The sequence below is a fragment of the Amphiprion ocellaris genome, chromosome 23, assembly GCF_022539595.1.
Source record: "Amphiprion ocellaris isolate individual 3 ecotype Okinawa chromosome 23, ASM2253959v1, whole genome shotgun sequence".
In the NCBI taxonomy this organism is placed as follows: domain Eukaryota; kingdom Metazoa; phylum Chordata; class Actinopteri; family Pomacentridae; genus Amphiprion; species Amphiprion ocellaris.
In genome coordinates this window covers 25,153,163-25,224,332 of record NC_072788.1, presented here as the reverse complement: position 1 = coordinate 25,224,332, position 71,170 = coordinate 25,153,163, and the positions used below count along the sequence as shown (strand labels likewise).

Below are 71,170 nucleotides of genomic sequence, written 5' to 3'. Positions count from 1 at the left end.
GTTGAGGACAGACAGGAAATCAGGTGGGTCTACAACAGGAAGTCTACCTGGTTTCACTTCCTGACCTTCGACGTGGATCTGAGCCATGTGGCCGTCGAAGAACACCGAGGCGGTGGAGCCGCTGAGCGACGCCTCGGCGGTGACTCCTCGGTGGTCTCTGGACATCAGGACTCCCTGAACGCTGCGGACCGAACTGTTGAGGCTCAGCAGAGACTCGTTGAGCTGCAGAGAAACAAACTATTAGCTTAGCATCAGCAACCAACACAGTGATAGCAGTTAGCTTAGAGTCAACAACCAGCACAATGATAGCAGTTAGCTTAGAGTCAACAACCAGCACAATGATAGCAGTTAGCTTAGAGTCAACAACCAGCACAATGATAGCAGTTAGCTTAGAATCAACAACCAGCCCAATGTTAGCGGTGAGCTTAGCATCAACAACCAGCACAGTGTTAGCAGTTAGATTAGAGTCAACAACCAGCCCAGTGTTAGCAGTTAGCTTAGCATCAGCAATGAGCCCAGTGTTAGCAGTTAGCTTAGGGTCAACAACCAGCCCAGTGTTAGTAGTTAGCTTAGCATCAACAACCAGCACAGTGCTAGCAGTTAGCTTAGAGTCAACAACCAGCCCAGTGTTAGTAGTTAGCTTAGCATCAACAACCAGCACAGTGCTAGCAGTTAGCTTAGAGTCAACAACCAGCCCAGTGTTAGCAGTTAGCTTAGCATCAGCAATGAGCCCAGTGTTAGCAGTTAGCTTAGGGTCAACAACCAGCCCAGTGTTAGTGGTTAGCTTAGCATCAACAACCAGCGCAGTGTTAGAAGTTAGCTTAGCATCAACAACCAGCCCAGTGTTAGCAGTTAGCTTAGCATCAGCAATGAGCCCAGTGTTAGCAGTTAGCTTAGCATCAACAACCAGCCCAGTGTTAACAGTTAGCTTTTCATGTCGTTTTTGTGTAATTTTTGTGTCATTTTGAGTCGTTTTTGCTTCTTTTAGTATCATTTTTGTTTATTTTTGTTAGTTTTGCATCTTTTTGTATCATTTTTGTGTTTTTTGTGTTGTTTTTGCTTCTTTTAGGATCATTTTTGCTTATTTTTGTGTTTAACTACATCTTTAATGTCATTTTTGCATCTTTTCATGTCACTTTTGCATATTTAGTGTCATTTTTTCTTCTTTTTGTGTCATTTTTACACCTTTAATTCCATTTTTGCTTTTTGTGTCTTTTTGTGGCGTTTTGGCTTGTTTTTGTGTCTTTTTTTTCTTTTTGTCTGTTTTACATCTTTAATGTTATTTTTGCAACTTTTTGTGCCATTAATTTCTCTCCTTCTTCATGGTTGTTGTATTTTGATAGTGGACTTTATGCTGTGGAGGGAACCAGCCAGATGTTTATGGGGTTAAAGGAACCAGCTTACTGAAGCTCTGTTTCCTTGGTCCAGGTGGATGTGAAAGCCCACGTCGTTCAGCTGGAGAACCACACTCTCCAAGAAGCTCACGTCTGTGCGCCGCCGTTCCCGGAAGTGGGCCACAATCTGGAAGTCTGGGTCAGACGGCGCCGACAGCAGAGTGTAGGAACAGCGATCCTCGATGGTTTTCAGCTTTCCGTGGATGTCGATGACGGTGTTGGCAGTCACAGTGCAGATGGCGCCATGACCACAGCTGATAGAGGAGCAATAGCAATGTGGCTAATGTTAGCTTTGATGGTAGTAGCAGCAGTAATGTGTCTAATGTTAGCTTTGATGGTAGTAGCAGTAGCGATGTGGCTAATGTTAGCTTTGATGGTAGTAGCAGTAGCAATGTTGCAAATGTTCGCTTTGATGGTAGTAGCAGTAGCAATGTGGCTAATGTTAGCTTTGATGGTAGTAACAGTAGCAATGTGGCTAATGTTCGCTTTGATGGGAGTAGCAGTAGTAATGTGGCTAATGTTAGCTTTGATGGTAGTAGTAGTAATGTGGCTAATGTTAGCTTTGATGGTAGTAGCAGTAGTAATGTGGCTAATGTTAGCTTTGATGGTAGTTGCAGTAGTAATGTGGCTAATGTTAGCTTTGATGGTGGTAGTAGTAGTAATGTGGCTAATTTTAGCTTTGATGGTAGTAGTAGCAATGTGGGTAATGTTAGCTTTGATGGTAGTAGCAGTAGTAATGTGGGTAATGTTAGCTTTGATGGTAGTAGCAGTAGTAATGTGGCTAATGTTCGCTTTGATGGTAGTAGCAGTAATGTGGCTAATGTTAGCTTTATGTCTGTTTTCTCAACAGGAAGTGGCCATGTGTCTATATTTTCATGTTGTTTATTCACCTCCCGTTGCCTAGACACGTCTCCAAGGCGCCGCAAGCTGAATTCTGGACGGTTGCAACCTGGTCACAGGTGCGAGTGAAGCAGGTGTTTGGATCAGAACTCACCACCGAACCAGGTTTATACACAGCACCTGAAGGAAGCGTTAGTTAGCTCAAGAACTCAACATTTAAATGTGACAGTGTTTCAGTGATGTACCAACACACAAAATGGCACCCAGTGACCACAAAGACACAAAGCGGCACCCAGTGACCACAAAGACACAAAATGGTCCCCAATGACCACGAAGACACAAAATGGTCCCCAATGACCACAAAGACACAAAGCGGCACCCAGTGACCACAAAGACACAAAATGGTCCCCAATGACCACAAAGACACAAAATGGCACCCAGTGACCACAAAGACACAAAATGACACCCACTGACTACAAAGACACAAAATGACGCCCAATGACCACAAAGACACACATGGATGCCCAATGACCGCAAAGACACACTAATTACCACAAAGACACAAAAAATGTTAATGTAACGGTGTTTCAGTGAAGTACCGACCTGCGTCTCTGCATCCGCTGATGTCCACATGAGCGGTTGCTGATGGGAGGTTTAGCGTATCGACCGTGGTGCCGTTCACCATCGCCTCAAATTTCTAAACAGCAACAAACACACAAAACTGAATTCACGTATTCATATGACACAGGAAACTGAATGTCTGCGTTGAAACTAACCGCATCATGTTGTCCTGTTAAACTGCAGAGAAACACTTGGATTAGCATTAGCATTAGACTCACCATTGCCCCAGTGGAGGTGACAGACATCACTGCTTCAGTGCCGAAGTTGAATAAATTAAGTGTAAACTGTCAGAAAAACATCCAGGTTTCAGGAAGTGTTGATAAAACCTCACATCGTTGATAAAACTATTTACTGTCATGTCTTGATGGCTAACGACACTCACGCGTCCGCTGGTTAACTGAGCTTCAAACTTCACGCTGCAGTTTGACGTGCCGCTCACGTTCTGAAAGCGACTTCTCACCGCTGTTTGAAGAATACTGAAGTCCACCGACGCCACCGGTTTCGGTCCGATGATGCAGTCGCCAACAGCCGTAACATTGTACATGGCGTCGAAACAGATGGCGAGTTTGTTGTTCGTAAATTTTATCTGTAAAAATCAGAGACACAAGTCAGACGGCAATTTTTCTGCACAGTTCGGCAGCTAAAATGGCAGTGGTAATGTAGCTAATGTTAGCTTTGATAGTAGCAGATAGTAATGTTGCTAATGTTACTTTCATGATAATAGTAGTAATGTGGCTAATGTTAGCTTTGATGGTAGTAGCAGTAGCAATGTGGCTAATGTTAGCTTTGATGGTAGTAATAGTAATGTGGCTAACATTAGTTTTGATGAAACGTTAGAAGAACGTTCATGTTTTGTGTTGTGGGAAGCGACTCACATAGATGTTGTTGTACTCCACACCGTAGTATCTGATTGGACAGGAGCTGATGCTGACATTCTGGTCGCTTCTGATGGTTTTTACAGAAGCTGAAAACATCGAAAGTCTGTGAGGAGACTTCATTTGATTGGTTCAGACATTTTACAGATGGCCGCCATACACTCACCTGTCACCATGGCAACGGCTGACAGGAGGAGCAGGGGACGGAGCATGTTGAAGGCAGCCAATCAGCTGAGCTGGAAGACACAGCTTCCTGAATTACAGCAGCTGTTAGGGGACATTTTTGCAAGATTTTAATTAAAGATTAAATAAAAATCACAACAAAAACACACAAAATCACTAAAAAGATGCAAAACTACCACAAAAAGATGAAAAATCCCAACAAAAACACACAAAATCACTAAAAAGATGCAAAACTACCACAAAAAGATGAAAAATCACAAAAAACACACAAAATCACAAAAAGATGCAAAACTACCACAAAAAGATGAAAAATCACAACAGAAACACACAGAATCACTGAAAGAAGACACAAAAATACCACAAAAAGATGAAAAACAAAAACAAAAACACACAAAATCACGAAAGGGTGCAAAATTACCATGATAAGATGAAAAATCACAACAAAAAGACACAAAATTACGCACAAAGATCGTGTCAGAACAAAAAGAAAACCCACTAAATTAACACAAAAAGATTTTAAAAATCACAAGAAAAACAGAGAATCATTGAAAAAGAGGCTAAATGGTCACAAAAAACACACAAAGTCACAATAAAGCAGTATTTAATTTAATTGTACTTTATTTTTATTTATTTTTACAGTTCTCACTACTCTCAACTAAACTAGGCAATAAATAATAATCTGTTTACTCTTTATTATTAATTCTATTCTGATCATAATACTGTATTTAACTGTATTTGTACTTTATAATATTCTATTTTATTGTATTTCAACTACATAATATACATAATATTTTATTTTATTATTTTTCTACTTTATAATACTCGATTTTATTCAATTTCTACTTTATAATATTCTATTTAACTGTATTTGTACTTTGTAATACTGCATTTTATTTGTCCTGTACTCTTTTAAAAGTCTATTTTATTCTAAATACTAAACATTTTTGTACATTTCTATAAATCCCAGCATTTCTGCCTCCTTATTATCAGCTGTTTCCTGCTCTTTTGTACCTTTATCTTGTAAAAGTTAGACGTTTTTAATAATTTACCATAATTTCACTGTTTTCACTGTTTTTGTTAAATTAGAGATAACAACCATTACAAATCCCAGAAACAAACTATTAATTTACATGTTGACTATAAAAAAACATCAAGGATCTGTAATTTTAAAGTCCTACATGTCTTTTACTGCATTTAAATCACATAATATCCTTATTTTACACATAATTGCTATGTTCACTCTTATTTTGCTGTTTTTAAAAGGATTTCACTATTTTTAGAATTTCTTTCTGACACCTTGCTTCCAGATTTCACCATTTAGTTTGTTTTGTGTGGTTTTTTACAGGTTATTTTCTCGTGAGAATTATCGGCTAAAACTCTCAGCTCGGCTCACCTTTAGCAGAGATGGAGGATGATGAGGATGAAGGTTCCGATGATCCAGCAGCCAAAGATGGGTCTCTACGAGGAGGACGCCGCCTTTATGAGACGCCTCAGACCAGAGAGACGGACCAGGGGACGGACCAGGGGGATGAACCAAGGGACAGACCAGGGGACGGACCAGGGGGACGGACCAGGGGATGGACCAGGAAGTGATTGTTCCTCATGGTGTTGCCTCGAGGCTCTGGGCTGAGCAAGGAGCTGTCAGAGTGATGAAGAGTTCAGTCGTGTGTTACTGCTTCAAGAGAACAACTGTGAACACACAAAGACACACAATGGTCCTCAATGACCACAGAGACACACTAATGACCACAAAGAGACACTAATGACCACAAAGACACACTAATGACCACAAAGACACACTAATGACCACAAAGACACACTAATGATCACAAAGACACACTAATGATCACAAAGACACACTAATGACAACAAAGAAAAAAAATGGTCCCCAATGACAACAAAGACAAGCAAAATGGTCCCCAATGACCACAAAGACACACTAATGACCACAAAGACACACTAATGACAACAAAGACAAAAAATGGTCCCCAATGACAACAAAGACACACTAATGACCACAAAAACACACTAATGACCACAAAGACACACTAATGACAACAAAGACAAAAAATGGTCCCCAATGACCACAAAGACAAAAAATGGTCCCCAATGACAACAAAGACACACAAAATGGTCCCCAATGACCACAAAGACACACTAATGACCACAAAGACACACTAATGACCACGAAGACACACTAATGACCACAAAGATACACTAATGACCACAAAGACACACTAATGACCACAAAGACACACTAATGACCACAAAGACACACTAATGACCACAAAGACACACTAATGACCATAAAGACACACTAATGACCACAAAGACACACTAATGACCACAAAGACACACTAATGACCACAGAGACCTATCTGGATGCTTTGTTGTGTTGTTGAGGAGCCTGACACAGCTCCTCAACACACAACAACAAAGAATGGACAGAGTGAATTTAAACATTCCATCTTTCTGTTCCGTATCGTGTGTTTCTAGACCAAACGTCTCCACTTAGATCTTTTTACTGGGTCTGAAATCAAACTTTCTCTGATTCCATGACGTGACGAACAGGCGTCACAAACACATTCCTGCCAGAGCATGGGAGCATTGACGGCTGTTATGAAGCGGCAAAAATGTAGTAACTGATCAGGAAAATCTGCATGTTTCTCACAAGCTGATGAGGAATGTCGTTATGGAAGAAGTATTTAAGCTTTCAGCCTCCAGGAGACTGACAGGAAACCAAGCTGCTGCTCACTGACATTCCTGAATACATGAACTCCATGAAGTCTGTACAGCCAGCAGAGGTGAGGTTTAATGAGCTGATGGTGAGACGTGTTTGAGAATACAGAATATAGGAACCGAGCTGATAAAAAGTCCATACTGTAGTGATCTACACATCAACAAAACATTCACTAGTAACGACAGGATGTCAGTTTAGGAGTAAGTACAGTAAGACCTGACACATCAGAGTCCTCTTAGACTTTTGGAAGGTAGTAAACATCCATTGTTCCATGTACAGAGGAGAAATCAGTACCTCCAATGGAAAGTCAATCAGTGCCTTAATATGAATGTATTAAACACAGAATAAATCATATCTATAGGTGGTCAAACGTGTGTCAGATGATCCTTTCATTGTCTAGACCTTGTTCTGACCAACCACATATCATACATGCTGATATGAGCCTTCAGAGTTTACCCAGAATGCACTTTTTTGTGTTTTCTCCAGCCACATATCATAGCATTCCCACCTCTGTGCTTCACTGTCAGGACCAGCCTTCCCTGTGGTGGTGGTCAGATGAAACAAAGCAACCACAAGTAGACACAAAACCACCCTTCATGACTGCATGTTTCTTTGTGGTAATTTAGACCTTTTCTTGTGGTTTTTTTTTATGTTTTTTTGTGCCAAATTTGAGTTTCTGTCACAATTTCACCTGTTTTGTGGCAGTTTTGGTCTCTTCCATGGTAAATTTGGCAGTTTTTGTGGTGATTTTACATGTTTTTACTGGCATATTTGAATGCTCTGTTGTAATTTTGGCCATTTTTGTAGTTATTTTGCATGATTTTGTGTCAAATTTGAGATTTTGTCACAATTTTACCCATATTATGGTAGTTTTGGTCCATTTTGTGGTAAATTTGGCCATATTTGTGAAGATTGTCCATGTCTTTGCTGGCATATTTGAACCTTTCAAGGTAGTTTTGGCTCTTTATGGGGTAATTTTGTGTCTTTTTGTGGTAAATTTGCCCATTTTTGTGGTGATTTTCCATGTCTTTGCTGGCATATTTGAATGTTTCAGTGTAATTTTGGCTCCTTTTGGAATAATTTTGCAAGTTTTTTTGTGCCAAATTTGAGTTTGTGTCACAAATTCACCTGTTTTTTGGTCATTTTGTTACCTTTTTGTGGCAATTTTGGGTGTTTATCCTGGTATATTTGAACCTTTGAAGGTAGTTTTGGCTGTTTTTGGGGTGATTTTGTGTCTTTTTGTGGTGATTTTCCATGTCTTTGATGGCATAGAGTAGTTTTGGGGTAATTTTTCAAGTTTGTTTGTGCCAAATTTGAGATTTTGTCACAGTTTCACCTGTTTTGTGGTAATTTTGGTCCCTTTTGTGGTGATTTTGTGTCTTTTTGTGGTGATTTTGTGTATTTTTGCTGGCATATCTGAATCTTTCAGGATAGTTTTGGCTCATTTGGGGGTGATTTTGGCCATTTTTGTGGTGATTTTCCAGCTTGTTTAGCTACATTAGCTGCAGTCTTTACCAGAACTCAGATGTTTCTCCTCCTAAATGTCATGGTTCTATCTGCTGGATTGATGAAGTTCTGAGGCTCAGAAATGATGGAAAAAGTCCATTAAAAAGTGATAAATCTGGACCCACCTCTACAGACTTCAAGGACCTGGAATGTTCCAAGCGTGACTAAACTTAAAAACTGGAAGCAGGAAAGGAGAAAGTCCCCTGGAGAAAGTTGTAGAGTAGACCTACTGACAACTGTACAGTTGTTGGTAGGTAAAACCTAGAACTTTCTTGAACTTTCTACTGGAGAATGTCTACAGTTGAACTAGAACTTTCTCCAGTTGTTGGTAGGTCTATTCTAGAATTTTCTCCAGTTGTCGGTAGGTCTATTTTAGAACTTTCTCCAGTTGTTGGTAGGTCTATTCTAGAACTTTCTCCAGGGGACGTTCGCCTCTATGGACTTCAAGGACCTGGAACTCTGGAAATATTCACAGTATGAAGGTAGAACTCTGATCATTAATAAAGTTATTGAGGAACCTTAGACCTAAAGGCACTGAACTCGGGTAGAAAACATCTGGTTATGTTTAAAGAGATGTGATGGTTGTTTCAGCTCATGGTTCAGGTTTTAAGCAGTTAATATTTCTCTCCACCTTTAGAGTTCATGTTTGAATCCAGGAGGAACATTCGGCCCTTGAAGGCGAAGAAGTAGTTCACTAGTTCAGCTGCTGATATACTGTTCAAGCTGCGATACATCCCATAATACTGATGCTCTAAATGGGTTATAGAGGAAACAAACAGGAACAGATCCAGTGTTCCCACTGAGACACCTGGATGGAAGGAAAACTGATCAGTTTTTTTGTTTTTAGTCTCTTCTTTTGGTCTAATTTGTGTTGTTTGTCTCATTTTGTGTCTCGTTTTTGTTGTTTTGTATCTTGTCTTTTTTGTGTCTCTGGACTTATTTTGTGTCATCTGTCCAAATTTTGTCATTTTGTGTCTTGTTTTTGTTGTTTTGTGTCTTGCTTTGGTTGTTTTGTATCTAGTTTTTGTCCTTTAATGTCTTGTTTTTGTTGTTTTGTGTCTTGCTTTTGTTGTTTTGTATCTAGTTTTTGTCCTTTAATGTCTTGCTTTTGTTGTTTTGTATCTAGTTTTTGTCCTTCAATGTCTCGTTTTTGTCATTTTGTGTCTTGCTTGTCTTTTTGTGTCTTGTCTTTTTTGTGTCTCTGGACTTATGTCATCTGTCCAACTTTTTTTGTCATTTTGTTTCCTGTTTGTGTTCATTTGTGTCTTGTTTTGTCGTTTTGTGTCTTATTTTGTCATTTTGTGTAATTTTTGTTGTTTTATTTTTGTAGTTTTTTCTTGTTTTTGCCATTTTGTCTCTAGTTTTTATTGTTTTGTGTCTCCTTTTTGTTGTTTTTGTCTCGATTTTGTCATTCTGTGTCTCATTTTTGTTGTTTTATGCATGATTTTGTCTTGTGACTTTTTGTCATTTTTTGCCTCTCTTGTGTTGTTTTGGACCTGAAATCAGGTTTATTCTTCAGACCGTGACACCTGGACGGATGTAGAACTGATCTGGAGTCAGTTTTTACAGTCTGGTTTTCTGCCTGTTTGTTCGTCATTTTGCCTTCTTCTCATCTTCAGATCCTCCTGTTTCTGTGACGGAGGTTTCATGTGTTTGCTTTTGTTTTTCTCAGGGCTGAAGGTTGTGAAACGTATAATTATCCCCTGAGCCTCTGGAAAATGCTCTGCAGCGATTGCAGTCATTGGCCCTCGAGCTGTTTCTGTGATTTTTTCACTGAATGTTCAGAATTTCCAGAAGGCAAAACATTTCAGAGCGGCGCGACCAGTTTGAGGAACAAAAGATGGAGGAATTTTACAGCCTTGACATTTGAGTGATGTTGTAAAAATAGATTTCAGGTTTAGTGAATGAGAACGTTTGGTTCTGGAATGAAGACGTGCAGAGAAAAGGTTCAAGTCCAACGACGGATCAAGAAAGATTAAAATACAGTCGAAGAAAGATCAAGAAAGATTCAAATACAGTCTAAAATCTGACCAGAGTACAGATGAATAATGTAGAAGATTAGAGGACGAAGAGAAAATAAAGAAGAGAAGCGACTGCCTCCACAATTAATCAATAAACATAAATATATATTTATAAGGATCATTCCAGAACTGGAGGACGTTCGGGCTTCAGCATATTTGAAAAATTTATCTTCTCTTTTCCAGTTTTCTGCTCCATATTCATCAATAATCGGTAATAAACTATCAAAGGATTAATTGGCTCAGCTCACACATCAATGGTAGCATTTTTATTCCATGTTCTGTCCAAAATGACATAAAAGGCAACTAAGATGTCTCAAAAGCCACCCAAAATCAAATTACAGTCAATTTGGATAAATTTTAGTTGCTTTGGATAAATTTTTTTTTTTTTTTTTTTTTTTTGTAATTTTGTAATTTTGGATGGTTTCTGAGATATTTTGATCAGATTTTTTGTCATTTTGTGCAAATTATTAGTCATTGCATACAAGATCCTGTCATTTGGGATAAATTAGAATTTAAATTTGATTGATGTTAGATATTTTTTGGTCATTTTGGGGAGATTTTAAACATTTTTGCTCTTTTTTTTCAATTTTGGATATTTTTTGGTCATTTTAGATAACTTTATTTATTTTGGATAATCTTTTGGTCATTTTAGATAATGTTTGGGTCATTTTGGATATTTTTTGTCATTTTGGATAATTTTTTGTCATTTTGGATTTTTTTGGGTCATTTTAGATCATTTTTCTTTGATCATTTTGGATAACTTTTGTCAGTTTGGATTTTTTTTTTTTTTTGGTCATTTTATTGGTCATTTTGAATATTTTTTGTCATTTTGGAATTTTTTTGGTCATTCTGGATAATGTTTTGGATAATTTTGGTCATTTTGGATAATTTTTGGGTCATTCTGGATTTTTTTTGTCATTTTAGATAATTTTTTTTTACTCATTTTGGATATTTTTTTCATTTTAGAAATTTTCTTTATTTTGGATACTTTTTTGGTCATTTTGGATATTTTTTGTCATTTTGGACTATTTCTGGAATATTTTCGTCACCTTTTGAGTCATTGTGGTTTATTTTGGACTTTTTTGTCATTTTGAGGAGATTATGAAAATATGAAAACTAGAAGAGAGGACATAGCTTTACTCTATTCATTCTTTAGGGAAACTGTCGGATGATAATTCCAGTGTTTCATGTGATTCACTGTTTTCTTCTTCTTCTACCAGATAAAAAGCTTATGCTAACATGTTGTGACACATGTTTCATGCATAATTATTACTATTTATTTTCTCCTACTTTTTTAGATTTGGTCTCAGGACAGGAACATTTTTGCACGTGGATTATTGGAAATTGGATAGAATATCTAAAGTGACACAAACTCCATCCAGACTACTCCAAATGTGTTTGTCTAAAAGGAAATATAGTTTTAAAAATAAATCAAAAACATCTAAAAATCTCAAAATGTGTCCATGACATAAGCAATATGTAAAAAGAAATTGCCCACAAATTGTTCAAAATGATTTAAAATGATCAAAACCTTTTTAACTTTATATAGAAACAACTTTTAGATAAATATCTGTAGTATGTGGAGACAAAATGACCACAGAGACACAAAACAACAAAATAAACACACAAAGCAACAACAAGGTACAAAATAACACAAAAAAGACCTGAAATGGCATTAAGAAGACAGAATATGACAAAAATTAGATTAAAAAATGATAAAAACAAGACACTAAATGACAAAAATGGGACATAAGTCGGCAAAATCAAGACACAAAATGATAAAAATGAGACACAAAATGACAAAAATGAGACACCGACAAAAATGGGATATAAGTCGGCAAAATCGAGACACAAAATGATAAAAATGAGACACTGAAAAAAACAAGACACAACGACAAAAGTGGGATATAAGTCGGCAAAATCAAGACACAAAATGATAAAAACGAGACACAAAATGACAAAAATGAGACAAAATGACAAAAATGAGATACAATATGACAAAAACGAGACATTAAGGGACAAAAATTAGATAAAAAACGACAAAAACGAGGCACTAAATGACAAAAACAAGACAGGAAGTGACACTAAAAAGATGCCAAACGACCTAACAGAGACAGGAAGTGACACTAAAGATAAAAAAAGACTCAAAAATGCGTCAGATGACACCAAAATGACCAAACACTACCTTCATTAAATGAACTAAAGTTGCTGCTGTCATAAAGAATCTGCGTATTTTCAGGATATTTCAGGGATTAATGAGGAAAATGAGACTTTAAACATAAATAAGTGCTCTGTAGTTGGGCCTCTTAGAACCTTCCACCTCCACAGAATGAACTCTAGTGGTTCTCAGAGACAGAAAGGTGGAGGTGAGTTCAGCTGCTGCCCCCTGCTGGCTGCTGCCTTCAATAGAAACGTCCTCAGATCAGGAAAGGTTTGATCACCAACTAATAAATTACTCATTTTCAATTTAAAGTCCAAGTTTTTAGACTTCTGTGCATCACTGTCCAGGTTTTTAACACTTTTGGACGTTAATATCCAAGTTTGGACATTTTATTTGCATTATAACTTGGATTTGACACTTTACTAAGTTAATATTCAAATTATTTTTACAGTTTTTGCACCACTGTCCGAGTTGTTGACAATATTGTCCATTAATATTAGAGTTTTAACACTTTTGTGCATTAATATTACATTTTTTGACACTTTTGTGCATCATTGTCCAGATTGTTGACAATGTTGTTTTCAATAGTATTCGAGTTTTAACACTTTTACACGTTAACATCAGAGTTTTGGACACTTTTAAGAGGTAATATTCAAGTTGTTTTTACAGTTTTTTACACCAGTTTGACAACATTGTTCATTAATATTTGAGTTTTAACAACATTAACATCCAAGTTTTTACACTATTGAGCACCACTGTCCAGGTTTAGGACACTTTTAGATGTTAACGTCTCAGTTTTGGACATTTTTTGGGTGTTATACCTAAAGATTTGACACTTTTACACGTCGATACTCAAATTTTTAACACTTCAATGTGTCACTGTCCATGTTTATGACAGTTTTGTGCATCAGTGTTCGAGTTTTGACAGTTTTGCATGTTAATATCAGAGTTTTGGACACTTTTGGTGCTATAACTAAGTTTTAATACTTTTACGAGTTAATATTCAAGTTTTTCTTACATTTTTTGTGCACCACTGTCTGTGTTTTGGACATTAATATCTAAATTTTTGCACTATTGAACACCATTGTCCAGATTTTGGACAAGAGGGCGCATTATTATTTGAGTTTTGGACACTTTTTTGGTGTTATATCTAAGTTTTGACACTTTTACGAGGTAATATTCAAGTTTTTTTTACATTTTTGTATGTCACTGTCCAGGTTTACAAAAGTTTTGTGCATTAATATTAGAATTTTAACACTTTTTCATGTTAATATCTAAGATTTGACACCATTGGACGTTAATATTAAGATTTTCTTACACTTTTTGCATCACTGTCCAGGTTTTGACACTTTTGGATGTTAATATCCAACTTTTGGACAGTTAATTTGCGTTAAAGCTAAGATTTGACACTTTTATCAGGGAATATTCAAGTTATTTTTACAGTTTTTTGCACCAGTTTGACAATGTTGCATTAATATTAGTTTTAACACTTTTGTGCATGAATATTGTTTTTTTTTGTGTGTTATATCTAAGTTTTGACATTTTTATGAGTTAATATTCAAGTTTATTTTTCACACTTTTGCACACCACTATTCGTGTTTTTAACAATGTTGTACATCAATATTAGAATTGTAACATTTTTTCATGTTAACGTCAAAGTTTTGACACTATTGGATGTTAATATTAAGTTATTTTTTTTTTACACTTTTGTGCATCACTGTCCAGGTGTTTAACACTTTTAGAGGATAAGATTCAAGTTTTGGACATTTTATTTGCATTATAACTAAGTTCCGACACTTTTGCTAGTTAATTTAAGTTTTTTTTTTTTTACATCTTTGTCCACCACTGTCCGGTTCTGGACAGTTTTACACAATAATATCTAAGTTTTGGACACTTTATTTGTATTATAACTACATTTTGACACTTTTGCACATTAATATCCAAGTTTTTGACACTTTATTTGCGTTACATCCAAGTTTTGACACTATTGTGCATTACTATCCAGTTTTTTACACTTTTGTGATTCGCTGTCAAGGGTTTTTGACAGTTTTGTGCATTAAAATTCAAGTTTTAGCTCTTTTGCACATTAATATCCACATTTTGGACACTTTATTTGGGTTATATCAAAGTTTTGACACTTTCACGAGTTCATATTCAAGTTTTTCTTACATTTTTGTGCAAATGTAATGGACCATTGTCCAAGTTTTTCAACACATTAATTGTGTTGGGTTCTTTTGCTGTTTTCAATAACCACTGAGCCTCTTCATTAACTGGCTACACCAACATTGCCGCTCCTCTACCTCGCTGTAGTGAATCTTCTCATGTCTTAGTCAGACAACATCTAAGCATTATGTGCCCCCTAGTGGTAGCACACGGAATGTTCTGGATAACGCCACATTAATATCCAACTTTTGACATTTTTGTGCATTAATATGTAACGTTTTTACAATTTTGAGCAACACTGTCCAGGTTTTGGACACTTTTGTGCATTAATATCTCCGTTCTGGACACTTTTTTGGCGTTCTATTTAAGTTTTGACACTTTTAAGAGTTAATATTCAAGTTTTTCTTACATTTTTGTGCACCACCGTCCAGGTTTATAACGCTTTTGTTGATTACTATCCCTGTTTTTGATATTTTTTATGCATTAACATTGTGGTTTTTGACACCTGTGTGCTTTAATACAAATCTTTCACAGACTTAGTGGACCGTTTTCTACTTCCTGTTCTCAGTTTTATGTCTTCAGGAACAGAAAGAACATCTTTAGCTCTTCAATTGCACAAAACCAGAATCACATGAATGAGTTGGGATGTTTGGTCTGATAAAGAGAGAAGAAGACGGAGAGTAGATGATCTCCAGCTTGATGTCCTTCCCCACCAGCAGGGGGCGCTGCTGCACTGCTGAACAACACCTGAAGGCCTCAGTGTGGAATCAGAGCAGTAAAAGCTCACCGATCTGGAGACGAATCCACTAGAATCAACCACAGAAACGACCAACGACATCAGTGTTCTCAAAGCCGATGAAAGAAATTAAAATAACTGGAAGCAACCAGACCTTCACCGATCCAGGAACTTCACAGGACCAGATGATCGACCAACAGGAAGCATTCAAACTACGATCAGCGTCCAGATGGGAGTTAGATCACCGTAGAAACAGACCAGTTTAAACTGGAAAGGTCTCAGGTTAAAGGTCCACAACTGGTCCAGCTCTAAAGACAAAGAATGTCTAAAACCAGCCTGAACCGGATCAGAACCAAGTTCAACACGCTGTCTAAAACCAGACTACAAACAAGTCCAGAACCAGTCAGACTACTGGTCCAAAGCTAGTCCAGAACTGGTCCAAACCTAGTCCAGAACCAGTCAAACTACCGGTCCAAACCTAGTCCAGAACCAGTCAAACTACCGGTCCAAACCTAGTCCAGAACCAGTCAAACTACTGGTCCAAACCTAGTCCAGAACTAAACCTAAAAGCAGTTCAATAAGCCAGTCCGACATTGAATCCAAATGCAGCATCAGCACTAGGATGAAACTGGCCTGAACTAGCTCACGACCAAGAACAAATCTGTGTCCAACGGCAGGCTAAAAACCAGTCCAATACTAGCCCAGGACCAAGTCCAAAACCAGTTCAAGATTAAGAAGCAAACTAGTCTTGGACTGAATAGTCCAAAAGTAGTCGAACCCCAGTCCAAAAAAGCCCAACACTAAGTCTAAAAGCAGCCTAAAAACTTGTAAATAGCTACACCAAAACCAGTTCAAGATACAGCAGGAATCTAGTCCATAAATAGTCCAAAGTTAGTCCAAGGTGAAGTCTACAACTTTTCCATCACCACTTCAAAACAAAACCATAAACATGGTCTAAAACTGGACCAAAACAGTCTAACATCCAGTCCAAACAAGCCCAACACTAAATCTAAAAGCGTTCTAAAAATTTGTAAATAACTACACCAAAACCAGTTCCCCTAAAAAGTCCAGAACTGGTCTAATTCTAGGCTCAAAACTGATCCAAAACCAGTTCAGGATTAAAAATGGAACTAGTCCATAAACAGTTCAAAATTAGTCCAAGACTCATCAAAAACAGTCTAAAAACATGTTAATAATTACATCAAAACTGCTCCAAAAAAGTCCAAATCCAGGTTCAAAACATGTTCCAGACTAAGTACAAAGTTTGTCCAGAAATTGTCCAAAACCAGTCTAAAAACAAGTCCAAAATTAAATACAAAACTAGTCTATAAATAGTCTAAAAACCAGTCCAAGATTAAATATGACACTAGTCCATAAATAATCTAAAAACTGGTCCAAGATTAAATATGACACTAGTCCATAAATAGTGGAAACCCAGTCCAAGGTGACATCTACAACTTCTCCATAGCCAGTCCAAACCTGAGTCCACAGCAAAGCATAAAAGCAGTCTAAAACTGGATCCAAAACTGGGCCAAAACAGTCTAAAACCAGTCCAGAACTAGTCCAAAAGTAGTCTAAAACTCTCACCCTCTCTAAAGTTGCATCGTAGAAATGTAATGACAATAAATATCCTTGATCCTTGAAAGACATGTTAATAATTACACCAACACCAGTCCCCCCAAAAAGTCCAACACTGGTCTAATTCTAAGCCCCAAACTAGTCCAAAACTAGTTCAAGGTTAAGTATGAAACTAGTCCATAAACAGTCCAAAACTAGTCCAAGACTCGTCAGACAGTCTAAAAACATAAGAAAAAATAGATCGAAACTGGTCCAAAAAAGTCGAAATCCAGGTCCAAAGTAAGTTCAAGATTAAGAATGAAACTAGTCCATAAATAGTCTAAACACCAGTCTAAAGACCAGTCCAAAATTACATACGAAACTAGTCCATAAAAAAATCTAAAAACCAGTCCAAAATTACATACGAAACTAGTCCATAAATAGTCTAAAAACCAGTCCAAAATTAAATACGAAACTAGCCCATAAATAATCTAAAACCAGTCCAAGGTGAAGTCTACAACTTCTCCATACCCAGTCCAAACCTAAGTCCAAAACAAAGCATAAAAGTAGTCGAAAACTGGGCCACAACAGTCTAAAAACTAGTCCAGAACCAGTTCAAACCAGTTTAAAGTGGTTCAAAGCGGTATGTTGTTGAACAGTTTTGTGTTTTTGTCTTTTTTAGCTTCTCTAGAATAAAAACTTCAAGTTCTGTCTTGTTGCTAGGAGCGGCAGCCTCCCTCAGCCTGCTCTCTGATTGGTCCGCACCCCGTCACCTCGGGCCAATCAGAGGCCAGTGCGTCCGTCATGAGAATCCATAATCTGTTTTTTATTCTGACACCAGGATTTATGAGCAGCTGCAGAGAAATGAACCTGAAGATGATCCACATGTTATCCTCCAGTTGGAGGCCGTTTCACAATAAAAGCATCTGTCGGTTGAAACATCAAGAGAATCATCAGAATCAGGATAAAAACATCTCAGACTGCAGGGCTGCTGCTGTCATGGCGGCAGTCAAGGCCAACAACACACATATACCATGTCCGGTTGTAGTTCAGTTGGTCGCTGCTCTACAAAATAAAAGTTTGCAGGATTAAAAAAAATCGCCCCTCAGCTGCGTTAATATTGTATGTTTTTGTATTTATCATTACAGATTTGACATAAACTCGTCTAATAAAGGAACCTGTGACCGTATTAATACAATATTTAATATTTAATTCACCCACTCTGCAGTAATAAATAGGTGTGTGAAACAACCTGAAGGGTTTAACGATAATAAAGGTGAATGAAAACACACAAAACACATAAAACCACACGTTAGACAAATAATATTAATGTTTTACTCAAAGAGTTTAAATATGAACGTTATAACAGCATCAATTGTACAATATTAATTTATTTGTCAGATGTTCAAAGGTAAATTCAAAAGCAATCAAAAATAAATGAAAGCCTATTCTAAGAACATCTCCAAACAGTTTAAAGACGTTCTAAAAACAGATGAAAAGCAGCTCCAAAACCAGTGTAGAACTGGTCTCTAAAAACTGGTCCAAACGCGAAAAAAACAACTTTAAATCTAAGAATCTAAATGAGACAAATAAAATGAATGTTCTAAATTTACCAAACGAGACGAAACATTAAGATTACGGCCTTAAAATATTATTTATTTTACAGATTTTCTCCGCCACAGCAACACTCTTCAAAACAGTTTTTTTTTTTTTTTTAAACCGACAATTTGCTCCAAAACTGCTACAGCTGCGCTTTTTAAACCTCCGGACGTGCTTTTATTGTGAAGGCGGAAGGGTGGACGCGGCGGATGCGCGTCGTGTCGCGCCGCGCTGGCTTGACGTGTCGCTGCGCTGATGGCGGCGGGGCTGGCGGAGGGTCGCACCGAGGAGGGAGAGCGAGGAGGCGGGGGACCGGAGAGACGGAGAGAGGAGGCCCCGGCGGCACCGAGCACAGACACCCCGGCAGAGAACACACCGACGACGGCGGCGCCGAGGCCCGCGGAGCGACACGGAGGAGGACGGACGGATGGATGGAGCGGTACGGTTGTTTTTGTTTATGGGGCTACCGGGGTTTTTTTACGGTGACCGGGGCCGGAGGCTGAAAACAGCTCGTAGGCATATTAGACTCAAAATAACAACACAACCGGACACGTCTGTGCTGCGTTCAGTGACCGACAGCTGTCATGTTTACCGAGCTGCGTGCCGGTGTGTGTGTGTGTGCGCGCGCATGTGTATGTGTGTGTGCAGCACTGCAGCATGCAGCCAGAACCTGGCCCGGTAAGACAGTCTTCCCGGTTCCGGTGAGTCCGGTTGAACTCTGCAGCAGTGTGTGTGTGTGTGTGTACCTATCGGTGTGGGGACCACTTTCAACATGTCCTCGTTTGGCGGACTGTCCTCACACGGTGTGAGGACAGTCCGCCAAGCCAGGACATGTTGGCCCCGGTCCCCCCAGAACTCTGACAGGTTACAGTGGGTAAAGATAGAATGGGGCCCCGTCAGAAAGGACCTCACTTAGGGTGGTTTTGAGGCACCTATTTATCAATCGATTAATCTACGGACTAATCCGAACAACTCATTTCCTACAAAAAGTCAAACATGCCGTGACACGTGGGATCGGTTTCAATCGGTAATTTTTTAACTGATTGGTATTTTGGCCGTTTGCGTACCCTGCCGTCTCATAGACGCAGGGATGAGAATTTTCCGCGGATCCGCGGAATTCCGAGTTTTTTTCCGCCGAAAGTATAGTTTTTGTGAATCGTGTAAATTCGTTGAGAAAATTGTAGGGGGGTAGGGGTAGGCGTAGGCAAGCGGCCGGCCAGCCGACGCGTCGTGAGCCGAGGCTTGTGATGGCCGCCCGCCGTGATGGCCATCCCGCCGCCGACATCTTTCGGCAACGGGGGGGGGGGGGGGGGGGGGGGGGGCGCTTCGGCAGACATTTTCTGGGTTTTTTCCCATTTGTCATTCTCATCCCTGTAGATGTCACGCAAATGGAACATTATCAATCAAACACACAATATGGACCACGACATATTCTACATTGTCATGCTGCCTCTTTACTAGGTTAACACGTTGTCTTCTTTGCCGACTGGGAACGGACCCCTCCTGGTGGCACTACCAGGTACTACAGCTAATCTAAGGTACTTAAAGTGTGTATTAACCAGGAACGTATTCGCAGGTTGTATGAGATAACTTTTCCATAACCACTCCAAACCTGAGTCCCAAATGAAGCACTAAAGTAATCTAAAACTGGGTCCAAAACTGAGCCACAATAGTCTAAAAACCAGTTCAGAACTAGTCCACAAGTAGGCCAAACCAGTTTAAAACCCAAGCCAAAAAAAGCAGTCTGCCACCAAGTCTAAAAGCAGTCTGAGGCGAAGTCTACAACTTTTCTCTCAATTACTTCTAAACTAAGTCCAAATTCAGTCTAAATAACAGTCCCAAACTAGTCCAAGACTCATCAAAAATGGTCTAAAAAGATGTTAATAACGAGTCCAAAACCAGTCAATCCAGGTTCAATACAAATTCAAGATTAAGTATGAAACTAGTCCAGAAATAGTCCAAAACCTGTCTAAAAAACAGTCAAAGGTGAAGGCTACAATTTCTCCATCACCACCAACAAAATGAGTCCAGAACGAAACATAAAAGTAGTCTAAAACTGAGCCCAAGACTATTCCAAAAGGAGACCAAACCAGTTTAAAACCCAGCTCCAAAAACAGTGAAAAACCAGTTTAAACCCAATACTAAAAACAATCCAAAACCCGCCCAATACCAAGTCTAAAAGCAGTCTGAAAACATGTCGATAACTAGACCAAAACCAGTTCAAGATTAAATACGAAACTAGTCCATAAATAGTCCAAAACTAGTCCAAGGTGAAGTCTACAACTTTTCCATCATCACTCCAAAACTAAGTCCAAATGCAGTGTAAAGAACAGTCCAAAACTAGTCCAAAACTAGTCCAAAATAGTCTAAAAACATATGAACAAGTCTAAAACCAGTCCAAAAAAGTCCAAATCCAGACTCCAAACAAGTTCAAAATTAAGTATGAAACTAGAACATATATATTGTCCAAAACCAGTCTAAAAACCAGTCCAAGGTGAAGTCTACAACTTCTCTATAACCACTCCCAAAATAAGTCCAGAAAGAAACATGAAAGTAGTCTAAAACTGGGCCCAAAACTAGTCCAAAAGTGGGCCAAACCAATTTAAAACCCAGGTCCAAAAACAGTCAAAAACCATCCCAACAGTAAGTCTAAAAGCAGTCTAAAAACATGTTAATAACTGAACCAAAACCAGTTCAAGATTCAATACAAAACTAGTCCATTGATAGTCCAAAACTAGTCCAGGGCAGAGTTTACAACTTTTCCATCATCACTCCAAAACTAAGACCAAATGCAGTCTAAAGAACAGTCCAAAACTAGTTCAAAACAGTCTAAAAACATGTTGAGTCCAAAACTGGCCCCAAAAAAGTTCAAATTCAGGTCCAAAACAAGATCAAGATTAAGTATGAAAGTAGTCCATATATAGTCCAAAACCAGTCTAAAAAACATTCCCAAAATTAGCCCAAAATGAAACATAAAAATAGTCTAGGTCCAGAAGTAGGCCAAAAGTAGGCCAAATCAGTTTAAAACTGAAGTCCAAAAACAGTCAAAAACCAGTCAATCATGGAGTCTAAAAGTGGTGTGAAAACATGTTAGTAACTAGACCAAAACCAGAAGCTCAAAATCAGTGTAATTCTAAGCTCAAAACTAGTCTAAACCCAGTTCAAGTTTAAGAATGAAATTTGTCCATAAATAGTCCAAAACGAGTCCAAGACTCGTCCAAAACTTTGGTATCTGCAAAAACTAAATGTTAGATAACTTGAAATAGATTTGGGGCTTTAAAAACTTGAGCAAGACAACCACAAAGCAGAATGTGAACAAAGATTCCACAAAGAAATGAGCCTAAAATAATGTCAGAAATAACATTCTTAGATTTTTAGATTAGGAACAGTTTAGGAACAGCACAGGTCCCAACAAGACCAATGCAGGAACTCTCGATCAAAGTAGAACACGCCCAGATTGTATCCTAAATACTTCCTCATAATCTTATTTAATGGGAATTCTAAGGTAGCAGGCAGATCATGTTTGGCTTTATAAAAGTTTTCAGCAGCTACAAGGACAGGGTCAATGTATAACTGTGGGACTTTTTGTATCATAGTTGACATTTTTGCTGTTTTCAGGCCTAAAATCAACATGGCCACCGATAACCAAACACCACATGGCATTTTACAGAAATATTCTTCTAAATATTATATATACAGTTGAGTAAAATTGAAATTGAAAGTTATTTCTGAAGATATTGTAGTAAACCTGTTGACTACTTTATATTAAATAAGTCAGAAAGCCTTGGAGTCTGGCCAGTCTTTTCTTCAGGAGGAAATGACATCATGTGGAGCAGGTCATGTGATCTGGAATTAACACACTTCCTGGAGAGGTGTTTTTGTAATGGGGAACTTAGTTGAAAGTGATTTCTGGACACAGATACAATCTGTTATTTTCCATCTAAAATTTGATATATCGCCAAAAAAGAAACATCTGTCATGATTATCTAGACTTAATAAAAAAACACAATCAAAACTATTTCTGAATTAACTCATTTTATTATTGTTTAGCTAATTAGAAGGTGGTTGTTTTTAAATTCAGACGGTTATTTAGTTGACATTTTAGTGATATCCAGTCATTTTTTCAGTAAATCATTGTTTCCATAATAAATAATTATGGAATTTGTAAAAACATGATCATAATGAACTGGGCTGCCAAAATTAATGCGTTAACATGGATTATTCCATCACCGTGATTAATCAGATTAAAATTTTTAGCACAATTAACACATCTGTAGCGCAGAATGACTCAAAATCTCTGAAAAGTCTCAATGCATTTCGGGTATTTTAAATTTGATGGGTCGCTTCTCTTTCACCATCGCAGCTTTTCCAGTGTTTACGGCATTAGTTTATCAGCTCAGGAAACACACAGACCAATCAGGTACGAGTTCAGCCATCCCATGTGACGCTTGTCAGCCAATGAATTGGTCTCTGCATTCCAGCCACTAAACATCACAGCTGAGTTCAGAAAACAGTTGAGGGACAGACGAGAGGAGGACGGACAAAAAGATAAACAAGAAAAGCACTCAGAGAACGCCGTGCTCTGCCAAGACTGTTCATTCCTCAATTTGTGTATTCAGAAATCACAGCAACATAGAATCTGGTCATTTAATATAGATCAACTCACAAACTAACTAAATACTAAATTACCCTGCGTGAGCACAGGTATGTGTTAAACATACGTACGTTATGTAGTACAGATACCAAATTGTGTGACCTAAATATGTAGCGGGTTGAGTGAACTGATGCAGGTAACTGACACAGTGTTCACTTGTTGTCATGGTTACGGCGACGCCGTGCCGGCCACTATATCAGGCAATGGAAAATCCTTAACAAATCCGTGGATCCAGACTATAAGCTGCATCACTGCCAAAATCTAATCAGGTGGTCCTTTTGTCATTTCTGACCTTCCCTGAAAATTTCATCCAAATCCGTTTGTCTGTTTTACAGTAACGTTGCAGACAGACAGATTCAGAGACAAACGTACACCGATAGTCACAGAACTCCTCCGTTCCTTGGTGGAGTAATAAATAAATCGACACCTTGAGGAAAGTTGCCCTGCACATGTTGACTATGTTTGGATCAACATATAGCTGTAAGCAGCTTCTCAACTATGAATATAATCCAAACTAAATATGGTTCCAGACTCACCAATGAGCTCCAAATGTGTTTGGAATGACCCTGACATGAGACCATGATTCAAAATACTGACAGCTCAGTTCTCCCATTAAGCAGCAGTGGTATAAGGGGAGTTATATAAGAGAAAAAATATGTAAAAGTGTTCAACTGTTTAAATTTTGAGATTTAGGTATTGTTAAAGATGTATATAAGTTGGTTCAGGTTGTTCAGTCATTATTTTTCACTTTATTTTCAGATGTACAGTTATATTAAAAGTTATTTATTAATAAATGTCAAAATATTTTTTGAACCGTACTGACTGTATTTGATTTGATGGTCAGTTATTGATTACATGCAGACTTTAATAAAACTGCCAGGTTACATCAACATATTTCACACCAATTCAAGTTAGACATTAAGATTTTCTGGACCTTTGCTTTAATACATTTTTTCTGACTGGACCTCTTTGAATTTTAGTTGAATACCCCTGCCCTCTTTTTGAATACAAAAACACCCAAAGACGGAACAGTCCACCAACTTACAGTAATATGAACCCTCTATGTGTTTAATAAACATGTTAAGTGCAGATATGTTCCCTTCTTTCTTGAATCTGTTTGCTCACGCAAAATGAAATGCGATTAATATAGATTAAAAAGTAATATTTAATTGTGATTAATTGAAATTAAACCACAGCAACCCTGTGATAAATCCGATTAAACATTTTAATCGTTTGAAAGCACTATAATGAACACAGAAAACTTTTTTTTTTAACTTTTTATAAAAATGTATGCAACATTTATCCCATGGACTTCAAAAGTCCCTCAGTTATATATTGACCGATTTACAGTTTGGCCCGCTTTTAAAAAATGGTAAACATGTAAATCAACTTTTTATCTGGGATTTTACTTGTTGATATGTGTAAATGAATAACATGGGTAAAAATCTGCAAAATAACAGTAATTATTTTTTAAAATGATAGTTAAAGATGTTGATGAAGTTCAGTATTTTACAGTGTGTCCTCCTTGATGTCTACACCTGTCCCCATTTGTGTCCTTTTCATCATTTTTGATCTCATTTTGGTCATGTTTTTGTCTGTTTTTGGTATGTCTTTTTTGTTTTTTAATCATTTTGAGTCTCATTTAGGTCATTTTTTTGTCTCTTTTTCACAATTTTGTCTTTTTCATCATTTTTGATCTCATTTTGTGTCTTTTTCTCCTTGACATCTACACCTGCCCCCGTTGCGATGGTCCTCACGTGCAGAAGCGCTAGCTTGTGTGTGACTCCTACAGAGTGGCAGCTTTGTGTCGGTTGTGGTTTGAGTCGCTGCGGTGATGAATATCAAGCAGTTGTGCAGCTGTGTGACGTGTCGTCGAGCTCTTTATCAATAAACTATTGTGTTTCTTCTCTCTCTCCAGTTTAGGACCTCCTATTGGCCAGCATCCCGTCTCGCCCCACCAGCCGCTGCTACAGCTGCAGGGATTGTTTGTTAGCTGAAGTGCAGTGAAACCAGCTCTAGGGGGTGCTATCCTGTGAACGAAACAGGCACTCTCATGCTAGGTGATGAGCTCAGAAAAATGACAGTGAAAGTTGCAGGCTAGCAGCTGAAAATGTAGATTAGCTTCATTCTGAAACCACCTGCAGCTAGCAGCTAACAGCTATCGAACAGACCGAAAACAAACTCTGCAGAAGTGAGATTCAGTCCAAAAACAGACTAGATAAAAATGTAGCTGGACTGCGATCTCGATCCGAGTGTTCAGCGGCTAGTTAGCGGCTAGCAGGCAGCTGTGGCGCGGGGCTGAGTGTGGACGGAGCAGGGGTGCGATGGAGTACCACTCTGGTGGCAGCCTGCCCCTGCTGGGGAGACCGCGGTACTGCCCCGGGGCCAGTGCTAACGGAGGCTACCTGTGTGAGACGGGACACTGCTGTGGAGAAACCGGCTGCTGCACCTACTACTACGAACTCTGGTGTAAGTTCAACACACTGAGACACAAAGCCTGCTGGAGGGTTTTAACATCATGTTGTCCTCCAAAACTCATTGTTTATCATATCTACAAACTGTTAAAACAGAAAGAACAGTCAGGATATCAACTTTCGCATGTTCTTTAAACTACTCATCTGTGACATTCCTGAGCTTATAATCATATGTTACCAAAATCACTAAACTGTACAAGTCGAATTTAGAAATATGCCAAAAAAATGTATATCAGGACAAAAAGCTTCCTGTGTGCAAAACTCTTCCCAAAACCAGATTTGTTTTATTTTTTTCTCATCAACTTGTGTCTGTTTTTGGTCATTTGGTGTCTTTTTCATCATTTTGCATCTAATGTTGGTCAGGTTTTAGTGTATTTTTGGTTATTTTATGTGTTTTTCATCATTTTGCATCTAATTTTGGTCATGTTTTTGTCTGTTTTATCATTTTGCATCTTATTTTGGTCGTGTTTTTGTCACTTTTTAATAATTTTATGTCTTTTTAATCATTTTGCATCTAATGTTGGCCATGTTTTTGTCTTTTTTATCATTTTGTATCACATTTTGGACACTTTTTTGTCAATGTTTAGTCATTTGTGTCTTTTTCACTGTTTTTCTTCTCATTTTGGTCATTTTAAATCTTTTCTTTTATCATTTTTCATCTCAGTTTGGTCATGTTTTTGCCCGTTTTGGTCATTTTGTGTCTGTTTTATGATTTTACATTTTTTTTTAGTGTTTTTCATCTCATCACCTGAAAACTCTCCTCGACTGTCTGATTCTGAAATCTGAGTTACAGTGTGAGAAAGAGCTGCAGGTCTGACTGACTAAAAGTAAAGTTCCCAGCCCACACAGTCCTGCATCTTTGCTTCAATATGGAGTCTAATAATTGGAAGCAGCTGCAGATGTTGGTGTCGCTGCGGCTCCAGATGTGTCTCGATAACATCTGTTTCCCTGTGTGTGTGTTCAGGGTTCTGGCTGCTGTGGACCGTCCTCATCCTGTTCAGCTGCTGCTGCGCCTACCGACACCGCCGAGCCAAACTACGAGTCCAGCAGCAGCAGAGGCAGCGAGAGATCAGCCTGCTGGCCTACCATGGAGCCAACTCCTACCCGTCCTCCATGCTGGACCTCAGTAAGACCCCGACCCCATCGTACCGAGGGCTGTCAGTCAGTCGGACAGATGTTATCGTCTACACGGCTGTTCCTTGCATGTGATAGACAGTAGTTACATGTCAAAGCTGGGCATCAGGACCAAAACTGGGTATCGAGGGTAGAAGTGGATTTCAGGGCTAAAACTGGGTGTTGAGGCAGAAACTGTCTTTGGGACCAAGGAAGAAACTGGGTTTGGGGTTGAAACTGGGCATCGAGACTTAAACTGGGTTGTGGGGCCAAAACTAGACATTCAGTCTGAAACTGGGCTTTGGGACTGAAACTTTAGGCCAGGACTGAAACTGGGTGTCAAGGGCTGAAGCTGGATTTGAGGTTGAAAGTGGGTGTCGAGGCAGAAACTAGGCTTCAAGATGAACCTGGAGGTACTGACCAAAACTGGGTTGCGGGGCCAAAACGAGACATTCAGCCTGAAACTGGCCTTCAAGACTGAAACTTTAGGCCAGGAATGAAGCTGAGCTTGAGGGCCCACTTACAGCCATGTGGGATCATTTCAGGAGTTAAAGGACAACTTCAAGAAGGTTCAAACTCGTCAGTCTTAAACACAGTTCATCATTTCAAACATATAAGAAGCCACTTAGCGTGGCTGCATATGCTAAACTTGGAAAGCTTCAGTAAAACAACAAAAGAATGATGGTGCCTGCAAAACTCGGTTTCCAGGTTTTCCAGGACTTGGAATCCACTCAGTGTCTCTACACTCCTTCATCAACAACACAGTGAAGACAGTCCCTCTTTTGTTTTTGTGACTGACAGACTGATGCTGTCGATTTGCTAATCAGTTGCCGTCACGACTCAGTAGCACTGAAACACAATTCTGCTGATTTTCAGATGTAAAACTCCCTTTATGTCCTGCAGAAGTTTGTCCTCTCATCACTTTCAAGTTTTGTTTGTTATTTACTCTGGAGGATTTTTTTCTATCTACAGAATGGTCTAACATTCCACTGTAACACTACATTTGGGTTGTGGGTTAGACCACTTTGCCACTAAAATCTAGACCATAAAATATTACAAAAACAATACAAAACTCCATTCGGATTTTTTGTGGGTGAGACCACTCAGCTTCTAACCCCCAGATTTCATCTTCTTGGAAAATCAATCAAGTCATATACAGTGATGAAAAAACTCGTTCACATTCACATTTATGATTTATGGGTTGCTTTGCTCTGAGCTCGCTCCCCTCTCCTCTTTAAGGTTTCCTGGCGTCGCTGAAGCTGCCATCCTACGAGGAGGTGGCGGCTCAGCCCTCCACCCCTCCGCCTCCCTACAGCTCCGTCTTCACCACCCCTCGCTACCCGCAGCCTCCACGCGCCACCGACCCCCACCTGCTGACACAGCACGGCCCGCTGCTGCAGCACGGCCCGCTGCTGCACCGTCCGCTCAGCGATGGGCCCTCCTCCCTCAGCTCTGACAACAGGTAATGCAACCACAACCGCTAGCTGCTGAGTGATTATGAAGTATCACTGGCACCGCAGTACTGTTATAGATGGTACTTCCACTGCTAATACCGCTGATACACTTACCAGTAGCACTCCTGATACTGTTGTTATTGTTGCTGTCCTGCTACAACTTTTGGTAAAACTACTGCTAATACCTACTGCATTTGGCTACTGATGAGTACATGTACTACGGGGTGATCATGGCAATTTCTTGATTGATTGTTATTGGCAGTAGGCTATGCTGAGTTTTGTAACATGCCACAAAGGCCACTGCTTCTTATGCTACTGGAGTAGAAAACCAGTGTCCTAGTGTATCTTTGCTTGAATTGACCCTCGCCAACCTCTTCTGGTCTCTAAACAGTAAGAGTCTCCACCTGGTGGCACAGACAGGGACCAGTTACCAGCTAATCTACAGTACTTGAACTGTGTATTTTATAGGTAAATTGTGTCTAGTATTAGCAAATACTAAATATCAATTCAGTCAGATCGGATTGGGAGCAAAGAATCTGCATTGGAACATCCCGAACGTGCCTCAACATTCGGTTATATTCTGTTTTAGCTTCAGGATGAGGTCACTAAAGAACACATGCGTTTGTTTCCTGCAGCTCCAGTTGTTCCTGTGACTCCTGCTGCCCCTCCTCTCCATGTAGCTCCTCCCTCTCAGCACCAGTCACCTATGAGACAGACACAAGCCACGCCTCCACGCCTAGCGAGGCCACGCCCCTCACCCTCGATGCCACCATGGAGACCATCACTGCCGCCGCTACCCGCTTGGAGGCAAATGAGGCTCGACTTCCCGCTGAGAAAATGGCCGCCGCAGTGGCTGTAGACATTGATGATGCAGATGCTGCTGGAGCTCAGGAACCCATTGCCACGGACTCATTTGTTCCCAACCAGACTGTTACTGTGGCGGTTGTTACCAGGGCGGCCTCTCCTCAGCCTCCATCCTCACCTAGTCCTGAGTTGATCCTTCCTGTCCGAACGACATCTCCCACAATGCAACAGTTGGACAAAGGACCAGGTACCCCGATAGTCAGCACCTGTAGCTCAAGCACACTCCCTAGTCCCAGTGCTGTTGATGCAGCTCCCCCCTCCATCCAAATAATAAGCACTGAGGGTCCAGCAACCATCCCTGCCCCCAAGACCACCTCAATGTCAGGACCTGCTACCCCAACAGGTAGCGGTTCTCTCAGCCCTGAAGCTCCTGAAGCCCTAGAAACCCTTAAACTAACAAGAACTTGTGACACAGCCACTGTTCCTGGTAGCCCAACCTCAGCACCATACCCAGATGTTGGTCTCCCAACGTTGGACCCAAGTCTTAGCCTTGTGCCAGTTCTGGCACCTTCGAAGCATACCCCAGATCAAGAACCAGAATCACTGCTCTCAACTCATACCCAAGCTCCAGATCCTGCACCTTTAGACCAGATTCTGGTTCTGAACCCACAACCTCAAACCATTGCAGATTCCATGAGTAACCTTAACCTAACTCCAAAACCTGAGCATTCAGATCTTACCCTAGATGCAGCACTCACTTCACCCATATCAGCTCAGAACCTACAGCTGTCATGTGGACCGGGTCTTGTCCACTTTCCTCCGAGTCCAGAGGCGGGCTCCTCACAACACTCAGGATCTGTTGCTGTTCTTGTATCTTGTCTAGATTCACCTGCAGTTGCAGACCTTTCAGTTCCTTCTTTGGTCCATTCTCAATCATCAGACCTTGTCCTTCCATTGCCTTCAGATGTCCAGACTGGTTTGACGTCTGGTTCTGGTTGTGCATCAGGTCCTCTGTCCACCTCTACCCCAGTTCTCACCTTCTCAACACCTGTGTCCACGTCTGTCTTATGCCCAGCCATAAACATAGAGTCTGGATTTTCCCCTGCAGCCTTCTCCCCATCCTCACCCCCATCCCTTACCTCTTCTCCTTCCTCACCCTCCCTTCCGTCCCTGTCCTCCACCTCCCTCCCTGCACCAGCTTTACTCCTGGACCCCCTCACTGCTCTGCACCAGTCCGACAAAGGTGGATCTTCTTCTGGCCATGCGTCCTCCCTGTCACCCTCGCCTCGGGCTACCCAGTCCCCACCCAAACAGACTCTCTTCTCTCCTTGCGTGGATGTCTTTGAACCAGGACCTCCCTGCTGGGAGGACGAAGACGAGGAGCAGGAGGAGAAGGACAATGACGAGGATGAAGATGAGGACATGGGAGCTGATGAGAGCCAGTACCGACACCGGCGACTCACTGGCGACTCTGGGATCGAGGTGTGCAGGTGTCGGGTGGAGGACGAGGATGAGGAAGACGAGGGGGAAAGCAAGGAGGAAGGCAGGATAGGAGGAGGAGGGGAGTGTGACAAAAAAGGGGGTGGAGACACTGATCTCCATGACAGCATGGACTGTCCTGTGAGAGGTCAGAAGACTGCGGGGGAAGGACTTGCACTGTGTACCGCCACGCCAACATCCGAAGACAGCAGCAAAGTCGTCATTGTCATGGAGACAGTGTGACGGACATAAACGGTTGTATCAAAACATCCAGACAAGAGTTGAACACGAGGTGAATGATGGCGCTTCAAACTGATTTTCTGTAACCACAGAAATGACTGTGATTGAGTCGGGTTGCATTAATACGCCTCCACAGGGATCAGATGGTTGATGGGATGATGGTCATCAGGAAGCATTATGACACGGTTCAGTCAAAGTGTTTAGGGAATGTCAAGGAACATTGGGACACATATTACATCAGGATGGAGAGTTGTCTATTTATGAAGAATGTCTAAAACTCTACTGAAGGCTATGAGCAGTTAGCAGCTTGTTCTGAAGCGTCGTCCGGGAATATTCTTGGTCAAAGTAAATGTAGTAGAAGTCGGTCCTTTACAACCAAAAGCGCTTCTGTTCAGTCTCGTGTGAATCTCCCAGAATCTCTACAACGAATCTTGCAGAACAACAGATGCCCCAAATAGAACGAGGCACAATAAATGTAGTAAATGCTCTGTATAGGACATTAGGAGTTAATTCAATGTGTTGAAATAATTCTCGTTCATACATTTAAAATTTGTTATTTTCAAAGGTTTACATTTAACAACAAAGGAGAGATCAAATGAAACGTAGGCTTCAGTGGTTGTAGTGTTTCGACCTACACTAGAGAGTAAAAGTCAGGATATTATGGACCTTCAGACTGTGTTTGCATCCATAGCAGCTTCTGGAAACACATTTCTGCATTTCTTGGCAGCCAGGAGTTGTTGTTTAGTTTACAGAGACACCAAAAATCCACCAGGTACATTTAACCAAAGCTGCTGGTGGCTAGAAGCTTGCTAACTAGTCACATTAGCATGTTGAGTAGTGTTCCAGTTGGATTTAAACAGCTGCACATCTTGGTTGTACGTCTTTTTCTGTTCATATTATGCCTTCGTTAGTTTTAGTGTTGTGTCTTCGAATGGCACTTTTTTTAAAATGCAAATCTGACAAATCATCTCTAGTTTATTGGTGTCTTCTTTCATATTTGGCTTCAAACCAAAACTTGCTCCCAGCAACTACATCCCCGACATTAAAGTCAGTAGATGCTCATCAAAATGGAGTCGGTTGAATGTTGGGAGTCTGTTGAGATTAACAGTTGGTGCCATTAGTCAGCATGGAAGTAGTGCAGCTGTTTCAACAGATAAATGGGAATAACACCGCAGCCAATGCGATGAACCCTCACGAGTCACAAACATGGGAACCTTCTGTCCAATTGTGACCCTTAAAGAAGTGACGCTTTCTCTCATTCGTCAAACAACTCAGAACTTAAAATAGTTTAACGTCTACCCGGATACACCTCGCCTGTCTCGTGATGACGAAGGTTTGGAAAAGCGTTGCGGACAGATTGGCCGTTTTGGAATCGAAGCAAGGCAGATGTAGGAGGATGATTCACGCTGACTGACAGTGGGGAAGACTGATGCATTCATGAAGGAGACGTTTTGACGGAGAAGTGGAATTAGGTGGGTCGTTTTCAGATTTCTGTCCCGGTTCGACTCACTCGGTGCGGAGGATTTCAGGGCGGACGGATCGGTCGGCTTCCTGCGCAGACAAAAAGCTCTGACAGGAATAAAAGCAAAAACAATGGGCACTTTTAGACGGAAACAAAGCGCCAAACAGAGTAGAGATGGAAGACGTCATCATCCCCGTCTTTGCCTCTTTCTCTGAGATGAAACAATAAACAGCACAGAGCCAGTCTGAACAATAAAACTCTGCCTTTTGTTTTGTGCATCTCTCCATTCATAGACACCTCTCCTCCTCGTCAGATTCACCCAACGAGTCAAGGCAGGGCTTTAAAAATGAAACTGGGATTTCCATCGAGGTCGTTGTTGTAACATATTGATGTTTCGTACGCTGTCAGCTCAGTAGGCGTGTCGATATTAATATTTTGTGACAGAAAGACATGAAGGTAGAATATATTTTGTCAATGATTTGTATAGTACATGCTGGTGTTTTTCAAATCACCGTAGAATCTGAAATGAGTAAAGAGCAATATTTTTCATCAGCAAGAGTCCGAAAAAACAAAAAAAACACAGCTTGAGAGAGGCTTGACAGTGAAGCATTGTGGAGTATCTGTGGTTCAAGCAATTTCTGCACTCAGAAACTTTGGGACAAACCTTCTTGGAGGTTTTCACCCAGCACAAGCAGGATTTCCAGCAAGCTTGACGGAGCTGTGGCATCACATTTGCGGAGGCCAAAACAAAACCCAACATTCGGTCCACTTGTTATCTCATGTCAGAGAACCTGCTCCCACAAAGTGCACTTGTTTTCGTGGCTGGTAATGTGAGCTGCACTGGAAAGTTTCACAAATGTGCGGCGGGTTAGAAAAGTCACAATCTTTAGTGGCATTTAGCAGATTGTACCGGCAGACGATTGCTTGAACCAGAACCGTGAGAATGTTCTGTCATCGTCTCAGAGGGTAAAGACTTGGAGCATCTTCTATCAGTTGGAAATTCTGGTTGACCCGAGTCTTAAACCCTGTGACCATGCTGCATTACATCATCATTCTTGACAGAGGTACCCATACGGATGGACAAAGCTAATTATTCTGACAAAAGCATCGTCCTGCCATTAGAAGGACACGACAGAGCAGACCATTCAAACCTCTTGGTACTCGATTTGGAACCCGAGACGGGATTTCGTGTGTGGTTGGACGTCTTTGAGGAGCTGGTAGAGGCTCCAGGACCTTCTCTGGAAAGCTCAAGGGTGACACAGAGCCATCGATGTTGTGGTTGATGTTGTGGTTGATGGTGTTTTTTGTTTACCTGAACTAATAAGGTTATATATCTTCATGGTTGCAGAGTGCCATTTTTACTTGACAACTGTTACTACTTTAGCATTAGATAGAGCCGTTCTTGCTCTGTGTGAATGTGGACTTTTGAGCAGAGTGACTGAAAAAGTGTTGTCTGAAATCTGTCTGTAGCTCAGGTTTCCAAAGGATGTGTAGCCCTGAGATCCACAACGTGTTGGGAGTAACGGGAATCTCACCAGAAATCTGCCTTTAGTAACTTCTAAACAGATCAATGAAGGCATTCGTGATCAGACAGGGAACCAATGATTTTAGTAACTGGTTGGATCGTCTAAACCACTGAAGGTTCCGTCTGTTCTCTGGAGGCGTCAAATCAGACCCAAAACCAAGTTCTAACAAATACTTTGGCACAAATTTGAGAATTTCATCTGTTTTCAGACCTGTGCACTTTTGTAATTTGACTCTTAGAAGACATCTTACACGTGAACCTATTTTAATGATTCAATATCTCCAGAAATAAAACTCCTGCAGTCATGAAATGTGGTGAAAACAGACAGAATAGTTCAATCAGATCAGAATGATTAAATAGATCCAGCAGAAGACAGTTATAATTTATTAGCCTTTGAAAATTAATGAAAGTGCAAAATTTTCCAACAAAGATGGTTCAGTATGTCCATAAAGTCCCTGTAGATGTATATCTATGGATGGATCCATATTTCTACTAAAATACAGTCTTTGGTCGACATTTCACCCACTTTTGAGGCTCTAACGTCAGTAGAATCTGATGTGTGGAAAGTTTGACCAGACAAGGTTCCATTTTTTTGCTATTTTGGAGTGAAATCTGTCCAAAATGAATCAAAACCATCCAAATTAACGAAGGAGTTGTTCGAAATAAGATGAGAATAGTCTAAAATGACTCAAAATTTGGCCAAAAATGCTTAAAAAATGTCTAAAATTACTTAAAACTTGTTCATATTGATTCAAAAGTGTCAAAAAATGCCAGTAATCAAGATTTATTGGCTCTTAAAAATAGAAAAAAGTGCAAAATTTTCAAACAAATCTGGTATTATGTCACTGTAAAATTCCCGTAAATGTATATACATGGATGGATCCACGTTTCTACTAAAATACAGTCGTTAGTCAAGATTTCACCAACCTTCGAGGCTCTGACGTCAGTAGAATCTGATGTGTGGAAAATTTGACCAGACAAGGTTCATTTTTTTGCTATATTGGAATGAAATTTGTCCAAAATAACTCAAAACCATCCAAATTTACTAAAGACTTGTTCAAAATAAGATAAGGATAGTCCAAAATGACTCAAAAATCAGCCAAAAATGCTTAAAACTTACCAAACTTACCACAGACAAAGAAACTACACAAGCCAGCTCACCAAACTTGCTAGTGCTACATGCTAATGCTAACCGCTAATTGCTAAAATACTTCACCTACTCCAGCCAAGCCCACCAGAGACAGAGACTATACAAGCAAACTTCATCTAAGATGCAAGCACCAATTGCTAACTGCTCATTGCTAATGCTATCTGAAAAGAAAAAACAAAGAGAAAGACACAGCCACTACCTTCCACCACAGACTTACCTGAGATGACCGCATGGTCCCAGAGAGACTCTAACAGGCCACTCCCCCACCTGATCTACACTTCCTCTTCCTGGATCTTTCCCCATTGGGGGAGGGAAAAGAAGGCAAGGAAAGCAGAGTGAAGGAGTAAAATATAGGAAAAAAATGTCCAAAATGACTTCAAACTTGTCCGTATTTCTCATAATTTATTTAAAATAACTCCAAACCCTTCCAGAATGATTAAAAGTCTACCCAAAATTACATGAAATATACCAAAAATGTGTCCAAAATTTCTTTAAAATGGAAAGAAACATGCAAATGTTCAATCCAGACTGGTATTATGTCTCCATAAAGTTCCTGTAAGTGTGTATATATATATATATATATATATATATATATATATATATATATATATATATATATATATATATATATATATATATATCCATCCATATATATATAAACATGTACAGGAACTTTATTGGACACTATACTATCCTAGTTTGAAAATTTTGCCCTTTCCTCCATTTTCATTGCCAATAATTAACCAGTATTGTCATTTTGGATGGTTTTGAGTCTTTCTTGGCAAGTTTCCAGTTACTGTGAACATTATTCATCACATGTTGGACACATCTTTATACATTATGGATATATGAGTCATCTTTGGTTGATTTAAAGTCTAAATATCTAAAAAAGAAAAACAAAAAAAACAAAACTGGAACCTTCTCTGGTCAGACTTTCCCCACATCAGATTCTGCTGATGGTAGAGACTCAAAGGTTGATGAAATGTCGACTAAAGACTGTATTTTAGTAGAAATATGGATCCATCCATATTTATGCATGGACTTTATGGAGACACTATACCATGTTTGCTTTTTTTTTGCACTTTTATCCATTTTCAAGGACCAATCATTTCGAAATATTCTCTGCTGGGAGCAGTTTTGTCCACATCCTCATCAAATTTCATTACTGTCAGAGTTTTGAGTATTTTTGGAGATCCTTTAAATGGATTAAAATAAGTTTTTTTTTAGGGTGAAGTTCTCAATATTCAGCTAAAATATTTTACAGAACTTAGTTTTGGACAAAATAAAAATCAAGTGAAACTTGAGACGGCGGAGGAACACTGCCGTCTACCTCCATGGTTGTTGTCCTGGCAACTGTTAAAGGTACGTAGGTTGGAAATAGCCAGTTTGTAAGGCCGGAGATATACTTGTGTTTTAACTACGCATGCACGTCGATGACCAGCTACGTCTTGAATGTAACCGTTAACACATTTGCCTTTTCACTGAAGGACTGGAGATCACACAGTACAGGACACACATGGCGACACGTGAGAAACTTTGTGATGTTTTATGCATCATTGATTCTGTGAATGAGCACAAACAAATGCAGGACACACTAACGCATGGTTAAAACCAAGTATATCTCCTGCTGTAGCTTCAGCGAGGCGCCAGCGTTGGTTGGACTTGGACCTGATGGTCAGGATGTTGTGTTGATGTGAGGTGTTCTGGTGGCGAAGTCTTCAAGGCGTGATAAGGGCTGGATAACCTTTGGAAACTGTTGTCTTTCTGTCTTTTTGTTGAGATGTTTAATCCGAACGTGTTTTTGAACAACTCCGACTGGATTCACATTCAGAAGTTTAGCTTCAACCCAAAGCTGATCGATCCCAGAGTAGTGATCAGTTCCACTATTCTATAGTGGTAGTGATGGCAGACATTTACAGAAAGAGTCGATCCACTCACCATCTAATTGAACTAAAAACACTGGTGACCATCTGAAAGGGTGACTGAACTTCATCAGGACAGTTTCAGTTTAACCACAGATTGACGAAGTTCCCGTCACCTTCAAGAAAGTTTCAGATTTCTTGCAAACAGTTGTAGTTAAACTTCGGAATCATTGCCGCAAGTTTGCAGCAATTCGTATTTCCAAATACAAATTCTATGTGTAGCAAACCTGCAGTGGGTTTAGTTGTGACTTTGTGTAAATGTTTGATGATTAGCTCCTTTGTCCTTTAGACTTGGCTTGATTCAGTCACATCTCCACAGCCTTCCTGTTGAGAGGCGACACTGCAAACCAATGAGGAAGTAGCACAAAAATCAACCTCGAAATATGTCCAATTTGGATACAACAATATGACTTTGTCTGAGAGCGTACAAGAGTCAACTGGACGTCTCTTTTAGGTTCTTCAAGACGTTTCACCTTCATCCAAGAGGTTTCTTTGGTTCACAGCAACTAAAGCATCTGAAACTCAGTCAACTAGAGGTGAAGAAGCCTCTTGGATGAAGGTGAAACATCTTCAGGAACCTAAAAGAGACATCCAGGTTGTTTTCTACCAAAGCTCCCAGGATCACCGTGACCTGGAGAATCTACTCAGATGTGCTTCAATCAGTCAGTTTCCAGGTTGATTTCCTGTCTAACCTTGATCCTTATTGCTCGTTCTCCTGTATCGCTCCACAGTTTCTATCTACTTCTAAGAAAGAAAAGACAATATGACCTTTGCTGCAGATTTGTGGGAAAACTACCAAAGTTTGACTACAACTGTCTTCCAGAAGATGACAAACTAGTAGCATATTTATTACTAGAAGTTTACTAGAAGTTTAGCACCACTAGCTAACTGTTGTCACAAACCGTCAGTGGTAGGAAACTTCTCATTATCGCCAGATTGTTGCTGAAGGTTTGCATCTGGTGGTAGTTTTCTTTCTGTAATGTTTTTGCTGCTAGTCGACCTCTAGTTTGTCTCAAATTTCTACTTTTGTAAAACACCGTAAGCATAAATCCACCGTGAGATTCTACCGGAGGAACTGAAGGACTCTTAGTTGTTCTGTGGGTCCTCACTCATGCAGTTAGAACGTCTTATTTAAATTATCTTTGACCCCGAAAGTCCATTCAAACTCAGATTTTTAATCAGCGTTTTCTCATTGGAAGCAGCTCCACCTGTGGTTTATTTACTTTACTAAGATGTTGTTTCCGCTGTAGGAGTCTGTCCTGTCGACTCGATGTTTTTCTCCTCCTCCTGGTTTGCATGAGGTTTCTGTTGGAGGAGTCAGAGGAAGCAGAGATCGGTCATTAAAATCCTGATGCTAATTATTGGTATTACTAAATTAATAGCTAGTGTGTGTGTGTTTGGATGTATGTGTGTGTGACCTAACTAAACCAGCCTGTTCTAAAAGTGTGTGAAACTATACTGAATAAAACTGTCAAATCTCAAAGCTGCCTCTGTTTGTACAGAAAAGCCACATTAAGCCGGCGATCAATCGGTTTTTATTGATTAAATATCAGTCATAGTGTAGAACTGCAATAATAATGATGATAATAATTCACCTCATAGTTATTCATGTTTCCATGATTTGTCGTGAACAGCTTGAATTTTTGAATCAAACTTTGGAGCTTAGCATTAGCTCTCTAGCTCAAAGCAGTTATGTAGAGCAGCTAAAGGTTATCCTAGCATTAGCAGTTAATGGTGTGCTAATGTGTTAATTTATAAATATTACATCCAAAAGCTGTTGTGTTTAACAAGAAAAGTCTTTATTGTAGACTGTCAGAGCTAATGTCATGCTAGCTGGTAGTCACCAAACTGTTGATCAAACTTTATTGATTGATTAAAAAACTGTAATAATGTTGAATTGCACTCCCCTGCAATAGCAGGAAATGATAAGTAATTCATGACATAGTTGATCATGTATTTGTGATTTTTCATAAGCAGCTTAAATTTTTGAATCGAACTTTGGAGGTTAGCTTAAGCTTGAAGTTGTTACGTAGAGCAGCTAAAGAATAGCCTAGCATTAGCAGTTGAAGATTGTGCTAATGTGCTAATTTACAAGTATTACATCCAAAAGCTGTTGTGTTTAATAATAAAAGCCTTAATCATTCTGCTAAAAAGCTAACATAATTGTCAGAGTTAATCTCTTGCTAGCTGGTAGCTCCATACTACAGATCAAAATTTATTGACTAAAATACTGTAGTAATGTGTCATCATACTCCCCTACAATAGCACAATGATAATTAATTGACTAGATAGTTATTTATCTTTCCACAATTTGTCATGAACAGCTTGAATTTTTTAATCAAACTTCAGAAGTTAGTGTTAACTCGAAGCTGCTATGTAGAGTAGCTGAAGGTTAGCCTAGCATTAGCAGTTTGACACTGTGGTAATGTGTTAATTTACAAGTATTACATCCAAAAGCCTGTTGTGTGAATAAGAAAAGTCTAGCATTCTGCCGAAAAGCTAACATAACGACAGAGCTAATCTCATGCTAGCTGGTAGTCACTGAACTGTTGATCAAACTTTGATTAGAAAACAGTAATGTATAATTATACTTCCCTACAAAAACAGTTAGTTATGAATTAATTCACTAGATAGTTATTCATGTTTCCATGATTTGCCGTGAATAGCTTAAATTCTTTAATCAAACTTTAAAGGTTAGGATTAGCTCGATGTTGTTATGTAGTGCAGCTAGCCAAGCATTGGCAGTGTGTTAATCAGTTAATTTATTTTTGATAATTTTTAATATTTTAATAAAGTCAAATTATACTCCCCTGCAATGATACTTAATGATAATTAACTCATGACATAGCTGATCATGGTTTTGTGACTTTTTGTAAGCAGCGGAAAATTTTGAATCAAAGTCTAGATGTTAGCGTTAGCTTGAAGCTGCGGTATTGTGCAGCCACAGAGTAGCTTAGCATTAGCATTTAACTGCATAATTTCTTTTATGCAACAAAAAACATTTGTGTTGAGAAAGAATGTTCTGACTGATCTGCTTTAAAGCTGCTGGAAGTCCAGTTTTATGTTAGCCTACAACAATTAGCATATTCTTTTACACTTAATAGTGCAAATTTTATTAGACAAATTTAATTAAAATATGTGGCTAATCTTTGTATGTAACCTTGCTTTAAATAAATTACAGAAAAAATTAAAGGGATAGTTTGCAAAAGACTTTAAGTAACAGCAGTAGTTTTTGGGTTGGATTCTGATGCTGTTAGCAGTATTTTTTCTGCTAATTTCAAACAGAACTGTTAGCTAACTGACTGGTTAGAAAGACGCTATCGCTAGCAACACTGACAATGTTGACATCTGTAGTTTCAGCTCATAAATATAAATGTGAAGCTAAACTTCACTGCAGGCGACGGATTTATTTTACTTCAAAAAAACTCATCAAAGCAACAGAGATTTTAGCGTCACGTTTTACCTTCTTACCGCCGAGTGTCACTCTAAGCTCCTCCCCCGTGTCATTTGGCCCCACTCTCCCACCCCGGCCTTGGCGTGACCACGACCTTATAAGGCAGCGGCTGCAGGACCACGCCCAGCCGCCCCTGCAGGTTGGGCGGGGTGTCGCCGTCCGGCAGCCTGAAGCTCATTCGCTGGAGCAGAGATGACAGGAACAGGAAGAGCTCCAGCCTGGCCAGCGATTCGCCGACGCAGACTCGAGGCCCCGCCCCAAACGGCAGGAAACAGGAAGGCATGACGCGCTGTCCCTGGTCGTCGAGGAAACGGTCTGGAATGGCGGGAAAAGATCAAAACAGGTGATGCGTTCAGGTGTTCATGAGGAACTTGTTGTTAATCGAAGCTAGCTACATGTGTTAGTGCTACCTGGGTTGAACAGGTCCGGTTTGTTCCAGTGTCGGGGGTCGTGGTGAATCGACCACATGTTGACCAGAACACGGGTCCCACGATGGACAGCATGACCTCCGATGCTACAGGGGACAAAGAACCACCGGTTATTGTCATTATATGTCAAGATTTATACTTAATAAATGCAGCATTAGCAAAGAAATACTCAAAAAAACCACCTACATTCAAAGTTTTATTGCAGCAAAAATACGGCTTAGCTAAGTTTAGATAAGCTATTAGCATGAAGCTAGAAAGGCTACAGGTTAGCCTAGCATTAGTAGCGAATAATCTGCTTGTTAATTTGAGTGTATTGTCTCAAGCACTGTTTTTGTCTCTCTGCTAAAGAGCTAGCCAAAACTAGCTGCTAATTTTGTGCTAGCTAGCATCGATAGCTAAATAAACACTAAACTAAAGATCTATTATTAGTTATGAATTAAAAACAGCTGGAGTATAATCATCTGCCATCATTATTAAGAACTAAGCAGATTTGTGGTACAGTTGATTACAATTTGAAGCTAAGTTCAGACATTAGCATTAGGTTGGAGCTGTGATGTTAGCCAAAAAATGTGTTTTAAGTTTGGCTGTTAATTCGTTTCATATCATGCAAAAAAAACAAAAAACGGTCCTTTAATAAGCTTACAAGCTAATGAAATATAGTGGCAAAGCTAATTTCATTTTAGCCTACAGAAATTAGCTCTGCTAGTTAGCTTTTTATCTTCTTGAGTGATTTAAAAACTAGCCAAACTGTCCTTGACCTTTTAGTAAAAAAAAAAAATGCATACAAATTTAAATATATATCATGATAAAGACATATGCTAACTCCACTGGATGTATTATTACTCCATGGTATTTACGTTCAAGTGTAAAAAATTGTTGTGGTATTTTTTTGATAAATGTTCGTAGAGCTGCGGTTTGTATTTTTTTTCTGTGTGTAAAAACTTTCACTACTGCTTAAGGAGCCCGAAGACATGAATTCAAATTATTTCTTTCAGATTTTACTTCATTAAACTTTTACTAAAACAGAACATTGTGTGTCTCGTTTCTCTGTTTAGTCTAAGTTTAATCATTAGCATTAGCTGTGATGTTGGCCTAGCATAAGCAGCTAAAGTGCGTGATTGTGAGGCAAAGCTGCACATTTCTACTATTTAATTCATTATTTTTAGTTATTTAAAGTATATTAGAACAGTTTTACTTCATTCAAACATGACTTTTATTTATTTTACGTGTTTATCTGTTGGTTCTGTCTAAATATTTCCATTATTTTTGACAAAATATTTCAGTTTCATTCCTATTTTTATAGTTTTCTCCTTCAGACAGGATGAGCAGCTTACTGGTTATTACTCATTTACTAAAAATGATGCATTTTATTAAATATATTTTCCATTAAATTGTATTTTTATGGCACCAATTCACACATAGTCAGGGTAAAGACTAAGAAACCTGACATATGATTCCCAGCTCTGAAGAAAAACCTCCCTTTAATCCTTTTGAGATTATTTCAACTCTTTTTTTCATTTCAGTGAGGAGCTTCTGTCTCCACCTTCAGGCCCTGAGAGGAACTACACCAACACCGAGTCTGGATATTTGCTGTAGACTTCACTCTGTTTCTGTTTCTGATCACAACCGCTTCTTTTAATTTCCTTTTTAAAATTTTTCTTCTTTCTTTCTGGTTTCCATCGTTTTAACTGACAGAAAACATTTCCGAGTTCTTCATGTTGTTCTGTTTCCATGGAGATGAAGGACTTTAGACTGAAACATTAACCACAGTGACCTCAGATGAGCAGGTGAACGTGTATAAAGTGTACCTGCTGTCTTTCATGGCCGTGTGGGGGATCAGCACCGGGCTCACCGGTCGGATCCTCATTCCCTCGTTGATCACACAGTCCAGGTACGGCAGCTGGCCGCGGTCCGACACGCTCACCGCTCGCTCACCGCCCACCTGTTCGTCCAGCTCCTTCTGCACACGCTCCTGGACCTGAAGGGGGCGGAGCAAAGAGGCCAGTCACATGACCCCGCCATTATTTATGATCAGGACCCAGAGAAGAAAAATCTTTTTGTCAGCATCTGGAGTTAATCTAAGTCCTGTAAAACTGTCATTTTTACATTTTATTTATGGTCACACAAACTGAAGACGTTTGATGTGGACATTATTTACAATTTTGGCCTGTTTTTACAGTTAAGATGCAAATTATTACTTTTTTCCTGTGATTTTTATTAGTCACTACCTGTCATTTAACCAAACATAAAATTTGCAATAAGAAAATTATTTACCAACTTAAAATTTTAAATTATATAATCTAAAATAACTAAACATTACTGTTAAAAAGTGTTATTTTTTACAGTGTAGCTGTAATATCACCATAAATTACATTTTAAGAGGCTGAAAGATCATAAATAATACTTCTTCATAAATGTGTATTAATCTGTCACTGAACTTGAAAGTCAGATATCTGGGCTTTGAGTTTTCATTACTGGCATATTTTCTTATTCAGGTGTATTTTATTTTATCTTATTTTATTTTATTTTATTTTATTTTATTTGTCAGATGCGATTTCCAGTTTTCTCAGACGTGTAATCAGTATGTTTGATATGATGGAGGTCATGGATGGAATAAAGCCAACAGATTCATTTTAACGACAACTAAATAAAAACCCTGTTCTAATGAATAGTTAAAATTAGTGATTAGTTAGTGACTAGCTAGAGACTGGTTAGTGACTAGTTAATGATTAGTTAGTGACTGCTTTGTGACTAGTTAGAGACTGGTTAGTGACCAGCTCATGACTAGTTAGTGACTGCTTTGTGATTAGTCAGAGACTAGGTAAGGACTAGTTAGTGACTAGTTGTCAACTACTTACTGACTAGTTAGTGACTAGTTTGCAACAATGTAGTGACTAGTTCGCGACAACTTAGTGACTAGTTATCAAGTACTTAGTGACTAATTAGCAGCTAGTTAGCAGTGAGTTAGTGACTAGTAAGCTGATGATGACTAGCTAGCAGCTAGTTAGTGACTAGTTAGCAGATAGTGACTAGCTAGCAGCTAGTCACTAACATCTAGCTAGCACTGTGGACCTCGGGGTGGTGCAGCAGGTAGGCCAGGATCCACAGCAGCGTGGTCGACGTGGTCTCCACTCCGGCTCCGAAAGCTTCGGCCGCCGTCATCAGGACGTGGTCGTCCGTTATTCCCGACCCAGGTGACCTCTGGCCCCGCCCACCGTCCATCTGGCCCTTTAGCAGAGCGTCCAGCAGGTCATGGGGGTCGCCGTCACTCAGAGACGCCTGGACACAGGCAGTAAACAGGAAGTAGAACATAAAGAAACAAAACGTCTGGTTCATCCAGTGTTATTACAGTAATAAACATTAGATTAATAACCACTGTATTAAAAAACCACTGCAGTAATAACTACTGCGCCCCCTGCTGGTGTCACACTGCTTCCTGTAAACCTCCAGTGTTTCTTCTTCACCTTGTGTTCCTCCAGTTTTCGGGTCAACAGCTGGTCTCTGATCCTGATGGACTCCTTCAGCTTCCTGAGAGTCTGATTAGGAAAAACCTGGAACACAGAGTTTGTGTTTGTGGGGACGAAGATGAGTGATGCACCAAGAAAGGAAGTATAGGACAGGACAGAGAGGATGTTTTATAAAAGTGAGATTTTGTATAGAAATATTTTATAAAAGTGAAGAAATTTTATAAAAGAATATTTATAAAAAAGGATTTATTTTATAAAAGTGAAGGTATTTTATAAAAGTGAAGATATTTTATAGAAGTGATTTTCTAAAAGTGAAAATATTTTCTAAAAGTGAGAATATTTTTCAAACGTGACAATATTTTATAAAAGTGGGACATGTTCAAAAGTGAGATATTTTGTAAATGTAAGGGTATTTTATAAAAACTAAAAAATTTTATAAAAATGAGAGCATTTTATAAAATTATATCTTTTAAAAGTGAGGATATTTTATTAAAATTAGGATATTTTATAAAAATGAAGATATTTTGTAAAAGTGAAGATATTTTATAAAAATGTGAATATTTTATAAAAAATTAAGAAATTTAACGAAAATGAAAATTTTATCAACATTAGGGTATTTTATAAAAGTGTCAATATTTTATAAAAGTGAGAATATTTTATATATAAATAATATTTTATAAAAGCAAGCATGTTTTATTTCACTGAATATATTTTTTAAAAGTGAGAATATTTTATAAAAACAATACTTTACAAAAATGAGAATATATAAATAGTGATATTTTATAAAAGCCAGGAGCGTCTCTCCAGACCTTCATCCAGGGGTAAATGTCCACCAGTCCTCCCCTGGCGATCGTCTGCACGATGCCGTCATTGTATCGCATCACTTCCTGCAGTTCGGCATCTCCGTGTCGATAGGTGGCGCTGAACACCAGCGTGCAAACCACATTGGTGACGGCTCTGGTCACCGCAGGCGACGGGTCGAAGCCCCGCCTCCCACTGGACAGCAGCTCGATGCAGAGACCATCCACTGCCAACAGAACTGGAACCAGACGCAGGAAGTCAAGGTTTTTATCTTCTCACACAAATAAAACTCATTCTAAATAAGGATATCAATCTTCAATAAGATCAATTTAAAAACATTAATTTCCATATTTTAAAAAAAATGTTCTTTTACAGTGTTTGGCTGTAAAATGACACCACTTTATTGTATTTAAATCAGGTAAACATATAATTATCTTACAGATATTTGCTGTTATTTGACAGAAAAATTATGTATATGAAGGATTTAAAACTAATAAATATTTTTCTTCTTGTTATTTTACGAATTTTATGTTTTGTTAATTTACAGATTTTAAAAAAGTGTTTTCAGTACATAGAATGCACTAACTGCTCTTTTTAATGTACAGAAAATAACATTAATTTACATGTTAACCATTAAAACAGATAAAAACCCATATCTGGGATTTTTGTCAGTGTACACGGACTTTATGTTTTTTCCATTAATCTGAAAAAGGTAAATATCCAACAGTCTCATTCAAAAATAAACAAAAAATATAATAAAATGACAAAATTTTTAAAATAAAGACATTAAAGTCTCAAATTAATGGAGGTTTTAGTAGTTTTGATCAATTTAAGGTCTCCGTGCCTCTTAAAATCATGCATATAATCCAGACTATCTCCACTAAATTAAATCTGTTTTACAGTTTCAGTGTGTTTTTATAGGAACTTTACTATTATTTCATTATTAAAAGGATTCTAATCTATTTAATTCAACATGTTTTTCTATTTTTAATGAAGGTTTTAATATAAAGAAAGTAATGTTTTCTTCGTTCTTCTCTGTAAGTCTTTGTGTTTATTCTATTAAATGTTTATATATTAACATTTTTTAGTGTATTGTTGTTTAACATACATCTGCTAGCAGGTTATTTTAGTATTGTACATTTATTTTTCAGTGACGCTAACAGACGCTAATAGTCTGCTGACTGATATCTCTATATACGCTGATGACTCTGTCCTGTCGCTAACATTTTAAAGGTTCTGCTGCTGATTTATGTTCTGGATTTTAATTCTGACAGTTGAATGAAACGATGAAAACGTGTGTCTGGAGCTTTTACCGACGTCCTGCAGTCGGCTGGTTCCTTCTCCGAACAGAGTAAAGGAGTTGTGGACAAGGCGACGGTGAAACTTCCACAGAGGAGAGAAGTCACAAAATGCGATGTCTTTACCGCCTCTGGTCAGCAGGTTGGTGGTGACCTGCAGGAAAAAACTACAAACTGACTACAAATACAGCTATTCTGATGGTGACCTGCAGGAAAAAACTACAAACTGACTACAAGTACAGCTGTTCTGATAGTGACCAAAAGGAAAAAACTACAAACTGACTACAAATACAGCTGTTCTGATGGTGACCTGCAGGAAACAGACAAAACTACAAGCTGACTACAAATACCGCTCTGATGGAACAAAAACCTGACCGATGTTTTTCTGGGTCAGTAATCAGGTCATTTTCATTCAAAATAAATCAAACCCCAACATTAAGGCTGCAAATAACAATTATTTACCAAATATAAATTAGTCCTCTAAAACATGAACCAGTATTTCCAAACACTAACTAGTCCTTACAAATGTTATTGGATATAATGAGCTCGTCCTCTCAAACATTAACTAGTATTCTTAAACATGAACTAGTCCTCCTTAACATTCACTAGTCCTTCCAAATATTAACTAGTGCTTCCAAACATTTACCAGTCTTCCCTAATTAACTAATCATCTTAAACATCAACCTGTCCAGCTAAATATTAACTACTCCTCCCAAACAATAAATAGTTCTAACAAACATGAACTAGTCTTCACAAATATTAACCAATATCATGAGCTTGCCATCCCAAACATTACCTAGTCCTGTCAAAGCTTCACTAGTCCTCCCGACTATTAACTAGTCCTCCCAAACACTAACTAGTCCTTACAAATATTACTGAATATCATGAGCTCCCAAACATTAACTAGTACTTAAACATGAACTAGTCCACCTAAATATTAGCCAGTCCTCTAAAACATTAACTAGTCATTGCAAATATTATAGAATATCATGAGCTCATCCTCACAAATATAAACTAGGTCAAACAAGCATGAACTAGTCCTCCCAAGTTTTAACTAGTCATCCCAATCATTAACTAGTCCTTTTAAACATGAACTAGTCCTCCCAAACAGTATCTAATCTTTACAAATACTATCAGTATTGTGAGCTCATCATCCCAACCATTACCTAGTCCTGTAAAACATTCACTAGTCCCTACTATTTAGTCCTTCCTATTACTAACTAGTCCTCCTTTTCATTAACTTGTCCTCCATAATATTAACTAGTCCTCCCTATGTGAACACATTCATGTATTTAAGTGAAGAACGTGTACTATTCATCTGAGAAACACTATTTTCTTCAGTTATCTGGTTAAATGTTCATTTTGTAATAATAATGAACAAAAAGATTTTATTTAATAACAAAACTATGGCAGCTTTTACAAACTGCTGATTATTCAGCATTTGTCAGATACAGACTTTAGTTTGGTTCATAACCAACTAGTTTCACATGTAAACAAACAGTCGACCAGCAGGAGGTGCTAAACGACGATAAGAAACTAACAGCTGAGAGTTTTAGGAGTTAAGTTATAGCTCCTAAAAATGAAATGAAAATGTTAAATAAATGTGGTTCTGACCAGTGATTCTTGTCAACAGAAAAGCTGAAAATATTCCAGTTTTTCTATTCTAATAACCACATCCAGACCCAGAGTTGCCTCCACCTGGTTCTCACCATGTTGGGCCGTCCAGCGAAGTCCTTCCCTCTCTGCAGCAGAACCTCTCTGGCGTGTTCATGGCTGTTGACCACCACAGTGTAGTGAGGCCCCACGTGCAGCGCAAACAGAGGGCCCAACCTCAACCAAGATAAACAACCTTAACTAGCTGCTTAAAGTTTAGGATTTAATACATTCAGACTTCAAAATATTAAAGTTCACCGTCACAGAAGAACCAGAAAACATTCACAGTCATGAAGGTGGAACTCACTGTTGGTTCTATAACTATTAACAAACTCTACCAGGACCTTAACTAGTTCTCTAAATGTAAACCAGTCCTTACACACTTTAACTAGTCCTTAGAAACATTAACTAGTCCACCCCAAACCCATGAGCAATCACACTAACTAGTCCTTCCAAGCATTAACTAGTCTTTACAAATATTATTGAATATCACAAGCTCATCTTCCAAACATTAACTAGTTCAAACAAACATTAACTAGTCCAACCAAACATTAACTAGTCCAAACAAACATTAACTAGTTCAAACAAACAATGATTAATCCTTACAAATATTAACTAGTTCTCCCAAACACTAACTAGTCTTTACAAGAATTATTGGATATTATGAGCTTGTGCCCCAGATATTAACTAGTCCAACCAAACATTAACTAGTCTTGACAAATATTAGTAAACATTTTGTCCAACATTTAGTCCTGCCTATTATTAACTAGTTCAACCAATAATTAACTAGTTCAACCAATAATCAACTACTCCCTCCAAACACTAATCAGTCTTCTGAAACATAAATTAGTTTTTTACTGATATTAATGAATATGTTGAACTAGTCCTCCCTGCCACTAACTCATCTTCCCTAACATTAACTAGTCCCATCAAACATTAACTAGTCATCCCTGCTGTTAACCAGTCCTTCGTACTTTAACTAGTCGCCTCTATCATTAACTAGTCCACCTTATTGCTAACTAGTCCTCTCTATAATTAACTTGTCCTGTTAGACATTAACTAGTCATCCCTATCATAAACTAGTCATCCCTACCGTTAACTAATCATCTCTATCATTAACTACTCCTTTTAGACATGAATTAGTTCTATTAGACAGTAACTAGTCCTGTTAGACATTAACTAGTCCTGTTAGACATTAACTAGTCCTATCAGACATTAAAAAGTCCTGTTATGCTTTAACTAGTCCTGTTAGACATGAACTTGTCCTCTCTATCATAAACTAGTCCTGTTAGACATCAACTTGTCCTCTCTATCATGAACTAGTCCTGTTAGACATTAACTTGTCCTCTCTATCATAAACTAGTCCTGTTAGACATCAACTTGTCCTCTCTATCATTAACTAGTCCTGTTAGACATTAACTAGTCCTGTTAGACACGAACTAGTCCTCTCTATCATGAACTAGTCCTGTTAGACATGAACTAGTCCTGGTCCTGGTCTTACCTGCGGCCCAGTCTGGTGAACATCAGGTGTGGGGCGACGTCTCTTCTCATCCAGGGCAGACTGCCCAGGACCGGGAGCCTCGGCAGCCCAGGGATAGAGCTCCGAGTCTGGGGAGCAGCGGACAGACCTCTGGGTCTGGAGCGTCGGAGGATGAGTAGGACCAGGAGGACCAGGAGGACCAGGAGGACCAGGAGGCCGGTGGACATGACGGCAGTGAGGAGCAGAATGAAGCGAGAGGCTGCAGACGGACTTTAATGAAGCCAGCCGACCTTGCAGAGGGCAGAGGTCAGAGTGTTGTTGTCGCTGTGTGACCGTCAGAGTGTTTATCTCAGACAGCCTTCATGTTATCAGGCTGCACGGCCCTGGTTACCACGGCAACCTGCCTGATGAACACACCATGGCAGAGCTGGCTTTTTAAAACACCACTTTATGTATTTTATTGTTCTATTATTAGAGTAAATGTTATTAGTTTTAAATTACAGAAGGAACAAACGACAGCCTGAATCCAAATAAAATGTCAGGAAATGGTGAAAACTGGTTTGGACTTAATGTTAGACTGATTTGGACCTAATTTTAGACTAGGACGCAAGTTGGACTTAGTTTTAGATCAATATATGAACTTAGTTTGAGAATGGTTTAAGATATGTTTTGGACTCTTTTCAGCCTTGGGTTTTGGTGGATGTTGGACAGATGCTGGACTGGTTTGAAGATTAGTTTTGATCTTGATTTTAGACTTGGTTATATTCTGGTTTTGGACTAGTTCCAGACTGGTTTAAGACTAGTTATAGAGTGGTGTGGGACTAGTTTTAGACTGGTTTGGGACTAGTTTTAGACTGGTTTGGGACTAGTTTTAGACTGGTTTGGAACTGGTTTTAGACTCATTTTGGACTAGTTTTAGATTGGTTTGGAACTAGTTTTAGATTGGTTTGGGACTAGTTTTAGATTGGTTTGGAACTGGTTTTAGGCTCATTTTGGACTAGTTTTAGACTGGTTTAGGGCTAGTTTTAGACTAGTTTAGGGCTAGTTTTAGATTGGTTTTGGACTAGTTTTAGATTGGTTTGGGACTAGTTTTAGATTAGTTTGGGACTAGTTTTAGATTAGTTTGGGACTGGTGTTGGACTAGCTTTAGACGGGTTTTGGACCAGGTTTAGACTGGTTTAGGATTAGTTTTAGACTGGTTTGGAACTGGTTTTAGACTAGTGTTGGCTGATGTTGCATGTTGACTCCATGATATTTCATGGCTGTGTAGGTTTGGACCATCGGCTGCAGGACTCGTGGTTGTAGTTGTGCTTCTTTGAGACTCTGGCTGGATGTTTTGGTTCTTCAGGATGACTTTGCTCAATCTGACATCTCCTGATGCTGACCAACGTCAACGTGGAAACTTTGGTTAGATCTTGGGTTTAATTGTGAGTCAGCGGCTGCAGCTGACAGAAACTTGTGACGCTATGAGGCTCCGAACACACCGACGTCTCCATTACAGAATTATCAGTAACAGGTGGAGGAGCAGCGCCATGGCAACAGCCTCTCTGGCTTCGCCCACACATTTTCGTCCATCGTCCATCTCCATAGATCCCCTTCACATGTCCGTCTGACAGGGTTCCAGTGGACTCTGCAGGTTCACACGACGCGTTAGCCGGCCGCAGGCTGCAGAACCTGGACCAAGATGCTGTTTTATTAGGTCGGAATGCAGCAGCAGAACCTGAAGGACGATGAGTCAGTTTAGTTAAGTTCAACATCCTTAAAAACATGTCAACGTTTTAGTAAATTGAGAACATTTTGGGCATGTGAGGACATAGTTCAGGACAGATGTTGGACTTAGTTCTGGGCTAGTTTGGGACAGATGTTGGACTTGGTTTTAGACTAGTTTGGGACAGATGTCGGACTTAGTTCTGGATTAATTTGGGACAGATGTTGGACTTAGTTCTGGAATAGTTTGAGACAGATGTTAGACTTGGTTTTAGACTAGTTTGGGACATATGTTGGACTTGGTTTCAGACTAGTTTGGGACAGATGTTGAACTTGGTCTTAGACTAGTTTGTGACAGATGTTGGACTTGGTTTTAGACTAGTTTGTGACAGATGTTGGACTTGGTTTTAGACTAGTTTGGAACAGATGTTGGACTTAGTTCTGGACTAGTTTGGGACAGATGTTGGACTTAGTTCTGGACTAGTTTGAGACAGATGTTGGACTTGGTTTTAGACTAGTTTGGGACAGATGTTGGACTTGGTTTTTGACTAGTTTGGGACAGATGTTGGACTTAGTTATGGGCTAGTTTGGGAAAGATGTTGGACTTAGTTCTGGATTAATTTGGGAAAGACATTGGACTTAGTTCTGGACTAGTTTGAGACAGATGTTGGACTTGGGTTTAGACTAGTTTGGGACAGATGTTGGACTTGGTTTTAGACTAGTTTGGGACAGATGTTGGACTTGGTTTTAGACTAGTTTGGGACAGATTTTGGACTTGGTTTTAGACTAGTTCAGGACAGATGTTGGACTTGGTTTTTGACTAGTTTGGGACAGATGTTGGACTTAGTTATGGGCTAGTTTGGGAAAGATGTTGGACTTAGTTCTGGATTAATTTGGGAAAGACATTGGACTTAGTTCTGGACTAGTTTGAGACAGATGTTGGACTTGGGTTTAGACTAGTTTGGGACAGATGTTGGACTTGGTTTTAGACTAGTTTGGACAGATGTTGGACTTGGGACAGGAAAACATTTTGGTGAACGTCCTTCAGCTGGTGAATGTTTTTCACCGTTGTCATGGTAACACCGTGTCTTCATCTCGTCCATTAGTCCTTGTCTGTTTTTCCATTTTCTCTCTACAGACTCAAACCTTCTCAGGAATCACGACGGAGTCACGTTGAAAATGAAAGGAGGTGAACCTGCATCTGTTTACATAACGCTGTCCTGGATCTCCTCCGTCTCCATGGAGACAACATCCAGGCAGCTGTGCAGGAATGTCTCATGTGGAGCAGCGACATTTCATCACCTCCTCCAGAACATCAGCTCCTGTCCTCCATCCAGAGTGAAGTTTGTTCTCCTCATTTTAAGAAGCGAAATGAGCAGAAACCTGACAGCATCACGTGGTCTGCTCTGAGCCAATCAGAGGGCTGGATCTGCTGCCTGTCAGGTTCAACTGAGGGCAACAAAACACCAACAGCTGGAAGGACTTTCTGGTGTCCCCCTCCCTCCTCCATCCTCCCCCCTCCTCTATCCTCAGTCTCCATCATCCCTCTATCCTCACTCTCCATCCTCATCCCTCCATCCTCACCCCTCGTCACCCTCCATCCTCATCCCTCCATCCTCACCCCTCCACCCTCAATCTTCTCCCCTCCATCCTCACCCCACCATCTTCTCCCCTCCATCCTCACCCCTCCATCCTCCTGGTTGTGTAACGTCCCCCTGCCTCTCTCTTGCCGCAGTGAAGGAAACCCCTCTCCCTCTCTCTCTCCTGCTACGTCTCCGTCCCGCCTGTCCTTTTATGGACCGGGGGATCCCGCCGTCACACCGGATGCGGTCCATGTTTGGGCTGCTACGAAGCGCACGGCGGGGGGAATCCCTCGCGCCGGCGTCGACCAATGAGGCCGGGCCAGGAGTTACCTAGGAGACGGACGGTATAAAACGGGCAGAGCGCGGGGAGCTCAGCATCCTCAGCATCCTCAGCATCACCGAGCGGACTAACGGGACGCAGCTCCGGTAACCGGTAACGGATTATTAACGGCTCTTTGGACGCGATGCTTCTGGAGCGCGACGACAGCTTCATGTCCGAGTTTGAGGACGCGTGCAGCGCCTGGGTGGACAGCGTGGGCTCGAGCCCCAGTGACGGAGGAGAGTCTGACGTGGGCTCACCTTTCTGCTCAGGTGAGTCTGGAGATCAGAATGATTATTAATCAGGTTAATTATATTGATTACATTGATATTGATCAGATCGATGAGCTGCTTCATTATGTAACCTCCTCCTCCTCCTCCTCTTCTTCCTCCTCCTCCTCCTCCTCCTCCTCCTCCACAGTTTTCTCTCCAGGAACTGACGCGTCAGACTCAGATTTCTTCTCCGACTTCAGTGACTGCTCCTCGGACACTCTCTCTCCGTCCCTCTGCTACACCGGCAGCTTCTTCACCGAACCGGAAGCGGCACCGGCGGGACTGAGCAGCACCGCGGACGCCATCCTGAACATGATCACGGAGATCGTGGGGATCTGCACGGAGATGGAGCAGCAGGACCCGGCTGCAGCCTCCGCATCGCCCCCGCTCTTCGCCCCGGGCTCTGACGTCCCTCCTCCGGCGGCAGCCCCGCAGCCTGCCGCCTCCGCCGCTCCTCCGGTGGTGAAGAGCGAGTTCCTGACTTCCAGCTGCAGCAGCGGCTGTCTGCAGCCTTCCACGGCCGGTAGCGATGCGCTGTTCCCGACCGGCCCCGACGCGCTGCTGCCGCTGGCGGCTCTGGAGCAACAGGTGGACGTCTGTGAGTTCATCGACTCTCTGCTGAGCTCCGAGGCCGGCCAGGGCGAGCTGAAGCCCGGCTGCGAGGTGAAGCAGGAGCCGCTGGGGCTGGAGGACTGGCTGAAGAGTTTGGCGGCGGCTCCGGTTACCGGAGGAGATTCCGGCAGCTACGTCATCAGCAGACCGGCAGTGAAGACGGAGCTCGCGCAGACCAGGAACGACCCGCTCGCCCCCCCCTCCTCCCTCCCCTCCACCCTGGACGCGCACCTGCTGTCCTCCCTCCTGCAGGGCGCGTTCCCGATAGTAAACATCAACAGCGTGCACGCGCCAGGAGCCCCCAAGGTGGCGCGCGCCAGCAGGAGAGCTCCCGCCAGGGGCGCGCTGAAGGTGAAGCCGTTCCCGTGCTCCGTCCAGGGGTGCGAGCGCCGCTTCTCGCGCTCGGACGAGCTCAACAGGCACGTACGCATCCACACCGGACAGAAGCCGTTCCAGTGCACCATCTGCGCGCGCAGCTTCAGTCGCAGCGACCACCTGACCACGCACACGCGCACGCACACCGGAGAGAAGCCTTTCTCCTGCGACGTGTGCGGCAAGAGGTTCGCGCGCAGCGACGAGAGGAAGAGGCACGGGCGCGTGCACGTCAAGCAGCAGCTTCGCGCGCAGATGATGGCCGCCTACTCTCTGGCCCTGAACGCGCCCGGCGTCTAACGGCTGCGCAGGTGCGCGCACACGTTGTCGCGGCCGCGAGGCTGCCGCGGATTTAAACCGACGACCTGGAAGACGTCAGTCGCACGTTTCCATGTGACGTCACATGAGGACTGACAGGTGTTTACAGGTGTGCAGAGGGCTCCTCTCACGGCGCATGCGTGGCTGCAGCCCCTGCGGGAGGCCCGGGGGCCTCGGGAGGTTCGGGTTTAGGACTCCGGGTCCGGGTCTGGTCCGGGACCCGCCGGGTGTCAGAACCTCGACCCGGAGCGGAGCACCGGAACACGGCGGGACTCTACTTCCGGTGTTTGCATGAGGACTGAACGGACCGGAAGTCGTGTCGGTGTTTCCTGTGAGGACTTTGATGTTTTTATGGACCTACTGGACTCTGATTGGTCCGAGCTGCAGCGGTGCATTGTGGGAGTCCGTCCTGTGGCTGCAGCTCAGTGTTGATGTTTGTGCATGAAGGCCGCTGTCAATAAACAAACAAACAAACAAACAGTCTGTTCTTCATCAAACACTTCTGTCCATAGATAGATATTTAGATATACTGTATATAGATAGATATAGATCTAATAGAGCTAGAATGTGTCTGAATTCTGACTTTTCATGGTCTAATGTCTCCAGAAATTAAACTCAGATCAGAAGAAATGTTTGATTATTGAACCTTTAAGACTAAAAGTGTTGAATGTTCCAGAAAGTTCCTCTGAGGGTAGAAATGATGTCAGAACCTCCAACATTCAGTCTGAACGTCTAAAACCATCAGATGATGATAGAGGATCTGCAGGTGGAGAAACAGAAACATGGATCATCTACAGACCGCTTTCCTCTAAAATCACCAAAATCACACCATATTTTAGAGCTACAAACTGTAAAAACAGGAAAATTCTGCAGATTTTAAACTTTCTGACGGCCTTTGAACTCATCATGTTTAGAAAAATGAGGCGAATCGAAGCTCAAACATCAGAATCTCTTTAAAATGCAGTTTCTTTTTAACCAGTAGAAGAAACAGACCATCATTTCTGCATCGTTTAGTCTTTTTAGAATCTTTTTGTGTCATTTTGCATCTCTTAGTGCGATAGGCGACAACAGCTTCGTTTCATAGTGGTCATAGTAAAAAGTCTCAACTGGAAAATCTGCCCTAAACAACTTGAGTTTTGTCCAGAATAACACAAAATCTGTCTAAAACAACCTGAAACAGGGCTAAAACGACTAGACTTGTCCAAAATGACAGAATTTTTCCAAAAAGGATTTCAAATCTGTCTAAAACAGCTTAAACTCTCTTCAACATGACTTAAAATCACTCAAAATTTGACCAAAATGACTTAAAACCCACCAAAAGCTAAATAAATTGCAGCCAGAATAACAAAAAATGTGTGTAAAACAACCTAAAACATGGCTGAAATGACAACACCTGTCCAAAATTACTAAAAATCATCCAAAGCAACTTAAAATGTGGCCAAAATGACACAAAATTTGCCCAAAAATGATTTCAAATCTGTCAAAAACCGCGTAAAACCTTTTCAACATGACTTAAAATGACTCAAAATTTGACCAAAATGACTTCAAATCCAGCACAAACTAAATAAATTGCGGCCAGAATAACAGAAAATGTGTAGAAAACAACTTAAAACGTGGCTGAAATGACACAAAAACCTGTCGAGAATGATTGAAAATCGTCCAAAACAACTTAAATTGTGGCCAAAATGACACAAAAACCCGAAAAAAATGAGTGAAAATCTGAATAAAACAAGTCAACTGTGTCCAATAGAAAGGAGAGAAACATTTCTAAATACAAGAGGAAAGAAAAACACAAACGACAGAAAAACAGAAATAACAAAAAAAAGACGTAAATGTGTCACAGATCAGTTTTAGATCCATCCAGTTGAAGAATTAATCTGTTTCTGTTAGTTTTGTGTCCAGAATGAGGCAGAAATGTTCCACAGCAGCTCAAACTTTTTCTCATTTACCCTGAAACCTCCAGAAAAACACCAAAAGTTTCCCAAAACTATTAAGAATTGATCAACATGTCTCCAAACTTAAAACCTTCAACTCTCTCCTGGATTCTGTCCAGCTCCATCAATAGGCTGCTGTTGCCGTGACAACAGTCGCTGCCATCCTTCATCCCCTGAACAGGTTGACCAGAGCTGTGAAGGTCGCGTTGCCGTGGCAACAGCAGAGAGAGTTTGAGGGCGGACATCTTTAAAAGGGTTAATATTCAGTAGGATTCAGCGGCTGCCTCCTGCTGGTCACCAGATAGAACTGCAGCATAATTATTCTTATTATCATCATCATCATCGTTATTAGGGTCCGAGCACCGACTGGTGCGAAGACCCTATTGGAATGCAAGGAATTATTTATTATTATTATTATTATTATTATTATTATTATTATTATTATTATTATTCTTTTCCGGACTCTTGAATTGCCTTTTTGGCGGCCTTATCATACCCCAAAACGCATCAAACGTGGCATGCTCATCAGGCCTCGAGAAAAATTTGATATTTTATGGGAGTTGCGCATGTGTGTGGCAAAATGGCTCCATAGCGCCCCCTGGAAAATTGAAAATTTGGTCATTAGGCCAACTTGCACGATGTTTCATGTACAGCTACAAAATTTTGTATGCATATTCAGCACATCAGGAAACCCAAAAAAGTCAATCATGACCACGCCCTAACACCAACAGGAAGTCGGCCATCTTGAATTAGCTGTAAATTTTTCAAAATTAATAACTCATCGGGGATAAGTCCGACAGACGTCAAATTTGGCCAATATATGCAAACACGCGACCTGATGAAAAATTATCAAAATGTTCATTTCATTTCAAAGGGCGTGGCCATGGCGACTCCCAAAAAAATGGATCCTTCTATGAAACAGGAAGTGGTGTCTAACTCAGCTGTACATGCTCCAATCTGTCTGAAATTTGACATGTGTGATCAATGTCCAGCCCTGACAACATCCATGTGGTTATATACATTCACAGTCATAGCGCCACCTTGTGGTAGCAGGAAATTGACATTTTTCACACTTTGATGTACTATTCTTAGCACGTTGATCAGATTCAACTCAAATGTGGTAACATAAGCCTGAACACATTGATGATGATTCCCAAAGAAAATGGTGACTCGTCGTCAAGGGGCGTGTCTGTGGCATTGCGGCGAATTTCGATTTCTCGCCATAAAAATTGAATTATTAATATCTCAGCTGGAAATGATCCAATCCGGACCAAACTTGATGTGATGGACACCAGTCCGGTTCTGAACACATCCACACTCATAAATTTAGAAATACTCATAGCGCCACCTATTGGCAACAGGAAGAAATTGTCATTACATTTGCACGTGCCATTGCCTGATACTTTGTCATATGATTCTAAAAATTGGTCAGGTGAGTGACCACACATTGACGATGGCACAGTTTGAAGATTTTGACGATTCATAAAACGCTGTTGCCGTGGCAACGTATCGTTGCCGGAATAAACAAAGTACTTTTTGACAGGTTAAAAATGCTCAAATGCTCGCCAAAATTACCACACATATCTGGACCGGAAACCCATTTCAGATTTTAGGGAAACTGCACATGTGTGTGGCAAAATGGCTCCATAGCGCCACCTGGAAAATTTCAAACATTTACTACGGCCAGTACGTGTCACCTAGAATTATGAAACTTGGTAGGCTTATGTAACTCGTCAAGACACACAAAAATGTAATTGACACCCATGCCCAAAACCCAACAGGAAGTCGGCCATTTTGAATTATATGTCATACGTTTTGACGATTTTGGCTCATTTTTAGACATTTTCAAAAGCTATAAACTCAAACAGCGTAACACCAAGAGAGCTGAAATTCGGCCAGGATGTACTCCAGGCATGGGTGATCAAAAGTTATCAAAATGCTCACCTTAAGTCTGAGGGCGTGGCCATGGCGGCCTCGTGAATTTTGATGCTTCGCCATGAAACATCAACTGCTGTGTAACTGCCCTAAACATGCTCCAATCTGCCTCAAACTTTACAGGTGTGATCAGAGTCCAGTCCTGATCACATCCATAGGCCGACATAAACTCTCGGTCGCAGCGCCACCTGGTGGTTGGAAGGAAATGCTCTATAACTAGCCTGTACATGGTCCGATCTGCCTGAAATTTTACGTGTGATCAGAGTCTGACCCTGATCAAATCCATAGGCCAATATACACTCTCGGTCGCAGCGCCACCTGGTGGATGGACAGGAAAAGCTCTAGAAGTAGCCTGAATATGCTCCAATCTGCCTGAAATTTTGCACGTGTGATCAGAGTCCAGCCCTCATCGCATCCATAGGCCGACATGCACTCTCGGTCGCAGCGCCACCTGGTGGATGTGCGTGGATTCGCCGACCAGCAAGGATGCGAGGACCCATCCAACACTGCTTGCAGCTTTAGTTTACTTTTTGATCGCAACAACTTGTCAAGATATGGAAATGATTTTAATTTGATATTCATTTCCACGTGTAGTAATCCTGACACCACAGCATACAAACTAAACAGGAACTATTACGGAAGAAGTTTCGGTTATCTCCCTGCCTTGTAAATGGAGAAAATTTATTTTTAAAAAATGCATAAAAGTTTTCTTGGTGCATGAACTGAGGCTGCTGACTGACCTTATATTGCACAATGTTCAATGTCTTTAAATATTTTCACAGTAAGGATTCATCTGTCGATCTATCTATACCTGAAACCTGATCCTCTGTATATAGTCTTCTACATGTTTGTTGTTTTTTTTTTTTTTAAGAATAAAGTCATCTGTATATAATGCTATGGGCAATTTTTGCACCGTTTTTTTCTTATTTATTCTTGCACTGCCTTTATACTATTATACTTTCTCCTTTCCTAAGGAAGAAGTTTCGGTTATTTCCCCAGTTATGTTTGAAATGTAACATTACTTCTTCAGCTCAGTGCATCAGTGATCATATTGGTTTAGTGGTTGGAAGTCAATAAAACATTAGCGTCAGTCAAATTGAATGCGTCAGTGGATGGAAGTGGTGGTTGCCTTGTGCTGCTCTTCACTTGACTGCAGCTCCATGGCTTCATCTGCTGGACGGACAGAAGTGCAGCAGCTGATGGCAGCTTCTTTGACCTCACGCTGCTGTCAGACCCACAGATTAGGGTTTATTTCAGATATATATAATAGAAAATAATAATTAAAAAATAAGCTGATGTTGTATTTTTGCAGCAGTGAGTTTTACAGGGTTAAGAGCAACCAGTCAAAGGTTATTACTGAGGATTTTAAACAAAAACATTCAGGCAAACAGTTAACATCATAGGGTGCCTGACATGTTTGTTTTTTTTCCGGGTCGATACAGATTTTTTTGTAATCAAGGAGCTCAATAACCAAGATTTGGAATCACTACACATTTGCAGAAAAAATAAAGTTTTTGAACAGCACATAAAGTTAAGTTAAAATTAAAATAATCACGAGTTGCAGCCTTTGCTTATTTATGTTTTACATGCTGAAGTTGTCCTTCAGTGTTTCACTGATCAGATTGTGCTGTGGGCAGGAACAAGATCAGAGGGAGGCAGCTGCAGCAGACCCAAAGTAGTTTCACATTCATTTATCTGATCAGATTTCAGGGGGCTTTTTTTTTTTTTTTTTTTTTTTTTTTAAGAAATGGGACCAATAATTGAAAACATGCTAAATATCAGATGGGATCATTGGTGTCACAGGACATCTGCAGACACAGGTCAAAGATTACAAGGAGTTTATTTAACGAATGAAACTAAAACCAACACAGAAAGGATAACTAAACCAAGGTGAAAACAAAAAGGGGAAACCAGACTAATTGTAGGAGAAAGGTTCTGGTTTCAAAGTCTGTGGTCTGGCAGAGAGCGGAAGAATGAAGAACCGGGCCTTCGTGGATTAAGGTGATTGAGAACAGGTGAATCAACCCCCACACCTGTGAGAGAGATGGATGGATGGATGGATGGATGGATAGATGGATGGATGGATGGATGGATGGATGGATGGATGGATGGATGGATGGATAGATAGGTAGGGAGGTAGATGGACCATAGATAGATGGATGGATAGGTAGATCCTGCAGTGGGGAAATTTTCAGTGTGGCAGTAGCAGATAGGAAAAAAAGTAAAAAAAAAAAAAAAAAGCAGCACTCAGTGCACAGATATAAATAGATGCTTTCTCCTTAGAGAAGAAATAGAAATGCTTGTAAAAAAAAAAAAAACCCTGTGAAATTGCACATATTGACTTATTTACATTTTATTGCAGTTACTTCATGGGTGATCTGAACTACTGGGAGCAGGCTTGATTGAACACAGTCTGACTGCTGCAGGAAGGAAGGACCTCCTTCAAACATCGTGGGTGAAGCAGTCTGTCCCTGAAGGAGCTGCCGGTGATGGTCCTGTTAACTGCAGGGGGTGGGAGATGTCCTCCATGATAGACAACAGCTTTGTCATCATCCTCCTGTCTACCACCAGCCCAGGACAGAGCTTGCTTTCTTAACCAGTTTCTTTAGTCTCTTCCTGTCTGCAGCCGTGATGCTGCTGCTCCAGCAGACCAGTCCATACAGGATGGCTGATACCACCACACAACCATAAAAGGTCCTCAGAATTGCTCCCTGCACCCCGAAGGACCTCAGTTTCCTGAGCAGGTGAAGTCTGTTCTGACCTTTCTTACACCGTGCGTTGGTGTTCTATCTCTAGACATGTTTGAATGTCTTTATCAATAAATGCTCAAACATATGTTGAGTGTCAGCTCAGCTCTTTGTTCCATACATGTAAATGTTCCTATGTGATTGGTGTCTTGCAGTCAGAGTGTAAAGAATTGAAGCTGTCAGAGGCTTTCTGTGGTGAAGAGGCTGCAGGACATCAGCTGCTCCAACAGGTGAAGCCTTTGTTCTTTGGCTCCAACCAGAAGCAGCAATAAATCAGCATGAGCTGCAGCTTATCCACCTCATAGAGTGTATAATAAAGAAACCAAGAGGTTTTAGTTGATAGCTGTCGCTAGCAGTGTGTTGTTCAGGTTGTGAGGAGAAGTAAAAAGCTTACAGCACCTGGTATTCCCAGGTAGTCTCCCATCCAAATACTAACCAGGCCCAACCCTGCTTAGCTTTGCAGATCAGATGAGATCAGGTGTATTCAGTCTCAGAAACAAACCTCACATGATTCAGATCTCTACTCACACCTTTTATTTGTCGTTTGGTTGTGCCAGTACTAATTGATAGCATCATTTAAGCAAAGTTAGAGCAACATCTTGTAGGACAGGTGGTGTAGAGGTAAGTTTTTTGCCTCCCCGGTACCTTAGTACCTTTATTATCTTCACTTCCTTAATACTTTTGTGTACCATCATTTACGAAAACTAACAGCTACACCCAGTAGGAAGGATAGCGCAGTGGTAAGTTATCTGCCTCTCATCCAGGAGGTCCTTGGTTTGAATCCAGCTCAAGGCTCTTTTTACACTTTGGCTGCATGACAACCTCTTGCAACCATCATTACAACAAATTCCACCAAGGACCTTGTGTGACAGATAGCTCACACAGAGGGTGTGTGTCTGTCATGTGGACGGTCACGGTTCGAATCCCCGCTGGGATAGTGGAGTGGAAAGGTTGTGGTCTGGAGTGGAGTGTCACTGGAAAAAAGGAAAACCAGGAGATTTACCCATAAACAAGGCACGAAGGCACGAAGGCACGAAGGCACGAAGGCACGAAGGCACGAAGGCACGAAGGCACGAAGGCACGAAGGCACGAAGGCACGAAGGCACGAAGGCACGAAGGCACGAAGGCACGAAGGCACGAAGGCACGAAGGCACGAAGGCACGAAGGCACGAAGGCACGAAGGCACGAAGGCACGAAGGCACGAAGGCACGAAGGCACGAAGGCACGAAGGCACGAAGGCACGAAGGCACGAAGGCACGAAGGCACGAAGGCACGAAGGCACGAAGGCACGAAGGCACGAAGGCACGAAGGCACGAAGGCACGAAGGCACGAAGGCACGAAGGCACGAAGGCACATTTTTGGCAAATTTTGCCCTTTTCTTCTATTCGTCAAGGCGGTGACATCAACACTGAAAGAAAAAAAACAATCCACAAAATCAAAAAAAGAAGATAATCTACCTACAACTTTTAAAGAACACGCTAAAAAACACAATACTAAAAAGTCACACTCTTCTCCTCATCACTCATTTTTACATTTTAACACAATTTCAAAGCCACACAAATCACATTCTTCATGTCAAATCACTTCTCTTCACTACAAATGGGAGAGAACAGCAAACAAATAAAATACAACTTATGGCTTAAATATCTTCAAAATCTCTTTGCTATTCCTCTACATTCAAATTCCTCAACACCACTCAACAATCACCTGCAGGATCTCTTACTTCTTTCTTAGCTCTGACAAAACATCTTCAAGACTCTGAGAAGACAACTCATTTTCAACACATTTGCTGCTTCGTCTAAGTGTCCACACACATCTCCAGTCATCCACAGGCCTCACCACTGATCAGCTGCACAAACTTACATGTTAATCTTCTCCAAAGATAAAATACAGGCCCTTCTGTCTGATCACAACTTTTACTGGTGGCTCATATTTCAAGTTCATTTCCTTGCAAAGTCTTTATTTTGGATTAAAGTGGGATCTGTGACCAGGCAGATCACTTGTTTATTCTTAGCATTTGGATTTCACTGACATTCCTGTCATGTAGAAAAATAGAAATATCTTTGCATTGATTCAGCTAAACTAACTGCAGACACTGAGAGGCGTAAAGTTCAACAAATGCTGTTTTTATTTACTTCACTGGTGACATCAGTAGATGCTTGCAGTGAAACCACCACTGCAAATATTTATGCATTTAAGTATTACAACTGAAAACTCCCTACAAACGTCCACTTCTAACACCACAAACATTGTCCAGAGGAAATGATATTAGCTGAACATAAAAACATGTAAAACAGCTCTGATGCTTTCATCCTGAGCTCCACTCAAACATTTCACTGTGCAGCAGCTCAGCAGTTTGTTTAAGAAAAGCATTTAGGTTCAATCTGTGAAGCCCAAAACCCACCAGCTTTGAAAAATGACACCATTTACCAGAGTCACAAACTGTAAAAACAGAAGGAATTGTTGGATTTTCTATGTGAATGTGTCGCCTCTCTAGTTAACTCACCCGGTTACGTCTCCATCCTGACGCTGCTCTGCTGGACCGGAGCTTCTGGACCAGCCGGGTGGACCTTCCTTCACAGATCTTCCCGGTGGGAGTGATTCTGAGTCGGCCTTGGTTGACTGCAAACTCCTTAAAATGGACACATGAGAGGAAATCGTGGACAAATCGATACAACAGCTTGTTCGGTTTGTCCTGTTCTTAAATGGGTAGAAAACTGCTGAGAGCTCTCAGTTCAATTCAATTTTCAATTCAATTTTATTTATGTAGCGCCAATTACAGTCAAATTGTCTCGAGACGCTTTACAGAACCCATATGCCTGACCCCCAGAGCAAGCCAAAAGGCGACAGTGGCAAGGAAAACACCCTTTTAACAGGGAAAAAAACCTCGAGCAGAACCCGGCTCTAATGTGGGGGGACCCATCTGCCTGCTGGCCGGGCGGGTTGAGAGGGACAGAAGAGGTAGAAAGGTAGAGATAGAGGGGTAGAGGTAGAGATAGAGGGGTAGAGATAGAGAGGTGGGGGGGTGGGACACAAGGACCATAAAACACAGCCACACATCTGAAGCATCCAGCATCCAGCTCTGGGACCAGGGACACTCGGAGAAAGGACACAGAAAGAAACAGAGTGAATGTAATGCAATAATGGTATATATAGTAAATACATAGGTAGTTAGAGAAGGGCTCAGTGCATCAAGAGAGGTTCCCCAGCAGTCTAGGACTATAGCAGCATAACTAGGGGCAAACTAAAGGGACGTCAAGAGGGGAAGTCAGTTGTGCAAATGAAAACACCAGCATACCCCGTCAGGGTCCCCCAGTCAGCCCTAACTATAAGCTTTGTCGAAAAGGAAGGTTTTAAGCCTGGTCTTAAAAATAGAGAGGGTGTCCGCCTCCCGAACCCAAACTGGGAGCTGGTTCCACAGGAGAGGTGCCTGATAACTGAAGGCTCTGCCTCCCATTCTACTTTTAGAGATTCTAGGAACAACAAGTAAGCCTGCAGTCTGAGAGCGAAGAGTTCTGCTAGGATAATATGGTACTATCAGGTCTTTAAGATATGATGGAGATTGGTTGTTAAGAGCTTTATATGTCAGAAGAAGGATTTTGAATTCTATTCTAGATTTAACAGGAAGCCAATGAAGAGAAACCAATATAGGAGAAATATGATCTCTCTTGCTAACTCCCGTCAGTACTCTGGCTGCAGCATTTTGGATCAGCTGTAGATGTTTCAGAGAGCTATTGGGACAACCTGATAATAAGGAATTACAGTAGTCAAGCCTAGAAGTAACAAATGCATGGACTAGTTTTTCTGCATCACTCTGAGACAGGATGTTCCTGATTTTCACAGTATTTCTCAGGTGGAAAAAGGAAGTCCTACAGATTTGTTTTATGTGCGAGTTAAAGGACATGTCCTGGTCAAAGATAACTCTGAGGTTCCTCACAGTAGTACTGGAGGCCAATGTAATGCCATCCAGAGTAACTATATGCTTTGAAAGCAATTCTCTAAGATGTTTGGGGCCAAATACAATGACTTCAGTCTTGTCTGAATTTAGTAGTAAGAAATTATAGGTCATCCAGGTCTTTATGTCCTTAAGACAATCTTGCAGTCTAGCTAGCTGATTAGTTTCATTTGGCTTCATAGATAAATACAATTGAGTGTCGTCAGCATAACAATGGAAATTAATACAGTGCTTCCTAATAATGTTGCCTAAGGGAAGCATGTATAATGTGAACAGTATTGGTCCTAAGACAGAACCCTGAGGAACTCCATGATTAACCCTAGTATGCTCAGAAGAGTCATTGTTGACATGCACAAACTGGAACCTGTCTGATAAGTAGGATTTAAACCAGTCCAGTGCTGTCCCTTTAATGCCAATAGAATGTTCTAGTCGCTGTAATAAAAGTTTGTGGTCGATTGTATCGAATGCTGCACTAAGGTCCAATAAAATAAGTATAGAGACCAGTCCATTATCTGACGCTATGAGAAGGTCATTAGTAACTTTCACCAGAGCTGTTTCTGTGCTATGATGCACTCTGAAGCCTGACTGAAACTCTTCAAACAAGCTATTCCTTTGTAAATGTTCACATAATTGATTTGCAACTGTTCTTTCCAGAATTTTGGAGAGAAATGGGAGGTTGGAAACTGGTCTATAGTTGGCTAAAACATCTGGATCTAGAGTGGGCTTTTTAAGTAAAGGTTTGATTACAGCAACCTTAAAAGCCTGTGGTACATAACCTGTTACTAGAGAGAGATTAATCAGATCTAACATTGAGGAATCAGCTCTGACAGAGTGTTGCTCTGACTCCATGTGTGACTGAGGCTGGAGTGAACAGAGCTGCTGCTGCTCAGATGCAGCTTCTTATTAGCACAACAACAGACGCTGCGTTCACTACGTCTGTGGGTGTGGAGCTGATAAAGAGGATCTTCACCACTGACCTGAGCTGCTGCCACACGGTGAGACGTCCAACAGAGTCACTGAGCAGCTGATGATGAAGAAGATGAAGGCTTCAGGAGGAGGTGGAGGAGGAGAAGCTGCAGGGCCACATGAGACACTGAAGAGACAAACCAGAAATGATTCACACACTAGACATGAAGAAAAGAAAACATCAGAGAGTGTAAAATACAAGAATGAGTCCTGAACATCACTGGTGATGAAGCTCGAGGCAGAAAAACTCAAACACAAACTGCCTCAACAACAAGTTCATTTCTATGGTCAAACTGAGAGCAAGAATTCCTGGAATATTTAGTAAATCTAAACTGTATTTCTGAAATTTAATCCAGACAGGAGAAATATTGTGCATTTTAATATTCGTGTGTGCTGTCCCGATAAGCGGCTGGTGAAGGACTTTCTAAGTCTTATTGCCTCTTTTAATGTGGTTCAGTGTGTGTCGGGTCCCACACATGAACACGGACACACGCTAGACCTGGTTCTGTCTTATGGATTGTCTGTGTCGAATATTGAGATCAGTGATAACGTATTCTCTGATCATAAGCCTGTGATTTTTAATGTCAGCTTTCCGTGTGCTGGTCTTAAATCCAGCACTCCTGCTCGGCACTGTCGGGTTTTTGAACTCTCTCTCTGCCGGTCGCTTCTCCGCTGCTTTTAATCAGCTCGGCGTCCCCTCTAGTTTATCCTCTATGGATACAGAGGAACTCAGCTCATGGTTCCATTCTATTCTGTCAAGGTGTTCTGAACTCCGTGGCTCCTTTAAAGACTGCACATCGTAGAGCAAAACTGGAGCCCTGGTTCAACGACGCAACTGGAGCAGTGAGGAGGGAGTGTGGTAGAGCTGAGCGCAGCTGGAAGAAGAACAAGCTGCAAGTGTCGTTTTTAATTTGAAAAGACCGCTGGAGAGACTATCAGACTGTGGTTAAGGAAGCCAAAAGGGCTCACTTAGCTGGAGTCATTGAGTCAAACTGCCACAACCCTCGAGTTTTATTTAATACCACTGACTCAGTTTTAAATGCTCCCAAGCCGGTTTGCCAGGAAGCATCCATCGAACTGTGCGTCAACTTTCAGGAGTTTTTTATTGATAAAGTTGTTAGTACAAGGGCTCTGATCTCAGCTCCTGCCGTCGACCCCTCTGCCTCTGTCTGCTGCCCGGCTGGGCTCCATAAATTTCAGCCCGTTACTCTGTCGTTTTTCATAGACACTGTCTGCCACATAAAGGGTCCCTCACGACTCCATCCCGCCTCACTTTTTAAAAGAGGTTTTTCCATGTATTGGGCAGTCAGTTTTAACCGTCATTAACAGCTGTCTGTCCACTGGCGTGGTCCCCCACTAGTTTTAAACACGCTGCAGTCCAAACACTGCTGAAGAAACCTGGCCTCGACACCACAGTTTTATCTAACTTCAGAACAATCTCCAAGCTGCCCTTTCTTTCCAGAATTTTAGAGACAGTTGTTCATGCCCAGCTGAAGTCCTCTTTAGATGAGCACAACGTACTGGAGGTTTTTCAGTCTGGTTTTCAGACTCTGCATAGCACGGAGTCAGCACTGCTACGGGTTTTTAATGATGTTCTCCTGGCAAACGACTCTGGGGATGATGCGGTTCTTGTTCTTAGCCAGTCTGCTCTAGCGCGTCTCCAGTTGGCTCAGAATGCTGCTGCTGCCCTCCAAAATATGAGCACATTACGTCTGTTTTAGCCTCCCTCCATTGGCTCCCCGTGCGCTTTAGGGTTGCTTTGAAGGTTCTTTTATTTGTTCTTAAAGCCTTAAATGGTCTGGCCCCTCCCTACCTCTCTGAGCTGCTCCATCCTCATCCATCCTCATCCCTCCTCACCAACCCTCAGATCAGCTGTTCAGCTGCTTCTGGAGGTTCCGAGGTCTAGGAGGAAGCTCAGAGGAGATAGAGCCTTCTCTGTTGCTGCTCCCAGATTGTGGAATAATCTCCCTATGCACATCAGAGAGGCTCCCTCACTGGCGGTTTTGAAAACCAAACTTAAAACCTATTTTTATTCACTGGCTTTTAACACAGCATGAGACTCTGCTTCTGTTTTATTGTGCTGCTGTCTTAATATGTGTATGTTTTATTTATTGTTTTAATGTTTTATTTCGTTGTTTATTGTACAGCACTCTGTTTCAGCGGCTGCTGTTTTAAAGCGCTTTAGAAATAAAGTTGAGTTGATTTGAGTTGACTTGCATTTAACTGTTAAAGTCAGTGTTTCTAGTTAGGGTCCGAGCACCGACTGGTGCGAAGACCCTATTGGAATGCTAGGAATTATTATTATTATTATTATTATTATTATTATTATTATTATTATTATTATTATTATTATTATTATTATTATTCTTTCTTTTCCTGACGGTTGAATTGCCTTTTCCCCTCATCGGGGATAAGTCCGAGAGACCTCAAATTTGGCCAATACATGCAAACACGCGAACTGATGAAAAGGTATCAAAATGTTCATCTCATTTCAAAGGGCGTGGCCATGGCGACTCCCAAAAAAATGGATCCTTCGCCATGAAACAGGAAGTGGTGTCTAACTCAGCTGTACACGGTCCAATCTGCCTGAAATTTGACATGTGTGATCAATGTCCAGCCCTGATGACATCCATGTGGTTATATACATTCACAGTCATAGCGCCACCTTGTGGTAGCAGGAAATTGACATTTTTCACACTTTGATGTACTATTCTTAGCAGGTTGATCAGATTCACCTCAAATTTGGTGACATAAGCCAGAACACATTGATGATGATCCCCAGAGAAAATGGTGGCTCAACATCAAAGGGCGTGTCTGTGGCGGCACCGCGAATTTCGATTTCTCGCCAAGAAAATTGAATTATTAATATCTCAGCTGGAAATCGTCCAATCTGGACCAAACTTGATATGGTGGACACCAGTCCAAGTCTGAACACATCCACACTCATAAATGTAGAAATACTCATAGCGCCACCTATTGGCAACAGGAAGAAATTGTCATTACATTTGCACCTACCATTGCCGGAAACTTTGTCATATCATCTTGAAAATTGGTCAGCTGAGTGTTCATGCAAAGACGATGCCACAGTTTGAAGATTTTGACGATTCATAAAACACTGTTGCCGTGGCAACGTATCGTTGCCGTAATAAACAAAGTACTCTTTGACAGGTTAAAAATGCTCAAATGCTCGCCAAAATTACCACACATATCTGGACCGGCAACCCGTTTGATATTTTAGGGAAACTGCACATGTGTGTGGCAAAATGGCTCCATAGCGCCACCTGGAAAATTTCAAACAGTTACTACGGCCAGTACGTGTCACCTAGAATTATGAAACTTGGTAGGCATATGTAACTCGTCAAGACACACAAAAATGTAATTGACACCCATGCCCAAAACCCAACAGGAAGTCGGCCATTTTGAATTATATGTCATACGTTTTGACGATTTTGGCTCATTTTTAGACATTTTCAAAAGCTATAAACTCAAACAGTGTAACACCAAGAGAGCTGAAATTCGGCCAGGATGTACTCCAGGCATGGGTGATCAAAAGTTATCAAAATGCTCACCTTAAGTCTGAGGGCGTGGCCATGGCGGCCTCGTGAATTTTGATGCTTCGCCATGAAACATCAACTGCTGTGTAACTGCCCTAAACATGCTCCAATCTGCCTCAAACTTTACAGGTGTGATCAGAGTCCAGTCCTGATCACATCCATAGGCCGACATAAACTCTCGGTCGCAGCGCCACCTGGTGGTTGGAAGGAAATGCTCTATAACTAGCCAGGACATGGTCCGATCTGCCTGAAATTTTACATGTGTGATCAGAGTCCAACCCTGATCACATCCATAGGCCAATATACACTCTCAGACGCAGCGCCACCTGGTGGATGGAAGGAAAAGCTCTATAACTAGCCAGGACATGGTCCGATCTGCCTGAAATTTTACATGTGTGATCAGAGTCCAACCCTGATCACATTCATAAGCCAATATACACTCTCAGACGCAGCGCCACCTGGTGGATGGACAGGAAAAGCTCTAGAAGTAGCCTGAATATGCTCCAATCTGCCTGAAATTTTACGTGTGTGATCAGAGTCCGGCCCTCATCGCATCCATAGGCCGACATGCACTCTCGGTCGCAGCGCCACCTGGTGGACGTGCGTGGATTCGCCGACCAGCAAGGATGCGAGGACCCGTCCAACGCTGCTTGCAGCTTTAATTATTATTATTATTATCAATGTTATTATTATTTGTATTATTATTATTATTATTATTATTATCATTATTATTATTATTATTATTATTAGATTTATTATTTTGATTATGATTATCATTATTTTTTTTTTTTATGAATTTTTTAAAATTATATTTCATCTTCAGTGTTTTTACAAAAACTATGATGAGATCAATAATAATAATAATAAAAGTATGAAGATAATAATAACTAAATAAATGATTATTTCTGCTGCTATTGATGATGAAATATTTGCTGTTTATTTTATTATTTTATCTGCTGTTTTCATTTAATATTTTTAATGTTGAAATATTTTGAAATTAGATGTAAATATTATAATTATTGTTGTTAAAATATTAATATTTCATTATAATATAATAGAGTTTTATTCGTTTTAATCAAATACAAAACTATATATTTAAATTCAAAATTATATCTAAACAATTATTCATTATTTTATATTTTAATAAAGATCTGTTAAAAAAAACAATGCTAAATCTATTAAAATGTTCAATACAAAAATAAAACTAATAATAATATTCAGAAAAATAACAAACACACTGAATGACGTCACGCGGCTCCTACGTCAGCAGGTGGCGGCTGCGCGCTGCAGCGGGAGGCTGAACAGCTGCTGCTGCTGCACGAGCCTCCGGTCACCGGCCTGAGAGACGATCATCGATCGATCAGCTGATCGGTGGGTGAGCAGGACAGCGGGTTACCATGACAACCGCAGTCTGGATGTGACGCTTGGTGACGGATCGTTTCAGACAGAGTGACATCACCCATCGATAATCACAGGTATCGACAGGTGAGTGATTTATTTCAACGTTTCAACGGTTATTATCCGGATTGATGACGCACTTCCTCTTTTCCCTCTTTTTATGCATTTTATCAGAGTTCTTTTATTTAATTTTAATTATTATTTTTGCATTTTTATCCAATTTTTAAAACCTTTTATTGTATTT

At 40.5% G+C, this 71,170-nt stretch overlaps 4 protein-coding genes, 1 long non-coding RNA gene and 1 pseudogene across 7 annotated transcripts in view; 4 read left to right on the top strand and 2 right to left on the bottom strand.

Moving 5' to 3' along the window:
- The window catches only part of LOC111579685 (alpha-tectorin-like), an 18,328-nt gene extending 12,874 nt beyond the window's left edge, over positions 1-5,454 (bottom strand). The window contains exons 1-9 of the mRNA XM_023287061.3: positions 5,307-5,454; positions 3,897-3,997; positions 3,731-3,819; positions 3,238-3,441; positions 3,074-3,139; positions 2,838-2,931; positions 2,285-2,414; positions 1,405-1,648; positions 66-222 (exon numbers count right to left, since the gene is read on the bottom strand). Of these exons, the coding sequence (XP_023142829.2) occupies positions 66-222; positions 1,405-1,648; positions 2,285-2,414; positions 2,838-2,931; positions 3,074-3,139; positions 3,238-3,441; positions 3,731-3,819; positions 3,897-3,942 (1,030 nt within the window). The 5' untranslated portion in view covers positions 3,943-3,997; positions 5,307-5,454. The remainder of the gene's footprint in view (positions 1-65; positions 223-1,404; positions 1,649-2,284; positions 2,415-2,837; positions 2,932-3,073; positions 3,140-3,237; positions 3,442-3,730; positions 3,820-3,896; positions 3,998-5,306) is intronic.
- Positions 5,455-18,615: 13,161 nt separating this feature from the next.
- LOC111579693 (mucin-2-like) lies at positions 18,616-38,156 on the top strand. The gene is made up of 5 exons (XM_023287070.3): positions 18,616-18,835; positions 24,969-25,519; positions 26,489-26,650; positions 27,877-28,099; positions 28,727-38,156. Exons 2-5 carry the CDS (start codon positions 25,375-25,377, stop codon positions 30,615-30,617), a joined length of 2,421 nt encoding a protein of 806 aa, XP_023142838.1. The 5' UTR covers positions 18,616-18,835; positions 24,969-25,374; the 3' UTR covers positions 30,618-38,156.
- LOC111579695 (steroid 17-alpha-hydroxylase/17,20 lyase) lies at positions 37,829-52,018 on the bottom strand. 3 transcript variants are annotated; one of them, XM_023287072.3, is made up of 10 exons: positions 49,276-52,018; positions 47,831-47,951; positions 46,137-46,275; positions 44,832-45,061; positions 44,020-44,106; positions 43,628-43,834; positions 42,364-42,533; positions 40,538-40,641; positions 40,137-40,442; positions 37,829-37,978 (listed from the first exon to the last, which is right to left on the bottom strand). In XM_023287072.3, exons 1-9 carry the CDS (start codon positions 49,479-49,481, stop codon positions 40,177-40,179), a joined length of 1,530 nt encoding a protein of 509 aa, XP_023142840.1. In that variant the 5' UTR covers positions 49,482-52,018; the 3' UTR covers positions 37,829-37,978; positions 40,137-40,176. The 3 variants fall into 3 exon arrangements, with proteins under 3 accessions (XP_023142840.1, XP_023142842.1, XP_054863380.1); XM_023287074.3 differs by having other exon boundaries at positions 47,831-47,894; XM_055007405.1 differs by having other exon boundaries at positions 46,137-46,288; positions 49,276-49,416.
- Positions 52,019-52,879: 861 nt separating this feature from the next.
- On the top strand, positions 52,880-54,917 carry LOC111579696 (early growth response protein 4-like). The gene is made up of 2 exons (XM_023287076.3): positions 52,880-53,135; positions 53,284-54,917. The coding sequence occupies exons 1-2, from the start codon at positions 53,009-53,011 to the stop codon at positions 54,417-54,419; spliced, it is 1,263 nt and encodes a 420-aa protein (XP_023142844.2). The 5' UTR covers positions 52,880-53,008; the 3' UTR covers positions 54,420-54,917.
- Positions 54,918-60,502: 5,585 nt separating this feature from the next.
- On the top strand, positions 60,503-63,686 carry LOC129348113 (uncharacterized). The gene is made up of 3 exons (XR_008600561.1): positions 60,503-61,050; positions 61,209-61,283; positions 63,551-63,686. It is a non-coding gene; the product is annotated as an uncharacterized LOC129348113 (long non-coding RNA).
- A 7,117-nt stretch (positions 63,687-70,803) lies between these two features.
- Positions 70,804-71,170, top strand: part of LOC129348111 (F-box only protein 41-like) — a 10,049-nt pseudogene continuing 9,682 nt past the window's right edge.

What these genes read in the sequence shown, in the direction of transcription:
- LOC111579693 (XM_023287070.3), top strand. Translation starts at nt 25,375, where the DNA reads ATGGAGTACCACTCTGGTGGCAGCCTGCCCCTGCTGGGGAGACCGCGG. An exon ending in CTACTACTACGAACTCTGGT is followed by an intron (nt 25,520 to 26,488) that starts GTAAGTTCAACA and finishes GTGTGTGTTCAG; the next exon opens with GGTTCTGGCTGCTGTGGACC. An exon ending in GTCCTCCATGCTGGACCTCA is followed by an intron (nt 26,651 to 27,876) that starts GTAAGACCCCGA and finishes CTCCTCTTTAAG; the next exon opens with GTTTCCTGGCGTCGCTGAAG.
- LOC111579695 (XM_023287072.3), bottom strand. Translation starts at nt 49,481, where the DNA reads ATGTCCACCGGCCTCCTGGTCCTCCTGGTCCTCCTGGTCCTCCTGGTC. An exon ending in CAGCCGACTGCAGGACGTCG is followed by an intron (nt 45,062 to 46,136) that starts GTAAAAGCTCCA and finishes GTCTGGTTCCAG; the next exon opens with TTCTGTTGGCAGTGGATGGT. An exon ending in ACATTTACCCCTGGATGAAG is followed by an intron (nt 44,107 to 44,831) that starts GTCTGGAGAGAC and finishes TCTGTGTTCCAG; the next exon opens with GTTTTTCCTAATCAGACTCT.
- LOC111579696 (XM_023287076.3), top strand. Translation starts at nt 53,009, where the DNA reads ATGCTTCTGGAGCGCGACGACAGCTTCATGTCCGAGTTTGAGGACGCG. An exon ending in GGGCTCACCTTTCTGCTCAG is followed by an intron (nt 53,136 to 53,283) that starts GTGAGTCTGGAG and finishes CCTCCTCCACAG; the next exon opens with TTTTCTCTCCAGGAACTGAC.